The sequence below is a fragment of the Poecilia mexicana genome, unplaced genomic scaffold, assembly GCF_051168715.1.
Source record: "Poecilia mexicana isolate PSO_F unplaced genomic scaffold, ASM5116871v1 scaffold_4, whole genome shotgun sequence".
NCBI classification, from domain to species: Eukaryota; Metazoa; Chordata; class Actinopteri; order Cyprinodontiformes; family Poeciliidae; genus Poecilia; species Poecilia mexicana.
This window is the reverse complement of record NW_028263373.1, coordinates 16,847,778-16,919,866: the sequence shown is the minus strand read 5'-3', so window position 1 is coordinate 16,919,866 and position 72,089 is coordinate 16,847,778. Positions and strand designations below refer to the sequence as shown.

At 37.8% G+C, this 72,089-nt stretch overlaps 1 long non-coding RNA gene across 1 annotated transcript; it reads left to right on the top strand.

The window, feature by feature from the left end:
* The first annotated feature begins 14,942 nt into the window (after window positions 1-14,942).
* Window positions 14,943-53,473, top strand: LOC148159959 (uncharacterized). Its single transcript, XR_015762763.1, has 3 exons — window positions 14,943-15,151; window positions 18,732-18,843; window positions 52,411-53,473. It is a non-coding gene; the product is annotated as an uncharacterized LOC148159959 (long non-coding RNA).
* Window positions 53,474-72,089: the final 18,616 nt, after the last annotated feature.

Below are 72,089 nucleotides of genomic sequence, written 5' to 3'. Positions count from 1 at the left end.
GGAAAATGACTATTCTCTCCCTCTCCTGCCTTCCCCTCCTCAGTTCGTCAACAACAGTGGATTTGGGACCAGAAAGCTTGAGAAAGGTCAAAGGTTATTGAAAGAAAAGCACAGATGACTCTCAGATGGATTAACACTGAGTTATCTGGGCTCTCCCACGCAATCACAACACCTAAGAGGTCATATTCTTGAGATGCCCACTATATATATATATATATATATATATATATATATATATATATATATATATATATATATATATATATATATATATATATATATATATATATACTCTAAGTCAAAATGGTGAAATGCCAAATGAGTAGGAATTCCTATTTTTTGTTATTTGCGTCAAACTTAAAATTTATCCTCTGAGTCTGAAATAGTTTTAGCATTAGCACAAAACATCCTGTACTTGTTCCTATGGCTTCTTAATCAATTTGCCCTGAATAACATTGTCAGAAAATTAGTGGAGCATGAATTGCTTGACAAATTATGTATTCCACGTTGGAGGTGGGAAGCTATCATTAATCTTACACATATGTGAAAAGCAAGAAGAGTGGCTTAACACTCTTAAGCTTAAATTAACTGCAATCCATCAATTTTGGTGTATCTCATTTTTGCAGGAAAAGGCTGTGATAAGACAGAAGGACTTCTTATCAAAATCAAAACACTGCACTCATTTGTATCTTTCAAAAAAATTACCAAAATCCTAACTTCCCAGAGCACTATTGGAGTTCAAGCAAGAGATCTTCCCTCAATGTAGCCTTCTCTGGCAGATATTTTAACACTAAATGTTGTTTGGAATTTTCAGGGACGTAAATCACGAGCCAATCAATGAATGAGGTCAGATGTCAATCGGATGGTTTCAGTGCCATATCCTGATCAGGTACTAAAATCTGAGAAGAGCCGGGCTGAACCGCACCAGATTTGCTAATGAAAAACAAATCTTGCCGAGGCGGACCACGACCGTACCGGTTAGAGGCTGGCAAGTGGAAAAGCGTCTACAGAAAATCTGTGGGCAGAGCTGATGCTGTAGATTAGGTGTGTAGGGTCAGGGTGGCCCATCAACCTGACTCTCAACAGTTTCTTTTAGAAGCAATGGGCCAAAACATAGCAATATATTGCTATGAGAAGTTGGTGGAAAATTATACAAAACATTTAATCCAATTTATACTATCTAAAAAAATGCTATCAAACTCTGTGGCAATCTATGTTAATCTTTTAAAATGCTTCATTTTCTGGTAGATTTAAAATGGAAATAATTTTAATAATCCCAACTAACCTACTACAACAAAGGCTCAGTTTAATTTAATGTAAAACAATGAGAGAAAAGCTCATGCGTTTTTGTGTACTAGGTACCTAAATATATAGCTTCGACTCTATTTGAGATTTGTGTTTGGTGGAACATAATGTAATTTGGTCAAGTACTGGTTTTCCTTGCCAGTGTTTCATTCAGCTGAAAACTCCCAGATTCATTTTCTCCGTTGCTGTCCGAAGGAATACTACTGGTTTGAAACACATCACGGCTTCTGCATAGCAACAGTTTCCCAAACCAAATAAAAGCTATTTTTGTATCACTAAACATTAACAGATGTCTTTTGGCATTAACAATTTATAGTTCACAACTAATATAAAACTGTCACATCATTCTTAGAGGCAAAGAAAAGAAATAAAAACTGGGGCAGTTTGAGCTCCGGTGTGAATATTGCCTCAGTCACAGTACTCCAGCTCCCCCTCTCTCCTGTGGAGGACTTTCTCTCTTTTTTTGCCCTTTCCTTCCATTCAGACCCCCCTTCTCACACTCCTATCCTTCTGCATCTCTCCCCTATACGTTCCTCCTCCCCCAAATCGTTATCCCAGTTTCCACTCCACCCTTTTTTCTAATCAAACACATTCATACATCAGATTCTCTTGAAAATCCAATATTTCTCAATCTCTTTATCAGGCACTCTTCTCGCAATGTAGCTCACCCCTTGTTTTCTTCTTCTTCTCTCTCTCTCTCTCTCTCTCTGCAACCTTTTTCTAAGATTGTACATGTACCGACCAACACAGCAAAAACAAAACAAAAAAAAAAAAGCTGGTGGCTAGACTGGTGGGTATAATACATTTGTCCCAGTTCATTGTTTTAATTCAGGTTTACTTAAATCTGAAATATCTATCCACTCATTGTCTATACATGCCTGTCTGTGCACTGTAATGGGGGTTTGGGGAAGTATTGGGTACACTTCAGACAGCCACCAGTCCATCACAACACAAGAAGACATAGGACAAACTATATATATATATATATATATATATATATATATATATATATATATACACACACACACACAATAATAATAGTGTTTAATTAATTGTACAGTGGTGTGCATCAAAAGACTCAAATGACTTGCTGCTTAAAAAGTTTTTTTAAAAACTACAATCATTTTTTCTACTACTGTAATAATTTAAAATAGCAGTAATAGGATCAATTTTACCTATTTCAGTTTTCGATTAAAAAAATTAAATCAGGCTACATTTACAATAAATTACCTCAAAGCATCAAAATGTTAGTGAATGCCTACTGTATACTCATTTTAAAAACTTCAAATCATCACATCAGCCTTGGATAAAATAAATAAATAAATAAATAAATAAATAAATAAATAAATAAATAAATAAATAAATAAATAAAAGACTCAGAAAATGGTGAAAAAAACCTTAGCTGGCACCTATGAATGAGAAGTAGTTGCAGAGTATGGTAGATGAGAACAAATTGCCTCTTTCATGTCACCCATTTTCCGTTTTTTACATTTGCTGTTTTGTGGAAATTTTAGGCAGAAAAGCTGATCATTTTTGCTAGGGTAGAGTTGTTGGCGGAAAATTTTCCCACACCACAAAACATTGCAAGATGTTTCACTTTGTCATTGCCTAAACATGGCACATCCAAACCCCAATGACCAAGCCTTGCCGCCATGTGATATTAATTAGTGCTTGTACTTTGCTAATCTCTCTTCAAGTAAATAGAACGACTTGCCTACTTTGACGAAAGTAGGTGAAGTCATGCCAGGAAATAATGACTCACATGTTAGCTATGTGAAACTACTCCTCTACTGTAAGCCATGTCTTTAATTCCCACCCATCATCTAGGCATGAATTGTCTACCTAAAATATATTTCTCTTTTCTTCTCCTTATTTCTGCCAACTGAGCAATGAAACTTTCACAACATAAACATTTTCTTTTTGCTGTGAGATGTTCCTTTATTCACTAAAGCTCGTTTAAGGTCTAAGACTGACAGGTAGCCTTTGGGTGCTTTTAGCAGGATGTGGTTTGTTGTTAGTTGGCTCAGGTAAACCATTTATTCCCATTAAGTGCTGATGGCGGAAGACTGCTTTATTCCTCTTTTACCTGTCATTGCAGCCAGATGTAAGTATTTTTGCCTTTTGCAACTGCAACAATTGACAACAAAGTCAAACACATCATAAAGAGTTGGGCAGTCTAATTGGTTATGCTAACTAACATGTTTTTGTGTTCTTCATTCATATTTTTGTGAGTGCAGATTCCGCTCATCCTGCAGCTCTTGGAAAAACATGATGGATGGAGCCACTTTAGACTAACAGCTCACAAAGTACATTTTTTGATGAGGACATCAGTTCTGGAAGATTTTCATCATGTAACAGAAAACTTCACTTTTCTTTTTATACCCAAATACTTCTGTCCATTCTGATAGCAATTTATGAAGAAGCTGAAAGACTTAAGCTTCTAATTAATTTTGTGTTTGTATTCAGTAATTCTGGTCTGCTAAATTGTGTGGGTGAAGTTTATGCAGGAGACTGATGCTTGCCAAATATGACTGGCTCCGTTTTTTTTTTTTTTGTCAACATGTGCCTCTCACATTTTATTGCCAACAAACAATTGGCAATAATCTAATCTTATCAAATCGAAGGATTTAAATTAACATACCATAGATTGCATACCTATGTGCAAAGATATAAAATGGATGTCTCCATAACAATATGAGGTGGTGGGAATAACAATGATTATGTATTATGGGGTCTGTTTGTAGGGAGGATTCATATAATTCACCAGGTAAACAATTTGTCATCAGAGATTATGGTTTACAAGCGCAAATTTTGGTGGATGGATAAATGGGTCAGATGATCTCCAACACTGTAGGTCCTAAGGCATGTTCCTTCTCCACATAGGTCAGTATCTTTCATATGTAGTCCAACAAAGGAACAGTGGGGACCTAGTGTTAGGGTCAATGGAGGCCAAAGCAAGGATGCGTGTGGAGAGCAAGGACTATCCCATGCAGTTTGGTCCAACAGGCAAGCTAATCCCTGAACCATAGTTTATAGACACAAGACTGCAAGGCAACTGTAATGTTTCAGTTGTTGTTTTGTGTGTGTGTGTGTGGGTGTGTGTGTGTGCGTGTGTGTGTGTGTGTGTGTGTGTGTGTGTGTGTGTGTGTGTGTGTGTGTGTGATTTTGTGATGTAAATTACTTTGAACTGCCTTGTTGCTGAAATGTGCTATACAAAAAAACTTGATTGATTGATTGAACTGATTGATTGATCGATTGAACTGATCAGACAAAATGCCCATGTTGACCCCTATTCACTGTCTGAACCATGAACCGGTGTTCCAGACAATGTTGGATGTGATATGTTTTCTTTTGCTTCGCACAGAGGCTTGAGTGCATGTGCTAAAGATACAATGCAATGTGTTGGACAACATTCTGCTGGAAATCCGTAGTTCCTAATGTCTATTTTGATGCTATCAGAATCAGTTTTAGTGGCCAAGCTTGTGTGCACAAACAAGAAATTTGAACATTAAGCATGGGTATATAAACTTTAGAAACAAACAAAATAAAGGATAAAATGAACAGTATGTGCATGCATGTGTATGTAGAGCCATTTTGCTACATCAATAACAGAAAAAAGAAATGCAAGTTATGGCACAGAAAATATGCTTAATTTGTTTCATAGCAGAGCACCTCACTACCCTACACAGGCTGCAAAATACTCGTTGTGTTCATCAGAGATAGCTAAGGGGAGAAACTGTCTATGTGTAGGCCATTTTTTGCAAATAGTATTCTGTAGTACCAATCTGAAGGTAAATGTTTAATAGACAATATGTGTCCAGGACGTGTGTGGTCTGCAGAGACGTTACCAGCCATTAGGCCTGTACCTGTACAACCTTAACAAAGATTTAAGGTTGACATCTTGAAAGGAAGTAGCCAACCTTTCAAGCAGTCCTCTATGATAGCAATGGAAAAACCAAGAGGAATGAAATTGAAATTGATCTTTTGTTTGTGTTTTTACTTAGATGTCATTGTGATGCAGAGATGGTAGGTCTGACCATTCAGTGAGGACATAAAAGACTAGATGAATGGTATTGATTACACCAGAACATGAGGTACTACAAACCACTAATCTGTTGGTGCATCAGTCGTACATCTTCATCTATCATGCACCGTCCTGTCCGTCATCACCACGGCTTAGGGGCAACCCAGGAGCCAGAAATGCTAAATTCCCTTCCTGCACGTGCACTTCATGACTCAGCGCCTGTGCATCCATCAACCTGTCTTTTTCTGTTCATTGCTCATACAAATGTGACTTAAAGATCGGTGCTCAGTTGATTAAGTCCTGGATAGCTGGATGACAGTTTTATTTGCCCTCCAAAACAAAAGATCGGAAATGAGTGTTTTGGCTTTCAACTTGGATCAAAATGAGTTTCTTGCAAACATCTGTTTCCTGCTTTATAGATATCTGTTGCTGCTTTGCCAACTTTTGCTTTAGATCAGACTTTTTGTTTTATACAGTTCATAAGGCAGTATGTTGCCCTATTCTATCTACTTTGCTAATTACCTCAATTGTGTCACTTAAATGTGATTATTGAAATCATGTTACTGTTTTTCAATGAAAATGCATTTGGTCAGAGAACTGGGAGGGATTCTCCAGCTTGGTAAATGCTCCACTGATCCAAAAGAAAAACATGCTTTTAAAATTGGATGCAGACTTTGATGTTTTTGATCACAAAAAACTGGGATGAGAATCTTGACATCTGTACTTAGCAGACTCCACTTTACGAAGCCACATTCTGGATCCATGCAGTGCTGCTAAAAGGTGCAGTATAAAAGCTCAATTTTTTTTTTCTCCCAGTGGAAATAAAAACCAGAGCTTTGTGAAACTGAGTAACAGAGACCTTATTTCCTTAACAGATGGCTAAAGTACTTCCTTTGCCACCGACATTAACATGTTCATCAAAAGGAGTTTGTGGTGGTCAGGGAGTAAGGGGCCTTCTCACTGTTATCACATGCTGCTGAGAGACATCGTCTGATTCAGAAACAGTGGCCCATCCAGCTATGAGGCAATTATACTGAAAGCAGAGAGGTCAGTGAGAAGAAGCGGTAAGAATGGGTCTGCTGGATATGCAGCTGTCGGGAAACACAAGAAAAGCTGAGGAAATTATCTACAGTTTCCTCAAAAGTCAGGAGAGTTGAGTGCAAAAATGAAGGGCAAAGATCATACGTTATGTTTTTTTTTTTTATTTCAGAGATTTTAAAGCAGTGATGCTTTAAAAATCTTCTAAAGGAGCAATACTTTTAGAGTGCTGTGTGCTATTATATTCAGCAATACCATATACCCTCTTCTAACAAGGGGAGTGATTAAAACTTTAAACATAATTCACTTAACCTGTCGGTGGTAATAATGTTATGCTTACTGGTATATGTTTTAGGTTTGCAGAACTTGGAAATAATTAATGAGAAATAAAAGAACGCCTGCTATGTAAAATATATTGCTTTAAGTAAACATTGTTTTCGAATGTCAAACCTCAACTCTGCTTTTCTAGTTACTTGCATGCACGGACACCATATGCTGAATAAGACATATTAAAAATTGCTCATCATTGATCCTGACCTCTAGAGGCTTTGATCCATTTTCCTCTGGCTTTTTGCAGTTGCCACATGTTCTTTTGCTCCACAAAAAATTGTATCAGCAAATTTTCCTTCATTGTCATCTGCAGATTGTATGAGTTTAGGTTCAGGAGTTCAACAATACGGGTCGACAAAATGCCTTGTCCATTAAAGCAGCAGCTGCCTACGTCAGAATAGCTTCCACAGACTGAAACCAAATGGCCTCTGGTTTTATTGGGACACGGTACAGAACAGTGGAAAGGCAGCTAATGAAATGCTCAGGACTACGACTCCCACCTGAGGAGAACAAGGAATGTTTCTCTAACGCGTGCTTCATATCTCCTCTATTCATCTCTTTTGTATTTTTAAAGCAGTAAATTCTTCTGCTCTACCTACTTAGGATATGATTTAAAACACACCGATCTCGTAAAAGTGTTTTTGCTTCATACCAAACCTTGTTTCTGTCCCTTTGAAGATACAATCCTCTCCATCTGTGACCAGCTCATTCTCAAAAGTCTGTCTTCCCCTCACTTTGTCTGCAGTTGATAATGCCAGAAAAGAGCTCAAGGCTTAGACTATAAACAGGCTTTGCTTTATATTATCTTGCCAGCGTGTAATGCACATGATCTCCATCTAGAAAATGTGCATATTTATTCTGTTGACATAGTCAAAAATGTTAAAAACCTGTTTCCATTAACTGTAATCTGTGCAATGCAAAAAGGAAGGGAAGTGTGTTTATTTTGACTCAAGCAAAACAATCTCCATCTCCGTTCCATTCTTCTGGCAGATTAATTGGTGCATTTGACTTTTGTTTGCAACACAAGGCTGAGGGCAGACTCCTGGAAACCGCCTGCATGGCAGCCAGGAGCAATTGGAGCGCCACGTAGCAGTTACTGTGACGAGACGACGGGGCGAGCACTCTGGGTAATTAAATGCAGTTTAAGAGGTCCATATGTCTGATCAAAATGACTGCAGCAATGCGGGATTTTTACCTTCAACCTTGATTTGAAGAAACTTCAAGACAAAAATATACATATCATGCTGTTTATCTTTGCTGTTCAGGTGTGGACACTTTTGTTGAGAAGATTTGTCAGTTATGTGCCAGGCTCTCTATCAACAACTCAGCACTTCCTTTTAAACATTTTCTCCGCTGGAGTGGGGATCCATCAGCAAAGTGTTGGGTTTACAGGACCCCTGCTGACATATATGGGACACCCAAGAGATCTCCCAGCCCTTTTCTGACTTATGACCTCATCCTTCTGAGTTTTTCGTTGCCTTAGACAAGCTCTGATCCCGGTACCACGGGCGTACTTGCATACACACACCAAAAACAAAAAAGTGGAAGTTACCCCTTAATACTGTTAATGCTTCAATGCTTTTAAAAGCGCATAGCTAAAAACAAACTCTCTTCTAAGGCAATGTATTTTAAAGAGAGGGGGATATTTGGGTGGCACTTGAGGTGATTTTATCTACCTACTGGAGTGTTTAAGAACCAGAAATTATGTAAAACATTAAATCTACAGGCATAGCTGTGTACAACTTATAAGATGCAACAATACACAAAATAGGAATAATGAGCAAGTAAACATTTTCACAAATCATAAACTGTGTTTCAAACAATCTAGTCTAAAATATTGCAGGACAGGTTTAATTAGCTCATATGTTAAGGTATTTATGATGGTCTACTTCTAAGGACGCTCATGCCAAAGAAGCATTGACAGCGTCCGCTTTTGTGTTTCGCCAACAAAATAAAGATTTTATTAACCTCAAACTGTGTTTGATAGGATCTGTCTTCAGTCTAAAACGATCTCGTTCACCCTTGATAGAAACTATGAAATAAACCTTTAATTTAGGGCTAAAAAGCTGTGTCAACTTCATGTTCTGTGTTTAAGTAACCAAATGTTTATCAACCAGCCTGATGAAGATGTTACAAGCTGACTCCATCAACACAACAAAGAAACAATTAAAGCAATGCTTCATTTTAAACTCTCAAAGATATAATCAACAAGGTGTCAATAGGGGTGTTCAGTGGTGGCGCAGGGGTTAAGCACAACCCACATATGAAGGTCCTAGTCCTCAACACAGCTGTTGCAGGTTCAATTCCCAGCCTTGTCAACCTTTGCTGCATGTCTTCCCCCTTCTCTCATTACCCACCTTTCTGTCAAATAAAGGCCACTAGAGCCAAAAAAAAAAAAAGGTGTCAGTAGATTTTCTCTAAAATCATTCAAACTCATGTTGCATGGAGGCCCACTCTGAAACTACTATGCTTATTCATTTCAAATCTTCATTTAACTAGATGCAGTTTATCCTTACAACAAACTATGTGCTATCTATCTATCTATCGTTTGTATTGATAATTGGTTTTAAGAGGTTTGAACTTATCTTCTGTAGAACTGCAACAAAGCCTTTGAGCCAGATGTAAGAATATTGCGTTTGTTTATATTTAATCGGCTCAAAAAAGGCTTGGGTGGAGTTTGGGAGGGGGGCCCAGTGGTAGTTAAAATGACAAGATCAGATTTTTTTTCTTGCAGGACCTGAAAAATAACAGCTTCATCCACCACAACTGTCAACAATGATCACCAGGCGACAAATTTATGTACAATGGAGCAAGTTGAACCAGTTAGCCCCACCATTACTGCAGCTACAGTACAGTCTGTACTGTCTGTTATATCCCAGCCAACATCAGTGGGAAAGAGAACCAACAATGAAGTAAACATGATCCCCAATACGTTACTAATTACATGAGTGAGAAAGACAATTAAACATTTAGACTGAAGCTTGATTCAATTATATACAACTTACAGAAAGAAGTCCAGTATTCTTACTTCTTAGAAAAATCCTTCATGTTAGCAACAGTATGTTGTCTGTCTGACTGCTGTATTCATATTACTCACATAGTGAGTTGAAGCGATAACAGATAATCACATAAAAATATTTTAAAATAAATACAATTAGATTCAAACAAATATCCGTCTGTATCAGAGCTGCTTAACCTCTTTGTCCAAATAGCATCTATCACAGCTTATGGACTGTCTGAGTCACATTCTGTCTCATAAAGAATAAGTTTAATGTGTTGCAGCTGGTCCCTTCCTTATTTTTGTCATTTTATTTTCCATCTGCCTCGTATATTTTAGCGAAGGATTGTAAATTTTTTGACTGTGCACAGAATGCACCTCTGCCATTTTCCTAAAATAACAGATTCAAATGCAGAACAGAGGTGTGTGGCCTCTGTATAGACTATAGTCAATTCAACTCAGTTAATGTATCAAGCACCGATTCATAACACGTCATTTTAAGGCACTTTACTAAAAAGTAATTTCAATCCAATCCTTCATGAATTCCAGTTGATTGTAGTTATCAAACAGTGCAGTCAAGCTCAGTTCATTATTCAAATTGTTTTAAAATATTTTCTATAAAAGAGGACCCAGCAGACCAGGCAGGTCCAGTATGAGATTCTCCTGACGTACAAACACGATTGAGTAAAAATGTTTATTGATATTTACATCAAACTTTGAAAGAAGCATAAGGTAAGTCATATTTTTTTCAAAAATGGGAATAGCAACAAACATTCATGCTGCAAAATAACATTATTAAACTTTTAATGTTTTTATTGCATCTTTCTTATTTTACATATTCACTAAAAATTGAGAAGCTTTAGTTCTCCAGTAAACATGCTTATTGTACAGAAGATCAGAACTTTGTGTCATTGCTATGTTACCTTGTTGGAGCATTCTTTCAGCCAAGTGACCATTATTGTGCAGTAACAGGTGAGGGAGGGGTAGCATTGCAATGCTCCATCCAGCAGGAAAATCCACCGTCACTCCAGAAGCCTGCTCTTGCGTCTGATTACAAAGAACTTATTTGAACAGCAATAACAGTAAAATGAAAATTGTGTGATCTTAATACCTGTAACAGGTCAACAACTTGCTTTGATTTCCAAAGAGTAATTAATTATTGTGCTATATTTTGAAAACCACTTCAATCATTTGAAGTACTTGATGCTGCTGTTTGTTGTTGTTGTATCACACCTAGTTTGTTAAGTGCTTTGCGGGAATAAAGGTTTCAGCCTATTATCAATATCACAGTTTACGTTAAGAAAAGAGTGTACATTGTACACTTGGAGCTCATCAAGTTCCCTACTTGCAAATTTTCACAAAGCCATCTGGTAGCTATTGAACAATGTTTTGGATTGTTTAAAAAAGGGCCCATAGCTTACTCATTATCCGACATAGACTTGTTCCGGGCACTCCGCTCTTTCTGACTGCCTCCTATTCTCTCACTCGCTCTGCCTGTCTCCAGCTCACCAGACCAGTTCACTTAGGCAGACACATTACTTAATGAGGTAATTGGTCTGATGTCTCTGGGGTACAATGAAAAATGCCACAGGACGGCATGCTATTCTGGTTAGGTTTTAGACCTAAAATCACATGCTCTTTTGCATTATTGGATGTCATGCATTCTTGGTATGTCATACACAGTTTCAATCATCCTGAATTTTATAATACTTTAACTGTATTAAATAAAGACCTAAGTGGCGCTGTAAATGTCGAGGGCACATTTGCAAGTGAAGTATTTTTAACTGGCCACTTTCCACAGTTACAGCAACACCGACAGCATAACAATGTCCTGCCGTCAAGACGAAATGCACGTTCCACTGTGGGGGATCCTGATTCCTGGTATGTGACCTTGTGGTTGACATGGAACCACAAAACTAGTGATCCCTTTCCATCCCTCCGCAATTTTCCATCCAGCTCCATTTGTTTTTCATTTGGAGAAACAGAACTGTTCACCCTTTTCCTTCTGTGAAAACATGCCATCCCAGAAGGCTTTGCGGGAAGTATCAATCACTGAAACGACTGTATTGTGATTACCTCAACACGCCGTATCAGACCTGCACTCCAAAAAGAAAAACACTAGACAGTGTGGTCATGACAGGCAAGATAACACGCTGTGTTGTGAAGCACAAGTAAAGAAAAATCTTATCTTTGACAGGATAGAAAGTCTACGTCTTTGTGCAGCCTCAGTATCAGACAAACCAAGAGCATGTAGAGCATTGATAGATGAGCAAAGAGAAGATGTCAGAAGATACAGTGCCTTGTAAAACATTAGTCTGTACAGTGAGGAAACAGTGGAAACATTGTAAGTGTACAAGTATTAATCAGCCTGCAAATGTTTTGGGATAATTTAATTATTGCTGTGATTTATTCTTATTTTCCTTTTCTCTGTTGTTTCAAAGGCAAAGCAAATTAAATTATGCTGAGAATTACTGGAAAAAAAAAAACAAACAAAAAAAACATTTATTACTAGCAAAGTCATTTGGGGTAAAAAAGTATTTTTGATAATCATGCCTCCAACGTGATGCTCCAGTTTAAGTCATTTTAAGTGACTGAATTATCAGATACTTCTTGATTATACTGACTGCTTTCATTGAACAGACAACAGAAAAGGAGTTCTCCTGCTTCACATGGACTGCTCTGTCAATAGCATGTGCATACATAATGGATAAGAAGAAATTGCAGAGTATGCAGTCATTTTATCAATCTACTAATAGTGGTTTGAGTTGGTAATCTATTGCTTTTGTCTAATTTAGTAGTTGATTCATCAACAGCCCAGAAGTTCCCTTTCAGGTCAAGTGGATTCAATTTCAAGAGAACTACAGAAACTCTTTGAAATTACCAGTTAGAAAAGGACTTATTGTGTCTATTACCCCTAGAATGACCTCTGACCCTAAGTTCAAAAGCCCAGAACCAGATGACAATCAGATAAAGTTATTAGTGTTTGTATATTTTTGTAGAGCTTTACACAAATACATATGGGAAAACTGTGACTTCTCACCAAACAGGGAGAACAGATAAATAATGTGGATCTGAAAAGTTTTCTCTTGTGTTACCACAATGAAGAGCGTTATAACTGAAAACATAAAAAACGTTACTAAATTTTGTGACATGCTGCAATTAATGTTAGTGGAATACCCTGACTCTCTTACATAAACGTCCTAACAGCCAAACAATGTGCTATCACACATGACTCTACAAGTCCAGCTTTTGGGCTCATGTAGTACTTGAATATTTGTTTTATTCTTCTCTCAGTACCACCTGAATGGGACTTACAGGACCACTGGATTGAAAATCCAGAGCACTATTCTGCATAAGTGAATGAAAATGAACAAGTAAATAAATGAGTATTTATCCAACCTGTGTCTTCATATAATTTAATTTCATGAATATGTAATGTTGAAGTTGTAATTACTAGAAAAAAAGTTTGATATGTCGTGCCTATTGAAAAAATGCACACAAATTATGAAATCAGATGTTTTACTTATTTTTTGATGTGGCTCAGTTTTCTAACCAAGCCACAGTCAGTGACTGATCCACAGTGAAGTTAAAGTGATCCAGGGTCATACCACCTCCCCTTAACAACATACTTATTACCGAGCAGTGCAACACATTCCTTCTACTAAATCTTTCAACACAAGAAGTAAAAACTAGTGTTCTTGAGGAAGTGGAGAATATGAACCGCAATGGTGAGAATTTCCGTTTTATGTCTCCAATAACTCCCTTGTTTGTTCTTAAATGACTTCTATCCTATTCATTATCATCATAGTAGCAGACTTCCACAAAGAGGTAGCAGCAGGACAAAAGGTTAGGTTTATTTAAACTCTAGGAATACCTTGTTGTTTCCTCGGCTGTTGGCATTTCATATTTATTTTAACATCATGCAAGAAGGGTTAACTACTGAGGGAGGACTATTTCCTCTGTTGAGAAAATGATTGTATTTGGTCTGGCATTTGTACAGCTGTGATTTATAAGCAAACTATAGGCTATATAGTCGGTCCCTAACAGCTTAATATGGCATCTAAGAATTTATCACTGTCCCCTTGGTCTCTGTAAGTGCTATCATACTAACTAGTTAAACTTGTCTTGATTTTAATGTGGATTGTACTCTGTTGGGAAAAATGCATGCCTTGCTGCAGATGCAATGCATCTATTTCATGTCCTGTTGTTTTGTCAAGCCAGAAAAAAATTCCAACACTATGACCCAATATCACTTACAACTTAAGATCTTATAATAATCAGCAAAAAGTTGGCCAAATAGCTTGAAAATATAATCCCATGTATTTTACAAAGACTGAGTTTATGAAAAATTGTCATGGTATAAAATAAAGCAAGAAGACTTCGCACTATTGCATGGACTTCAGGGGCAGTTCACCTGGATTGGCAGACTAGGGTGGTTCCCTTTATCAAAAGGGGTACTGCAGTTTAGATTATAACAGATTTTGTTCTGAACATTTCTGTCAAAATGTTGGAGAAAATTCTACATCTCATTTTTTTTTTTTAAAGATGATTTGCTTCAGTAGATGGAGCATGCCACTGGATTTTGTGTATAGTATCAAATTCAATGTATGCAGATCACAAATTTTGTAACAAATTCAATACCCATGTATCATTTTCCCTTCATTTCAAAATTATTAGCTAATTTGTGTTGTCCTAGCAAATGAAGTCCCAGTAAAATTCAACAAAATGTGTGGTTAAACAGTATTTAGTAAAGCATTGTATCTGACTGTATGCTTACCAGGAAGTCCTGCTCTCAACTCTTGGATCCGAGTTATGTTTGTTCTGAGATATTTTTATTGACTCTAGCTACATTTCTCTCTGTGCGTCTGAGTTTATTTGTGTCCGTCTCCATTGCTTGCCTGCAGAGTGACACAGACGAAGGTGACGCCTTCAGGAGTCAAGATACTGCAGAGCTAATGGATTTGTCCCAGACGTCTAAGTGACAACTGAACCTCGCCTCAAACAGGACGAATAACAAAGGCAACCAGTTCAAACGTGACTCTCCTTCGTCTTCGTTTGGCCCCAGAAGGGATGAAAAAGGAAAAGGGAGCAAACGTCTCACATCTCACCTCATCTACACCACAGCATCCATCCATCATCTGTGGCAGCCTAAATTCCCATTTTTCCATCCCCTTAAAGGAGCACAGCCGTTAATGCAGAGGGGTTTCTTACAGAAAAGACTGGTCTTTATATCCTCTAAGAAAAAAATACCACTCAAAGTAATCTTGCCTCAATTTATGTTAATGACCTTGTTTTAATATTTCAAACAACCATGTGTTTCTTGTTTTCTGACACTCTTCAAATTGCTGAATCAAGTGCAGATCCAGCTGTACTGGGTGTTGGATTTTCTAAAAACATCACGCCAGACAGACTCAAATGCCAGATTCAAGGCAGATTTGGACTGAGATTCATCCACAGTGAGTAGAGGAACGAACTCTCCAAATGACCCCAAAATTTATTTTTGAAGAATCCTCTGTGTAATTTCACTTACATTACTGAAATAAACTTTAAAGATCTCTAGTCAATAATAGCACACACAAACCCAGCTCTCATGTATTCAGCTGTAAGATTTGGTAGAAAGGGAAATGTGTGTTTTTTGTTGTTTTTCATTTACTTGAAACTCTAATTTTGAAAACCCTTCCTTCAGCAGCACTAAGGTGGTAATAACCCCTACCCCAAAATCTCATAAAAAATTTTTTTGCATATCTTAAAAAAAAAGAAGCATTTATTGAATATCAAACTTTATTTTAAATAATGTATGTGCATCGTAGATGGAAATTAAGTAATGAATAAGCATTTTAGTTTTTGACATACGTTCAAAAATACGTTCCTGAATTATTGAGAAGTTAAAAGTAAAAACAAACAAAAAAAATCTATTAAATAACTCGTCACTGAAGCACCAAATTTGCAGTACAATTAAACGTCTTACTGTGTTTACATTACACAAAATACAATGCTCATTTCCTATTGATTAGATGTGCAAATAAGCACTGAAAAAAACGGATTCAATCGTCAAAACTGTGACTGACATCCTGGTAAATGGAATAAATTATATAATTACTGTGTTTTTAAAGATTTTTTTTTTTTTTTTACATAATTGCAAAGATAAATATGACTTCAGCTGTTGCACCCTGCCACTCTCCTTCACATTGTCCAAGGAAATCCTTGAAATGTAATTGTAATCCATCCTTTGTGATGAAATATTGAAGCGCAAATGACCTTTAAGTTCAAAACCAAAATGTGTCAGAGTGTTTAACTGTTTTCTAACATGAATACCAGGGATTAGTTTTCCGTTATTGCTTGATGAATAATGAGTGGCACAAGTGTAATGCATTCCCGTGCAAACATTATTGATTTACTGCTCGGCTCAAATCCATTCATAATTCATATTTAAGCCCCAAGCCTGTCCTTGATAGCCCAGAAAATCCCTTTAAGACCCAGGTGGGTAGGCACTTGGGAGACTCACAAGGCTGTTAGCGAAAACTGAAGCGACAGGAAATGAAAAGGGGAGCGAAGTAGCCAATCATCCAACATTCCAGCAAAGGTGTACTAGGCGGTCGTGAGGTCAGAGGTGAGGGCTTTTTGCGTTGCAAGCACAGCTGTGTGCAATGAAGAGAGTACGAAGCTGCCCCAGCATGACCCCCGGAGTCACGGCTTCCACTGGGAGTTACCCATAACACATATGGGCCTGATTCCCACTAGCAGACAGGTATCACGGCAGAACAGAAGGCCCCCTTCTCTCTTGTTTGTTTGTCATATATTAACCTCATCCCAGCTTCATCGTACCCTTCTCATCAGAGATGTGATTGACAAGTCAAAATGCCGACCTCACCAGGAGACACTTTTGGAAAAAGCTATATATGAAAAAAAAAGTTGTTTGAAATTATAACAAATGAATGTAAAATGTTTTAGCTTTATTATTTTATGAGGTGCCTGGGTATTGTTTGATGTAATGTCTTTAACGTCGCCATTAAATGTACCGAAAACTGGCAAGTCGAGACTCAGGAATTAGTTTTCAGTTTCCTTTTAATATATCCTTTTAGCTCCAAAGGCACAACCATTAGCGGAATGGAGTCTCTCTGACACCAAAGACTGATAATGTGTGCCGGGAGACCAAATGCATGATGAATTGCCCGGCTCCCATTTTTTAGATGAGATGCCCTCCAGTCCAAAGACCTTTGACCTCTGGTCACCTCTCACATTGGCTGTGTGTGTGCTTTTTTTGGGAGAGGCTGAACTATGGCGCTTGTTGTCCGGAGTCTTTATTTTTGCCTTGCACGTTGTCTGCATGCCTGCATGTGTAAAAGATTTCAAGATGTTAGTTTTAATTCATTCCCTCTCACCCTCCACCCCGCACTCCCGCCTTCCTCATTAAATACACATTCTTCATTTGGCTTGATGGTAGAGTGCCTGTCCAACTTCTGTCCAGCACAAGGCCCAGGGTTTCAGAAGAGTAATGGGATACACCCACAGAGGAAGCAAGCCTCCATCTGCCAGCACCAGTCAAGCCAGTATCCGTGGCTCTTATGGCAGTCCTTCAACGCGGCAGTTGATTTGCATTCATTTTAACAAATAAGCGTTTCTGAAGTCTGTATTCAGACATATATGCAAATCCACTGACAGTAGAAGATTAAACATATGCCCGTATTTACACATTTACCAGGGGGGAGGGGGTGCTTCACTGTATTTATGGTTTTAGTCCTTGTGAGTGTGTGCATATGTTTCTCCACCATCCACCTCCTAAAGTCCCATCTCTCTGAATGTGGGCATAGTGCAAGCCAATTCACTAATAGTCACATCTCTCCCTTTCCTCAGTAACATTACCATAATATATTTTATTTATCAAACAGCCTGACAAGCATGTCTTCTCCCGCCACCTGTTACCGATGCTCTCTCCATGTCACCAAATGCAAACTAGACCTTGGCACCACACATAATTGAGCAACGTGACACATCTTCAAAGCAGATTCAGCAGATGTCTCTCATCTCCCGAGACCTTATCTAAGAGGAATGGATAAATAAGATATAGGTGTACAAATGCGGATGAAGGAGTGGAGGGAGTACAAGAAGAACAGGGTGAGAAAGACAGACTCTGGAGCAAGAGAGGGCAAAAGGCAGAGGTGTTACTTCAGGGCACAATGTGTGAGAGTGAAAGTAGTAGTGTGGGTTTGAGTGTAAGTTAGACAGTGTGAGAACCAGAAACATATATGAGAAGAAGCTATGAAAAAGTAACCATTAAGATGGATTGTTAGTTGCAGCAGAAGAAGCACTCTTGGCCGTGTGTCAGGTTTGAGTAATATAATCAAACTTGAATCTGGATAATGAAAAGTTTTGCCTATTTCATCTCAGCTCGTATAAAGAAACAACCCCTTTCTTCAGATTGACTTCATGAAAACCTTAGTAGGAGTTCTGTGAATCACAAATGCCTGTTTTGACATCTGTAGCACTGAAAAAAATCAGGACTGTCACAAAGCTTTGATGTGATGTGTGCAGATGTACCTGCTTACAGCAAAGTTCTAATTACTAACAGCAAGCAAGACCTTCAGATCTCAATCTGTTTTTATGCTCTTTTTTTCTTGTTGTTGAGCTATAAATATGAGAAAGAGTCACAAGTGGTCTCCGGTTATTTTAAACAATGTTCTCACAGAAGGATGTGGTACCTTAATGCCATTACAGGACCAGCGACGAATTGGATCCAACTGCAAAATTCACAATAAAGTGCCTTGATAGGGAAGAGGCAACTTAACCTGCATTTAATATGTTTAATAATCCAAATTTCTTATGACATTTGTCTTATGCAATTCAGCTCAAAATGTCAAATAATGACTAATAATAATAATTTAAAAAAAGCTATGATAATTTGGTTACATTTAGTGTGCCCACCATTAAGCACTGCTTGTTGAACCTTTAAACTCTTGGTCTACTTTGGTAGGAGACTATTGACATGATTCATCTTAACTAAATCCACTTCTTTGTTCACTTCTCCTAAATCATCAGATCATGAGGACACGTCTTGTCAACAACCCTCCTCGCGTGACCTCAAAGATCTTCTGTCACATTTGGTTATGGGCGCTGGCTGTGACATTCCAAAACGTCCATTCTCTCCAGAGTAAGTAATTCTTTTGACTTGGATGGATGTTTGGATTTTCTCATCTGCTGAAAAAGGAAATCCCTCTGACTATAGCTGCATCGTTAGCTGTCTCTAGCAGTTATTTTCAAAACTAAGTGGTATTTGGTGTTGTCAATAATTCCAGCAAAACGCTGTCATCATGTTTCATGTTTGGTGATGTACTGTGTTGTTCTTGTCCTTGACATCACTTCTGGAATTTAGGGTCAATTTAGCTCCATCAGACTACAATGGACACCCTGGTATTCTCAGATGCGTTGGGGCCACAACCCCATGTGAAAAGTGGGAATCCACAAATACTTGAGAATCCCACTAAAAATTCAGATTCTGCGCTAAAGTTATTTTAATTCACAGTGACAAAGTGACAGCCATTTGACTAAATACAAATGGTATTTAGTCAAACTGCACTTCAATAAAGTAGTTTTAGGCATGTTCACAGTTAGGTCATTTGGGTTTCATTTTACAATTGTGGCTTGGTGGGATATTTGATAACTTGCTTATAATTGTCTGATTTTCACCTTACAAAAAAGTAGAACTTTAGCAGTAGTATATATACGCTTTAGATCGACCATATATGGACTTTAACTATGGCTATGCAGCAAATTTTTGACTTTTAAAATCAAATAATTAATTACTTACAATTAGTTACAATGTTTATTCTACAAGATTTTGAGATTTTGATTGGCTTTCTTGAAACCTTTCAGTCCTAAACAGAGCGCCAGTGATCCAGCCAAATTTGCAGTGCCGTAATTCTACCACACTTTGCGCTGTCTGAAAATTTTTTACGGTTTCTAAAAGGGGAGACGTTGCACTTTCCATCCAATGTCGGGTTATTATGGTAATTTCACCCATTGTAGCAGGAAGTGAAATTAATCTGAGAGGCACTCTTTTAAAAGACGGTAAATTGAGAAAATTACTTGCTATATGTTAAAAGCTTCGGTTGTTATGGATAAATGGGCAAATATATTTACTCACAGGATATTTAAGAACTGCGTACAATTAAAATAAACAAAAAAATATCCAGGCGGACATTATAAATTTAGGACATAAATTAATCTAACATGTAGATTGCGATAGGTTTCATGAACTAAATGCTAAATCCTTCCACCTATAGCCTTCCCTTTGTTGTTTTAATGAGATATTAAGGCCAGGCTTATTCCTAGTGGTGCTTCTCAGCAGCGTCTTGGAAGCTTGCTGGGTGTGAGGAAGAGTAAATTAGTAATTATAAGACTGGCTCACAACTTCTGAGCATGGATAGAGTCAGCAAAATCCTGCTGCTTTCCACCATCTCATTAACAAGCAGTCAGGAATATGGAAACAAACTGAGCATCTGAGGGTGTCTGACGTTACTCCTGGTAGGAATCTAATCAATGAAATGCTCTTCCTCTGGGCGCTGACGAGGTATTAATGAGCTTCCAATGTGAACGAGAGCCAATTATCAGCCTTCAGGAGGAGGAGAAAGAAAAAAACAAGCAGTGTTGACATAAAAAAAAAGAGAGTAAATGCTATTTTTTGTCCATCAAAAAAAAAACATATAAATTTCCATATGAAACAAGTGAGACAAAATCATTCTGTTCAAGAATATTTGACTCCTGTTGTCGACGAGTTTCTTGTACTTTAAAAGTTGGATGAACTGAACATCAGAATATGACAAACCTTTCTAACATCTATAAGGAGTTTTAGAAGGATATTTAAAGTCATCCACATTTATTGTCTTTTTTCTCCTAAGTCTGTTGAAGCATCATCATGTTGTTGCTATTTCCCACATATAATGTCAAACAAGAGTGATATGATTATTTTACCACATTTGTTAATTGCCAATTATAACTTTGCTGTAACTTTGCTGTCCCTCCTGTTGGGGGAACATCAACTGACCCCCAACAGTCAGTGCTCTGTCAATAAAACAAGGCAGAGGCTAGATAGAGATAAAAGACTGTATGAGTCTATGTACGGGGTTTCCCTGCCGCAAGGACAGAGGATAACATGTGTTCATGAGTAATCATAGGCAGAAGCACCAGAAGGCTGCTTATTCTGTATTATTTCTCTGCCTTCAGTTCATATTAAAATGTTGAAGTTATATATTGTGAAAGTGTTATCTTTGGAGGGCACAGATAATTCATTCTCTCTAGAGTAAAAGTCCCGGTTCACCCAGTGGCCTGATGGGAGGTGATAAAAGTAACATTGTTCCTTGATTGTGCTGTAAAATGGCAATTTATGCCTGGAAAATATATAATACTGCTCCTTCAATACCGTGAGCACAGGATGGGCTGATGCCTATCTATCTTCAGCATTCACTGGGGAGAGGTTGTAGTTTGACAAAGTGTCAGATAAATTAGTATTTCCCACATATAATGTCAAACAAGAGTGATATGATTATTTTACCACATTTGTTAATTGCCAATTATAACTTTGCTGTAACTTTGCTGTCCCTCCTGTTGGGGGAACATCAACTGACCCCCAACAGTCAGTGCTCTGTCAATAAAACAAGGCAGAGGCTAGATAGAGATAAAAGACTGTATGAGTCTATGTACGGGGTTTCCCTGCCGCAAGGACAGAGGATAACATGTGTTCATGAGTAATCATAGGCAGAAGCACCAGAAGGCTGCTTATTCTGTATTATTTCTCTGCCTTCAGTTCATATTAAAATGTTGAAGTTATGTATTGTGAAAGTGTTATCTTTGGAGGGCACAGATAATTCATTCTCTCTAGAGTAAAAGTCCCGGTTCACCCAGTGGCCTGATGGGAGGTGATAAAAGTAACATTGTTCCTTGATTGTGCTGTAAAATGGCAATTTATGCCTGGAAAATATATAATACTGCTCCTTCAATACCGTGAGCACAGGATGGGCTGATGCCTATCTATCTTCAGCATTCACTGGGGAGAGGTTGTAGTTTGACAAAGTGTCAGATAAATTAGTTGCCCCCCGTGCAGACAGTGAAAGTTACTTTTAGGACTGCAAAGCTCTGGATGTTTCCAGTTTATGGCTTCTATTTAACTTTTTAATACACACACTAAGCTTGATAATTATATTTAAAAAACAAATTATCTATTAAGTTGGTAAGACGTTATTGCTTGTTAAAAAAAAAAAAGGTGCAAACAGCAAAGGCAGCAGGCTAGGATTTATCGTAGTCACATTGCTTTAAATAAAAGCATACGATAATGAATATCCTGAGTCATACCAGCTAAAGCCGTTGTGGCTTTTGACACCCCCCTCTTCCCATTTAATATAAAACCACAGGAACCATTTAGAGCAACAGAGGATGCACTCGAGGCTGGTAGAATGGTGACGCCTGGCCACATGAAAGCATGCCTGCGTGGCTGTGACTGCAGTGCCAGTGTTTGTGGGTCCTGGAGAGGAATACTAGACACACAACAATGCTCTGAATGTGCTTGAAAAGGACCCATATGCCAGGGTGATAACACCAAGGGTACCATCTGGCTTTTCTTTCTTTTTCTTTCTTTTTTTTTTTTTTGACACTCTTCGTAAAACATCTCATTTAAAGCCACAGAGAAGTTCATGTTGGACTTTTCTGGAATGCACTTAAAGCAGGAAGCAATATAAGTTTGGGGACGTATATTTTGAAATACACAGTCAATGTTTATGAGAAATTCCACGACTCATAGCTTCAAAAAAAACATTAATTATGGAGAAGTCATCAGTGTACTTTGTTTCTTGTACTTTACGTTTTTTTTTTTTTTCTCCTAATGCACATCTGAAACATGTAAACTTTTCCCATTCAACTCTTTCTTTGCTTGGAGACCAGACCAAAAACAAACAAAAAAAAAACCCAGCAAAAACACCATTTGTAAAACTGTAAAATGTTAAGATATTTTCACATCAGAGAGACAATTAGAGATTGACAGTATGACAAAAAATATGCAGAGTAATTTACAACGTATTTTTCTATTTCTCTTTTCTCCATCTTCCCCTGGATTAAGAGATTCTGCTCAGTGTTTATCAATTTAAAAGTCAAATCACTATCAGTGAAACTTAATTAGACTTGTAGATGCAATAGAACCGAAGTATCTCAATGTTTCTTTGTTGAATAAATGCAGACTATTAAGCCTAAAATATTTAATCCAGTGTTGTTCAAAGTTGGTCCTCAAGGGCCCGGAGTGTGCATGTTTTAGTTTTCTTCCTGGTTCAACACACCTGGATTAAATGGTAGCTTGTTAGCAGGCCTCTGCAGAACATTGACATGCTGAGGCAGTAGCTACCACCAGGGAGAAAACTTTTAAAACATGCAAAAATACCGACCCTAAAGGACCGACTTTGAACAGCACTGCTTTAATCAAAGGAACTGTACAAAGTACAGAAATCCATATTCTGTCAAGCAAAATTTGTGTTTCACTTACTTATTGCAATTCAAACAACTCAATTAACTTTATTTATGTAGTAACCGAGGTCAGTCTCGGTCTGAAGACCACTTTTTGATGGTCTCCGTCTCATCTCGGACTCGACCGGGTTTGTACTCAGTCTTGTCCTGACCTTAGACATTGAGGATTCTGGATTTCACTTCAAAACCATTCCAGACCACAAATGTGAAAATATCACTAAAATGTCTAAATTGCTTTTTAATATGAGGGACATGGACAAATATCATTGCTAATCCTTGCATGGTTGCTGGGAAATGGTGCCTAAAGTTGGAATTCATGAACTGTTGTAATGATATTTTTACTGTCGTTGATCCGCCCTTATTAGTTGTGTATAAGACACTGGTGAATTAATAGTGGATTTTTGGCATATCCACTATTTATTCCATCTTACTCTGAATTCTCTGGTTGTTTTTGTGGCAAGGTTTTGTGTTTGACTCTGGTTGTTGTTTTTGTTACAAAAAAGTTATTACTGTCCTTTACAAATGAAAAAAAAAATCAATCACACTCAAAAATCAGTGTGTATACTGTGTGACTGCAAATGCATGATAAAAGTATTGGTTGCAACTTAAGACTAGGAAGCAAAACTTACAGTGTACCAAATCCTGAAAACTATAGTACAGCAGTTCTTAAAAATGAAGCACAAAGAAAGGTAAACTACATTTAAGTTATGTTACCATAACTAACCAACTAAACAATATTCTATCTTAGCATTACTTCTGCATGGATTCAAATGATAAAATAGTAAATGGCCTGTACCTGTATAGGGCTTATGAACTCCAATGGACTTCACCCTATATTCAGTTATTTATTCACACATGCACTAATGGTGGTAAGCTACTACATCGTAGCCACAGTTGCCGTGGGGCAGTCTGACTGAAGAGAGGCCGCCAGGCACCAGTGCCACCGGGTCTTCTGACCACCACCAGCAGGGAAGGTGGTTGAAGTGTCTTGCCCAATGACACAACACCAGAGATGGATGGAGCAGGAACTAGAACTGGCAACCCACTGATTACAGGACGAACTCCTACCACCATCGCTCACCTACTTACATAGTTTCATAGCCACTTCTTCAGTCTTTGCATTTCGCCTTCTTTGATTGGTCTCCCTGATTGTAAAAAAGACAACGTTCTACACCTGGTGCTCCTTTCTGGACATTTGTAAGCTTCATTAGATATTACATATTCATCAGTCTCACATTTTTTTCTCATGATTTCTATGCTTAAATAAAGTAAGATATCCAACAAGGAAATTTCCACTATCCATACCTCCACATCTGCTCTGACACAGAAAACCCAACAAGTGACATCATTCTGCTTTCCTAAGCTATTGGGACCAGACATGGGGAAAGCAAGGCAGACTTGCTTTGAATTCTAAAATGATTTCATCTTTGGTAAGACTTGTGCAAGTCTTACTATAGCTAATTTTACATAGACTAAATTAGAACCTGGTACACTTAAAAAATAAGTTTAACTCAAAATGTATTAAATCTTAAGTAGTGCTATAGTGATATAGCAGTTGACATTTTATCAAAATACTTCAGTCTATAATCGGAAAAATGTTCATGTGTCACTTTTAACTAACTTTATAAACAGCAAACTGGCATTTGGAGTTTTAGTAAGCTGCATAGTAATTATTCACAAATCAAAGGCCCTCTGATGGCAGCAGATGTACTGAACAGTAAGATGTGAATAAACTCCAAATATAAAGATTTTCAAAGTAGCAATGTTTTCGTCTGCTACACAGTTAAATCATAACTTTGTACAAAAGATGAGTTCTAAGCAAGATGAGTTCTAAGCAAGAACTCACTAGTTCTTCCTAGAACTAGTGAGCCCACCAGTTCCAGGTATTGAAGCCTATGGAACAATTACAATGCCCAGTGCTGCTGGCCAGGAGGCGCAGGGCCATCTTGGCTTTCCGAGAAAGTATGTTTTAGTGCCTCTAATGGTGCAAGTATGAGCATCGTCCAGTTTTCCTTTTACAAATCCAAATACCTCAATCTGTATGGTTCAAAGACTGGCAATATGAACTTTTGGATGCAAATGTATTTAGAAACTGAGTATAAGAACTTGGATTTTCTGCAAGCTTCCACATCTGCAATCTTTTAATTACATTAAAATGTGTTATCGTTCTGCGTGCACAATTTAATTATCGGTGTTCATGCTGGAAAAGGAAGCAGACACAATGAACTGTTGCTATCGGTTTTAAAGGTTGAGTGCTTATTTATAACCGGAAATAGTTGGAGTGAGGGTCCAGGATTCCAACACATGCGTGGGCCTGTACAATTACTAAGAGGAAGTGCAAGTTCCCTTCAGCTGGGGAAAGAACGTGTGGTTTAATGCATTGCAGAGCTATTTTACCTTATTATCTTTGTTATGACTGCACCAAATTGATTAAGATATGATAAAGAAATTCATGGCTTTATTATAAGTAATAACACTATAATCGACACGAGCAAGTCATGTTGGTTGGCTTCATTCTTGCCTAATGTACTTGTGGGCGATAAATTACTTGTAAGCAAATGCTCCTGTTTAGGCGACTGCTTGCTCTGAGGAGGAAGTTGCTTATTGCCTTGACATTTGTATGTGCCTTTCTGTTTGAACAAAGGTCAGGGTCACCACCTCTCAGTGCATTTTTGTTTAACCACCTCAGTCACATAAATGAATAGGATTGGAGAAGCCGATAAAAATGCTTGACATGACAGAGTAATGAATGAAAGTCTGAATGTGACCTCTGGGACGTGGGGTCATAAACACTTTATGCCGTCTTCATGCGAGAGTAAAAGCTGGAGGGAAAGCACAGGAGGTAACGGCAAAAATATTTTCTGCTCGCTTGGGAACAAAACAAGTCTGATGTGGTACATTGTGACGAAATGTGTGCACTTGACAACTAAGCTAAATCAGATCTCTCAAGTTACTTATACATTTTCAAATTTCAGCAACATCCGATCCTTTGGAGGATCCTAATTGATCCAGTGCAATTCTCAGGCTTGATCTACGCTGTTTATTTTTGAAAGTACATACAGGCCTGTGGCATCCCTGAAGTGGAAAAGTAAAAACAAAAGTTGTAGCATTTTTTTTTTAGCTTGATGAATTTGCTATGGAGTTAGAAGAGACGTCTCCCTTAAACGTGGATAGTGGGTTTTCCAGAAAAAGTGAAGTGGATAAATGGGTCTAACCCACATGTAATGAGAAAGTAGATTACTCATGCATATAGGCATGAGTCACAGCCTGCTGCAAAGCCTCCGTAGCCTTGGACTGAGCATAGTGCAGTTGGTGTACTCTTCTGTCCAAGAATAAGTGCAAAACCAAAGCTGAGATAAGCCCAACACTGGGGAAGCAAGATAAGACCAGACGGTGTCCCTCTGCAGAAGACAAATGTGAAGTCTAACCTCTAAAATTTAACAGTATCCAGCCAGATTCAGCTCTGAAACCACTTCTCATCTTCCTTCCTTACCAATTTCAAGAAAAAAGGAGCATATTCTTCATACTATGGAATATTATTTTAAAAAATGCATTTCCATACTACAAAATAAAAGGAGTGACCAGAAGATATATTCATACCTCTTTGTCTTTTAGAAAGAAAATAAAATTGAACCATGCAGGAATCCCTGGGAAACCAAATCAAGCAAGTTGCAAAGAATAACTTATAATGAGAAAAAGGGCTTCCACTAAAGATGTCTGCTCATGCATTAAATTGCAAACCTGAACCTTAAAAACTCCCACACAAAAATGTCTTAATACTTTAGATTATGCCAGTCAAAAACTCTGAAGAAGATAATGACTTTTAATCCTTACAAGGACAGTTTTTCTGCAGACTTTTAAGACCGGTGCCATTAGAACAGAATTTCACTGGAATTCTTGTGGCGTATTTCTTATAGTGCATTCCAAAATATTGGATTTATTTGGAATAAGTAAAACGCAGCAGTTTTGTTTTCCACAATAAAGCTGAATCCTGTTTGTCTATGATACTATTGTTGCTTCTCTCCGCAAACATGTGTGAGGAAGATGCTGGATTTCCAGGTACTTCCCATCAAAGATTTACATAAGTGGTAGAACACACTACAAGCTTTCTTCACACTTCTACAACAACATCTTGTAAATGACTTGAGAATATTTTGTCCTTGTTTTTCACTCTTCCTGTTATTGCAGCTCACTAAAGTTTTTCCAAAAACATGGAGCAATGAAAAAGTGTCAATATCAGGAGCAATAACAACATCTTCTGAGTAACGTAAACTGAAACACCAGCATGTAAGCTCAGACACATAGTAGATGTCCAGTGTTTTCCTAATATCTAAAACATATAAAATAATTATATGCAAATTTAGTCAAGTAATCCAAGATTTTTTGGGAAAACACATATGAAATACTACAGTAAAATACGTCTTGTCTCACAATTTACACACGTAGCATTTCATGTGACAAAATGGCACATATCATTGGATTTCAGTAGTAGTTTTATCCAAAGTGGTGGGACTTGAAAATAGGATGGTTCCAATAAAACCAGTTTGGGGATTTGTCTTTAGTGGTTGCCAGAGGGTAGTGGTGTGCTCTTGTCAGGTGCTCTTAGACCCTGATGCAGCCACCTGTGGTTTGACTCCTCACCTGTGGACTTTGCAAGTCTTTTTCCTTCTTTCTCTGTTCATCTTCCTGTCTGACATGGCCACATTTCCTAGGGCCATCAAATCTTTAAACAACACAAAGCTGATTAGCAGCTAGCGTTTTGTTAGGGATGTAGTGGATGGAATTTTTGACAGTCTATCAAAGGGAAAACAAAGAGACAACACACACATGCACTGGGCGGACATAAAAATGATTAAATTATACATCTCTCCAGTCCAACTACACTGAAGTTTTTTTGATGTGTAGCAAAGATTAAGGATTAGCACTGGAGCTTAGTTGTTGAGGTCCTATTACCTGCCAATTGCAATACATAGTGCAATTCTGCACTATGTGTGTGACTTTTGTCACCTTTATAAAGAAAGCAACCTGTCAGAAGAGTGATTTTTAATGTCGCTCATAAAATAATGACCCTTAGCTGAAAAGTCATGGTTTTTTGGATCAGGAACTAATGAGGAAGAAGTAATCAAAGATTGGCAGTGATGAAGCACATGGCATTTGAAGGAGCAGGTTTCAGGTGAAAGTGTACACATTCATAAGGCTCCAAACAAAGGGAAGCTCTTTTAGCGTGGAAGAGCAGTGTCATCCATCTAAGTATTGATTTGATTCAGTCACAGTTGCCCTTTTAAATGGAATCTGTCACCTGTCATTTCCTGCTATTGTGATAATGAGGACCTTAAAACAAAAGGGAGAAGAAGCAAGTCATTTGATGAAAAATGTGCTCCATACCATTTGAAGTAGGCTCTGATGGAAGTCTGTTTATTATCAAGTCAGCAGAGGAAGATACAGTTGAATCCAGATATTTATTTACACTTCATAACAACAAGACACATGACCCTTTTCCCCATTATATATATATATATATATAAAGATATATATATAAAAAAGATATATATATATATATATATATATATCTTTTTTTTGTAGGAAAGACATATATTGGTTGCAACATGATATGATTACATACACTATTTTTTTGTATCCATCTCCTGACTTATACTTCTTCAGAGTCAGATATGGCTTTGACATAGACAAAAATTGATAAAGTTGATAAAACCAAACAATTTTCTATCCTACTTCCAACATACGCAATTCATTCAATCACTCAATTGACTTTTTTGTGAAGAGTAAAGCGGGGTACCTTTTGAATCATCTCAGAGATTTATAAATACGTAAATCTTGAAATGCGCTTTATGACTCTGTGTTGAAGTGGTTCTCTTGTAGTACAAAGGTCCAGTCTGTTACCAGCAACAGGTCTGACCACAGCTCTGGAGCCAAGTTTAAAAGCAAAACCTGAGTAAACACAGTGCTCTTATCTCGAAGATATCTGCTGACTAGCCGTGTGCTGTGACACACTCCTTCAAACAAAACTGCAACATATTTAAACATTTACTGGCAGTGGAGAAAAAAGGAGGGGCTGTAAGCCAAATGTTGCAATAGCTCTTTCATGCCAGAATAGTTTTAGGGCGCCAGAAGCTAAATTAGTTTACAAGTTGATGCCTTAGAAAAACACTAATGGAAACATAATCAAAAACACAGGGGCTAACCCATCATGTTGGTGAAGCCATGTGTATAAATCTTAAATGTGCAGATAAGGAGAATTCCAAAAGGCTGTGTTAAAGACAAATAACCATCACATTTCTGAGAGGCAGTTTGTAATTTAGGCCGTCATTAAAAAAGACCCCTGGCTCAATAATCAGAGGTGCTCAAGTGTGCTTTTTCTTTTGTGGTGATAAAGGAATTAGTCCAAGTATTTGTCTACGTTCATACCATCTAATTTAAGGCTTGAGGCAGGTGTTCTATAAAGTCAGCACATGTTCTGTGTGTGGAGTCTTTTCTGCAGTCTGAAATCAGAGGAAGCAACAGATTAAAGGGACCTAATACTTGTGGGACAATTAAACAGTTGGTATTTTCACACACATTTTTTTGTGGAAACCTATTTAAAATCTGACAAACACAAAGAACAACACAAAAGCAAGTCTTACCTTTTAATAAGTTTGGACAATAATGAAGACATCATCCCCAATAAAAAGCATATAAGACTACATTTCTTTCAGATTTAAAACTTATCTAACAATATTTCTTTGTGTTAACTTTAGATTAACATCTGAGCATTAAGTTGTTTACATTAACTTCCTTCATTTATGCTAATGTGAACATTATAAATGCAAGTTAACTATAAATGTAGAGCCTACTGTGCTTTTCTGTATTTATAAATGTTCTAACTACGAGCTTTCGTCCTCATTCTCTGGACACACCGTTGAGCAAAGAGAAACTCAAAACATCTGTGTTCCAAATTGACTAAAGACTTAAACTAAGCAGAGCTACTTCAGACATTTTCATGAAGACTTTCAGGTTTTAGTGACTCGAAGTAATTTGCTGTCATAAACGGGATGTTTTTATATTTAAAACTCAAACGTCACATTAAAATGACATGTGTAACTGTAGTCTAAAATTATCCTTGTCCAACATCACTCGAAGCAGAGAACCTCTCTCTGTGGTTTTATACTGTAGCCGTTCACATCGATTGGCTCTATTCCGCTTTCTCCTCTCTTACCCCATCTGCAATTCTGATTCCGCCGCTGTGCAGCCAAGTGTGTCCACTCCAATCCCTGACAGGTCCTTTGAATTTGCACAGGTAGCCTTTCAAAACTGCGGAGAATGACGGATGGCCAACATACCACACTGGTCGGGTACGCTCATGTTTAATTCTGTCTGCAACCTTTCTTTCCAGCCAGTCATCCAGCTGCTGAGCCCAGGTCCCAGTCTGTGCCACCCAGGGGAACTGCAGAGAGCTGTGGTTCTGAGAAGAGGCCCTTTCTGTCCATCACCTTCAACATTTCCCTCAGCAGAACATTCAATTTATTTTATAGCTTCACTCCACTTGATAGCACTGACCTCCCAGATCCCTTGGAGAGTAATGAGATGGCAGGACTGATCTGAGCGTTGAGACCGCCCTGCTCGGATCTTCAGGAGAGTCACCCTGTAATAAAAAGGGAGAAGGCTGAAAAGGGGATTAATTTTGTTCAAGCTGTTTTGTGCTTTCAAACGAAACTCCTCTCAAACCCCAGAGAACCTGCAGTAGTGTCCCTTCTCTGATAGGCATGTGTGATCGGTTCGTCACGCCCGTGATTCATCTTTAAAGCTAAATAAAAAGGACAGGTTGCAATGCAGAGCCGGGTCTCGCATGACAGCATGTCCCAGAGTTGACTCAAAATGTCAGCAAGGAGCAGAACTGTTTAGAAAGAGGTCAGATTTCAATTAGAAGAGTGCCATGCTGTGGCCAGAGGAAGAAAATGCACCTTTGAATTCGTGGAAACAAAACACTTCTTGAAAACTTTGGCTTCAGAGAGATTTGGAAAAGCTTTTATTCATTGACCAGATGACATAGAAAGCATACGAAACCTCAACATTTAGGCCTGTGGGGGTTTGCGTTGGCAGTGCAGCTACTCGTGTTATTAAATGAGGTTGTTGTGCTTAGATACAAACAATGAAAAAGTAGAATAAAGATAATTAACAATTAACTAAAGCGCCAATTTTAGCTGACATTCATCCAGACAGGACGGACACATATGGTCATCATAAAATGTTTAGCTTTTTTCCTCATTCAAAAATGTGTAATACTACAAAGTTAATGAATAAATTAGTTTTCTCTATAGGTTTTAGTAAAACTTTAACTCTGTTTAATTAAATATCAAATACTGTATCTTATTTCAGTCATTTGAGACACACATCACTGATCTTTGTTTTTACACCAGCCTGTCACTCACATAGGTCACAGCTGTATTCCTTCCTGTCCCACTGATTAACAAAAACATTAATCAGACCTTCAGGTGATTACTATGTATAAACAGCATTGATACTCCATGTGGCCTTGATGTCAACATGTTTCCCTGTGTTTATGTCAGAAGATGGCCATGTGTCCTTCACCTGTGCAAAAGCACCTCACTAGACAATTACAGTGCAACCTTATTCCAAGGAGAAGAAAGATAGGAGACAGTTAATGGCAGAGAAATATGGAAGTTAAGAGAGTTAAAGTGGAAGTGAATAGGGAAGAGAAACGTAAGGCACCAACAGAGAAAAGCTAGGAGTTAGGCATGAAGAAGTGGCTGAGAGCATAGAAGATAAAGAGGAAGATAAATCTGTCAGAGTTTGGAGTCCTGGAAGAAAGGAAACATAGAGTAAGACATCTGCGGTGGGCGAGGACAACTGTGTCCTTTTGATGACACAGTGGCAACGTTTGAGTCATATCTATCAGAAACTTGTAGCATTTAGTTTCCTCCTGCGTCTAAATAAATTTTTTGGTGCTCGACATACGCATGGCAGAAAGCAAGTCTTCCCACGAATGTAGCAGACTGTCAATAGGGCTGTTTTGGGAAGAAAATAAGTTTATTAAATCCCAAGCTCAGCTGGGCTGTTGAATCTCAGTGATTCTCTTTGGTGTTCTTACGCATAATGTCTCGACAGCACTGAGCCGTCAGCCCAGTCTGAGGCACTGCTTCAGGCTTACTGCAAAGGAATGCAGCGTAGAGGCGGCTATAAATATCCCATCTGTCCCTGCAGCAAACACAATTAAACTCCATTTGAAGTCTTCAAAAACGCAGGTCAGAAAAAAAATACCTGCTGTTATTAGTGTGGTATTGTTTGAGCTCAGAGTTTCCACTGCCTCTTAATGCAGCATTCCATGGGATTTTGTGTAGCAAAGACGAGAACCCGTTTGATAAGAATCAAGCTCATTGAGACAATTTAAGACTGCTGTAAGGGAATTTTTCTTCCCAGATTGATCCCTTTGAACTGGGGAAATTAGCACGGAAACATTATTTTCCACTCCATTCCCCAAAACAAATGGGTAAACACATACACTGTGCTCTGTCTGTCGACGAACAAAAGAAGCATGTGGAGGTCTAGGGAAATATCAGGAAAAGACTGAGAGGAAAATAAACTCCATTTAAGGAATGAAAGTCTTGGCTCAAACAAAAGAGAAAAGTGTATTTTGATTATATGTGATTTGATGACTGATAATCATCATAAACTCAACTTATGTGTGTGTTTATTTATTTTTTATTTTTTTATATACTGTGTCACAGCTTCATTTTAACTTGGAGACAGATCTTTGCTTTGGTTTTGCTGGTAATTTGTGTTGTGTGCTTTCACAGCCAGGAATACTTTGTTACTGGGGTGGTCTGAGATCTCTTTAGAAAAACACATCCCCAACCCAGGATCCTGATTTATGAAGATGTGGTGATATCATTCGGCACCTTCCAGGGCTAGTCAACTCTGCCCACCCTGATTATTAGATTAATTTCTTTCTTTTTCTGGAACATCTGGAAGCCATAGCTGTGGCTAACAAGGGCTTTTAAAATCATGTACTACAGCAAGTGAATCATACCAGAGGATATTTATAAGGCTGCTGGGACAGGAAGCTGTCATTCAAAACTCGGCATCATTTTTTCCTTAACTCTTGGGAGTGTGTGATTTGTTCAAAAGTTCATCATATATTGGATTGCGGGGTTTTTCTATACCCACTCACCTTATTTAGACAAAGCTTAAGAAAACATCTCATAATTCCATTTGCAATACCTTTAAAAAGTATCCAAGACATTTTGTTGTTTTACAACCACAAATGGCAATGTGTCTTATTGGTGTTTAACAGCTGTTTGCTACAACATGAAGTAGCACCCAATAAGAAATAATAAAATAAGCTAATGATAGCTACTGTTTTATTTTAAAAAAGGCTTCAGACTGCCTTCACTAATTAGTACGCACTGTCTACTTGTGTGTAGTTTCTTTAATACAGCTGATTTGTGAAAGTGTCAGAGGAAGAATGTCAAAGCAGAAAGCCAATACCGAAAGAAAGCGAAAGAAATCCTGTTAGCAGTAAGTCTTGAATAGGACACATAAAACATGTAGAAGGAGGTGCTCTGCTGGGATAAGACCAAAACTGAACAAGCTGTATATGTAAAACAGCGCGTCACTGCGACTTTACAAGCCCAGTTTGAAAAGTGGTGGCAGTATCATAGTGTGGGGATGCATCTCTTTAATAGGGATGGACAAGCTTGTTACATTGGATGGAGATGATTACAAGAGAGTCCAGGAAGAAAGCCTGTCAGTGACTGCAGAAGTGTTTCTTCCTCCTCTTCTGTCTTTGCTTAATTAGCACTAGAATATAAGGAAGAAAGATTAGAAATTATCTCCGTTCCACACCATTTCACTGTTAGCCACTATCAGCAGCTGAACTCAAACTTAAATACCTGCTGGAGCAGATAGGCCCTTAAGAAACACATCATGATCCTGAAATACAATTAGTCTTGAATTTGAGTTGATAAAAATGACTAAAAGTCTTAACTTAGTTACAATTCTTCAAGAAAGAAGCAGTCAAAAGATTTTTCATCTACACACAAGTTTGAAATCAAAGCTGCTTATTTGCTCAATTTTCCCTGCAGTAAATATGTCATTACTTCTTAAACAAAAGCCAATGCAAAAACACAGCTCTAATGATGCAAAGAGAGTTTGAAAATAAAATTAGCTTAGAGTGGAGGAGAAAAGTGCCCAGCCTCGTTCAAAGCTCTGAAATAAATAGGGCAAATTTAATACTCGAGGAAGCAGAGCTTAATAAATTAAAGCTATAAACAAGTCAATTTCCCCTAAATTAAAACTACTTTGCCATTTTTTTCTCAATAGAAAGAAATACTGCAGAAGAAATAAAAATCTACTGACGACAACTTGACAGTTATTTGAAACACCACAAAATGTATTTTTATACGTTTTCAGACCAGATCAATGTCGCATTATATAGCCTCTCAGGCTCTAGAGTTTATCTTTTCATTCATCACAGTGTTTCACAATAACAACCAAAGCATAAAATCTCATATTTTGGGCCTGGGGCCTAAGCCTTCGGGACTTTTGTTGGGGTATGACAACTTCCAAGTCTCTTGGACATGTTCCAGTGAATTCTAGGATTTGCTGGTAATCTAAGGCCAACATCTTAAAGTCTTTCCTAAGTAGATTATTTTTCTTTTATGGTGTGTTCACTGTTTTAAGGGAGTCCTGTTAATCCATTCAGACCTGGGTTGTTTTCTCTGCATTGACGTAAGCAATCTCAGACTGAGATGCTTTCTTTACATTGACACGGGACCTGCGAGTCGTAAACTGGACTCTCTTTCCAGAAGTCTGCGTGATTTTGCTTTCCCCTCATCCCTTTCTCTCTGGCATACTTCAATTCATCTTAAATGACCTCCACTTTGTCTCATTTTCTCCAGGAATTTCCCAAGTACTCATCTTCCTGAACTCAGTTCAACTTCCTTGAGCTGGTTATCAAAGCAACACTTGAGGCGCCTGCCTGCACACCACTGGACTCACCTCTACATCCTTTAACTCCTCATAATCTTTAAACCAGGACAAACAAGGGACTTGATCTGTATCTCTGCAGCCACAGGCTCCCTTGCCTCGTAAGGTGCTTAATTTTGCACAAAATGAAAACTAATTCCCTTAGTTTGCATTAGGGTTTTAGTCAAAGGCAGCAGTTAATATCTTATTTTTCCTTTTGGGATTAAGTATTTTAAATTAAATTGAATTAACACACAAATTAAATTGACTTAACACTAGAATCTGATTTTATTTGTATTGTATTAAAGGGGCAGTATTATGTAAAATCAGCTTAACATTATGACATCAGTGAGCTCTCATTACCAAAGTCTTAGTCATTTCCATCGCTTTAATCTCATGTTCCCTCTCAAGAGTCACAGTTGGAGTGGCTGGGTCTCTCTAAAAGATTTATACTTTTAGTCAGAAGAAGCATATTGGTTAAATAAAATTAAAAACTTTAAACCCAAACTGTTAGTTGCTATGAATATTTTGAACATGCAAATTTTTTAGATTAACTTTCAGACAAAACCATTAATGCTACTTTCAAGATTGTATAACTGGGGACAAGCAGTGATTTTCATTTTAATATTTTGTGCAAAGCATTTAGTTGTTTTTATCATTTTGACATAGACACATAAAAATAATAATTATGACATGAATTAACATAAAATCGCATGCTACAACAACTAAATGAAAACAGACTTCAAAGGTATATATATATATATATATATATATATATATATATATATATATATATATATATATATATATATATATATATATATATATATTATTGTCCACAAATAATGTTGTTTTTTCAACAACAACAAAGCATCTGGCATGTCCTCTTTTAATTTATTTTAAACAGTGCAGGGTTTGAAGTTAACTCATGCAACATCCAACTGCATAAAAGAGTAAATACACATTTGATATACTTGCTGGAAGGAACAATTCCCTGAGCCTTTGTAGAGGTAGAAATACCAGCTAATCACTGGTTTTTCTTTTTAATTCCCTCTTGAATGGTAATTGTGTAATTTAAAAAGGAGGATGCTGGGGCTTCTCCAGTTGCATGGTTAGAGTCACCGGTGTGTGTGTGTGGAACCAAATGGACTGTGGGATTGATGGTCAGGAAATGAACACACAGGCTGAAATCACTTGGCCATTCATTGCGCTGCCATGAACAAAGCTACTCAGATTCCTTTTTGGAGCATCGCCGGACAAGTGCCAAGGATCGTCTGCCTATGAAAGTTGAGGTAGTACAGATTGTATGTTTGGGTGTGTAACTTTATACAGTATGCACACCCACACACACACACACACACACACACACACACACACACACACACACACATATAAGGAAACACAAGTGGGCTTGTTAGAGCTTTTCATGGTCGTACATGATCTATGCAGGAATGAAGCTCTCATGCTGTAGTGCATTGCCCCTGAGCATTGTTGCTCCCCTGCTGGGTGCTGCTGGGCATCTTGTGATTAGCTCTGCACACAGGATGACGAGATGTGACTGCTAATCTAGTGACGCAGACGGACGGAACCCAATTTTTATTCCAGCTTTTTGCTGCTCAAACATTTCAGTTAAAATCTTCAAGTTATGAAACCATAACTTATAAGTGCCAGAAGTCTTGGACAGTGTGTGACATATGCATTTACTCTGTTGCTACACACATTCTCTGTATGGCTTGTTGCACAGCAAAATGCTTCATGTCAGTGACTCAATCCAATCTCCTGGGTGTCCTTGGACGGAAAACCTTTTAACCAATTTGAATAATAAACTCAGCTTGACTGGATTGTTTGATAAATAGGATCAAATCGAATGTGTGTACTTGGCGTGATCTGATTGAATTTTTTTTATATAAAGAACCTCGAGACGACGTGTTGTGAATTGGCAGTATATAAGTAAAGTGAATTAATTTGAATGGACACTTCACTCTCCATGCTTCATAGATGCGATGATGCAGAGCAAATTTTTTTCTCCTTGCACACCTACCACTGAAGTTAAATTTGTGAAGTCTCTTTCTCTACATAAGGGTTTTTCAAGTCCTGTCCTCGAGAGCTACAGCCAACATTGAATTACCTTCTTAGTATCCAATTTAGTTTAGCAGAGGCATGGTAATGAGCCAGTCATTTCATCCAGGTGTGTTGGGGCATGGATGCATCAAAAACCTGCATAACAGTAGCGATCAAGGACTGGAGTTGGAGACCCCTACTCTAAAGGCATCCATATTCATATTGATACTCTTGTGATAGGGTGCTTCTCACCTGCACCGGTGATAGCTGGGCGTAGCTTAGCCTCTTTAAAAACAGCTGGACAACTGACTGTGAATCAGATTACTCTGTAACTATTGTTTAGAGCAGCTGCGCTGATTGTTTTAAGAGGTTATTAGTTTTATCTTGTCAGGTAGGCATCTTCTTGTTACGTTGGGTTTCTGTTCTGTCACTAGGTGACATGATCTTTTTCACAGATGCCAGTTTTGCCGACTTTGATGTAGATCATTCGAAAGCCCTGCTGAGTATAAGTGGGTGAAGATCACGGTCTGGAGGTTGCCGTCATTCATGCTGCTTGAGCAGGCTGTAAATTCTGTTTTTTTCTTCTTCTTCTTCTTTAAAGAGTGTCCTTCAGTATCCAGTCTCCCTTGACAGAAGACCTTGACTCTTCTGTGGGTGAGAGCAGGGAAGACAGACTGTTGTTTTGTCTCCTGGTTATTTGTTCGGCCAAAGTCTCCAGTTTTGGCCGTACAATCTGTTGGCTCCACGCTCAGCTTGAAAGGACATGTGCCGCGGTTACTCCGGGCTCACTCCAAACCACCAAAACTGAATTTTATTTTTGCCTTTGTGCTAGTGGGAATTGTTTTAAATTTGCTTTGACTTAATCATTTTAAATTGGTAACTTTGTTTAGAGGTATTTATTGACTTAACTGTTTTTTGTGAGTAGGTGCAGATCTCTTCAGTTATTGGATTTTTCATCATAGTTTTGCAGTGATGAGCACGTTGAGTGGTTTGTGCATTGTGTTTTCCATTCACGTTATCTTCAGGTATGGCTGAGTTCCTGTTATACCTTTTCATTTGTATTCCATCTGTAAAGTTGGGTTTTATTTGAAAAATAAAATTAACTCAAAACCTTTATAGACATCTTTAGAACATTGTAAACTATTTTCTGTTTTATTTTGCTTGAGACCTCCCACAATGTTTTAGTTGAAGGCCCCTGGCAGCTCTTTTGCTCATATTGTGAAGTTTTGCATCCACAGTTGGGAGTATTTCAGATGGATTGCCAACAGTGCAAGCCAACATCAAAATTCTGAGTAACATGTTCTAATCACGTTAAATTTAGATGTATGTTAGCTTAGCAATTTTAAGTATGTTGCTTAGTCCTTTAACAAGACTAAACCACTTTGAAGTGGTTTAGTCATTCATATACACACAGGCTGGTGGTGGTAAACTACACTGTTGGCACAGCTGCCTTGGGGCAGTCTGACACAAGCGAGATCCCCATAGCGTCCTCTGACCACCGCTAGCAAGTAAGACAAGTGAAGTCCCCAAGGACACCACATCTGAGATGGATGGGGTGGCGGCTTGAACTGGCAACTGGGCAAATTGAAGGCTTTTCAATGCCCATGTGTCCAAAGGTAGAGTAACTTTAGAGTGTCCTAATTTTTTCATGACTTTAAATGGAAACATTTAAAAGGAAGAGTTTTGCATATTTATGTGGAGCTCTGCAACTATTCTGTCTGACTAGCTGTTAGTTTTTCTCTATTCCAAGAACTTATTTAAATTTCCCTTATTTGTGCAGGTAAGAACTATGACTGATTACAACTACAAAATACATAACTTCAAAATTTGAATTCCAATGTCCTGCTTGTCCATGGCTCCATTTGCAACAAAACACCTGCACATAAAGACATTATTATTTCCACAAACGTTTTTGGAAGATTCTTTTCTCCAAAAAGGCACCCAATCAAGCGTTTGTGTGCAGACACATAAATCTCACTGTACAATCATTGAACCGCAGCTACATTTTGTAGAAGATACACACAAGAGGCTGTGAAGTCATACTGAGTTCTCTTCCAAACTTCAAATGGAAATATAACAGCCAAAATCGTACTTTGCTTGGACTAAAAATTTCGGAGCAGAGAATACTGCAGGACTGATACCGTTCACTGCCACAATGTGTCTTCTCATTTTACATTAGCATAACTAGATTTTCCTTTAACAAGGGGTTTGGAGCCGATCTGAGGAGCGTATGTAACATGTACAGGAAAGCAGTGACAGAGTTCTGCAGTCTTGAATTACTCAAAGTCCAGCTGTAAGGTTTCTGCAGGCCTGGAGGCATTGTTGTTTTATTTTGCTTGGAAAGGAGGTTTTAGTCAAAGCTTTTATAACATTAACCACAGTTAGAGAAGCGCATCATTACGAGGGTTTGGCTGTAGGAAATAAGAGAAGTAAAGAGAATGAGTAACATAAGATTTGTTTTTATTGGTATTTTTAACATGCTGCATTTAACCCATCAAGCCTGCCTCTGGAAACGCACATTGTGACTTGAGCAAAAATCGTATTTTATTTTCTGAATTGAACAAGTTCATCTCATCTCCTCCTTTCACATTTCTGTGTCTTCCTTCCTTTTTCCTGCTTTTTCTGCCCTTCCTTTCAGATACCTCTCTGAGTCACCCATGAGACTGTGGTGATTCTGAGACAGAGGGGTGGACCTGAGGTCTGTTTACAGCCGAGACTTCAGGAAGTTGACATCAGATAAGCAGATTCCTTGGATACACAAAACAGGCAGATACAATTCCAGTGAGACAGCTCTACAAAAGATAGAGCCTAAACGTTTTTCCCCAGCACAGGACATAAGTAGAGGGTTCGTGGGTGATGAAGGTCGTTATACTTGTCGGAAGAATCCCAGGTTCAAAGCTCTTTCTAAGATTACAAAATCTCATCACCTCTTTGGCAAAAAACAAAAAAAGATGCTATGAACAAAAACTTGACCTTCTTGTGTCATTGTGTTATACTTTTGCCTTTTTGTTCCAAATCAACAAATTCTCCATCCACTTGCCCTCTCATGATACCACTTTTTAAGTCAGATTGGAATCTAACAATAAAATAAATATGTCTCTCTCCACCTCATACTTTACACTAAATTACACAAAAACAAGATAATCTATTACTAATAGATTCCAGGTGCTTTCTCAAAGGGGAAGTCATTTTCTAAAGGATTAAAAGGAAATGCCATGGGAAAGATTTCTTGCATACGCTTCACAACTGTCTCCTGTCACAGACTTTTATGTCGAATTCTTCATTCTCCACTTTACTGGAATTGTTTAGTTCCTCGGGGTAAAGGTATCAAAAAGTCGAATTGAAACATTACTAAATTTTCTCATGTTTTTGATACATATTAAAGAGATAATTTAGCTTTTTGAAGTGAAGTTCTACATTACTGGGAGTTAAAATACGTCAAAATCACCTGGAGTTTTCATAAAGCTAAAAAGAAACAATATCTGTTTAACTACATCAAATTACAATGATGGATGAAATGAATCTGTTGAGATCAGTTCAGATATCACAGTTACCAGGATGATTTTAGGAAAGTAACACAGATATTCTCAGGCAAGAAAATATAGTAAACCTAAAAATAGTCTTGTAGATGTTTATTCCTCGGGCGAATGTAAAAATCGTTAGCTTGAGTGGTTTAAAATGGCTAAAATCAAATAAAACAGGTGGTCCCAGTGACTAGCTGTTCTTCTGCATGAAGAATCATGTTCATGTCATAAAAGGCTTACAGTCTTCTTCTTCAATGAAGAAATAAATGACAAACCCAATAAAAATAAATAAATGAATACGGTAATTCTATAATAATCTTATTTATTTTACCTTTTCCCCTCTGCATGAGGGAGAATTGCGAATTTTATTGACCTGGCCACACTTATAAAAATTTTCTGGGAGCGCCATTGCTGCCAACCCAATCCAGCCAGCACATATTTCAATATTATATTAACCTGGGCCAGCAATGTACTTTGTGATTCTTCTGTTTGCCAACACACCACGCCTAAATGACGACTAAAACATTACGCTTAAAGCAGAATATATTTACCTTCCATTCTTGTCGACAAACTCTCACACGCTCTGATCCAGCTGTTTGCCTGCCCGACAGATTGCTTCAACCTGAAATATGATGAAATATATTCCCCTGGAGACTATCATTTCTCTGTACCGGTCAAAGTGAAGGAGAGTTGAGGCGAAGTGTAATCCTTCTCCTGAGGACCGCAGTCCCATTCAGACTTATCAACACTTTGTTAGCCTCTGCATGTCAGAGAATTGTAAATTAAAGCAGCCGTACTTGCTGTGGTGTGGATTTTCTTTATGTTCGACACCTAATAAATAGTTGTTTTCTAACAGATGCCAATGAATTATGCCACATCCCAACTAAAATGAGAATATTAAAAAAATTCTGCCTAATTTTTTTTTTTTTCAAACAACTCAACTTGAATTTTACTAAGTTTAAAACAAAGTATGAACTGTTCTGCTTATTAGGTTTCGTGAGGAAAAACATTGGCACACATAGCACCTAAGAGAATGTACATAGCACATTTCTTCTGTAAGAATTTTACACCAAACTAAAACAAAACTGATGCGTCAAGTCAAATCTTTCTGTCTGATGACGGAAAGCCCCTGATTTTAGTGCAATAAAGTTAGCTCTATTTTGGTAGTAACTTTTCGCAATGCAAAGGAAGGAGTCGCTTTCATCAGGGGTTGGCTCATGAAGTCAACATTAAACTTTCTTATTGTCCAGTCTAAGCCAGATCAATCACTGAGCTTCAACTTAAAAAAGGAAAAAGAACTCAGTCATTCAGCTAATTTGATTAACTGAACCAAAGAACAGTTTAAGTTAAAGTAGTTGCTTCTGGTTACCGTTTTTCCCTTGACAACAGAATAAATGTGCCCACATCTCTGGTTCAACAAAAGCCCAAAACAGTTGATAGGTGGAGAGCAACAGATTCGGAAATACAAACTCAAAAGATGTAGAAATTGAAGATTTGCGGTATGTGAATAAGGGCCTAATGCAGAATAGTGAAATCTACTGGTCAACAATTCTCACGTAGTAGCTGAGTCCTGCAAAATGTATCTGTCATTTCTGTACAAGGCTGGATTACTAATCTGTGAAAAAAAGTTTTCTTCTTTTCCAAACATGTATAAATAGCCTCCCTGTAATGTACCGACTTTTTTTTCCTCAACTCTTTCCTGTGTGGTCATCAAAGAGTTTAGTTAATCTGCAGTCTGTTTCAAGCGTGCTCAGCATTCTAGCATTCGCTTCTCTCAGGAACCTGTAGTTTCTCTCAAAGAAACTGGAAGAGACAAGAGTTCACCAGGGAGAAACTCTTTGAAATGTATTCTCTGGTTGTGTCTTCAGCAGGAATTCTTGCATAAATAACCCCACACACTTTCTCATGAATTCTTGAGACACTGGACTGCAAGGCTAGGTCTCTAATGGGGTGCATGGCATATTCTGGCCCTCGAAATTTTAAGTGGGTTTTGTCTTGTGATACTCCAACATTAATTTGAAGTATGCACACTATCTCTCTAAGATGACACCCAACCTATTCTTTTTTTTTTTACTGTCCTCATTTATATTTTTCACCATTGGTTTGGTTAATAATACTGCTGTCACATTTAAATTCCTTAAAGTTTGCACAACCTTGGTAGTCTGGCGCATCATGCAAAGACTTCAAAGAGAAGCTAAGTTCAGCTCCCACTCTTTGACCTGTCTTGAAAATTCGGTAACACTTTATTTGAAGGGGTGTGCATATGACTGACATGACACTGTCATAAACATGACATAACACCTGTCATGAACATGAAGGAGTCTTTCTGAATGTTTATGACTGTTGTCATGAAGTGTCATTCGGTAAATAATGACACTTTTAATGCAAAGTTGCTCTAAAAGTTGCATTGAAAGTCCATTAAAAGTCCCACCTTTTCATTAAATTATCACAATTTACAAAATCATGCAAAGTTGGAACTTTTAATGGACTTTGAATGCAACTTTTAGATCAACTTTACATTAAAAGTGTCATTATTTACCGAATGACACTTCATGACAACAGTCATAAACATTCATAAAGACTTCTTTATGTTCATGACAGGTGTTATATCACGTTTATGACAGTGTCATGTCAGTCTTATGCACACCCCTTCAAATAAAGTGTTACCAAAAACTCTAACCAAGTCCAAATTTATTTTAAACAGTCTATACATTTCTTCTTTCAGGTGCACACTTTGGAGCTGTCTAGCTTTCTAACAGCCGGTCATCCGTTATGCTAATTTTTAACCTATTTTGTCAACTTCTAATAGACTTCATAACAACTTTAGCTCTGCCTTCTGTAATTTTAGTGCCTTCATCTCCAAACCATGGAGCTGTCATCGCTACAATCATTTACACATTCAGAGAGAGCGAAGTATTAGATAGATAGATAGATAGATAGATAGATAGATAGATAGATAGATAGATAGATAGATAGATAGATAGATAGATAGATAGATAGATAGAATTCCAGCACTGCAGTGACCTCAACAGCTATTCAGTTCAAGTATTCTCTTTACACAAATCACATTCTTCTCTTTCTATAAGGCTGCTGGAATTGCCAAGCCATTTCAACATGACCTTACTTGGACTTTTTTCAAGTTAATGGCTCTGCAGGGTGTGAATTAAGCATCCACTGTGATGATTTTCTCCTGTGAAAATAGCAGTAGTCTGTGACCTGTTAATTGATCACTTCTGCAGTTCTGCTCTGCAGGCAACTGAATGTTTTCTCTTCTGTGTATGGAAAAGAAAGGGCAGAATACAAGGGCTTCTTATATTCCATCTGATCACTTTGAAGAAGTCTGGGGGAGATGAAGTCATCCTTTGCTGATTTCCAAATAAAACAGAAGACAACAGCTGAGCAAGCCAATGAACTGGCTTCACTCAGTCACCCAGCAGCATGCATGACACATATAAGGGAAATGCTTATAAAGGCCAGTATGTGGTCTGATGGTCGGTTAACTTCCTGAAGGGTGATGAAAGGGTCTCTGTTTGAGAGCGTTGGTAAGTGGTAAATAAATGACCAATGATCAGAGGAGAGTTTTCATCACTTAAAGGTTTCCCAACTAACCGGTCTCATTTTGTCATTTAACTCATCAGATGTTACTCTGTCCTTCATATTTTTCAACATTTGTCATGTGCAAAACACAAAAAAATGCACAAGCCTTCTTAAATACACCATTATCTATCATGATGACTTCAGAGAGCTACACCTAACTAGGAAGTGACTTTTTAAAGTTCTAAGTAATGACATAGTGGCACAGTAATCCTTCATAAGTAAGAGTGGCTCTTTGTTTTAAAAGTTTCTTTGCCATGTAAAGCCTTCCCAAAAACTGGAGCTCTGTCTCACACCTGAACAACAGGGAGAAACCACATATGTTTCCATTATATAAAAAAAATGCTCCCCAAGACAGTTATTTGTGAAATGACACATGTACACGTATCTCACTCCAATACAAACCCTTTGCCATATGGGAGCAGTTAGCCCCATTCCTAAGCGCTGATTGCTACTTGTGGAGAATCAATGGACTAAAGCTTAACCATTTGTCCAGACTTCGAATAAAATCACTGAAAACTTTATTTAGAAGCTAAAGATTAGTTACCTAAATCAGAGTGTTCTGTCTACCGTAAAAATTAACCAGATCATTCACTGCTTTATGGGATTTTTTTGCATTGGATTCCTTGCCATTGCTGGCTAAAGAGGAGAGAACAGGGGGATATAATGTGGAAACTCCACAGGAATGGTGATTACGGGCCACTGAATTGAAACCAGCTAGAGAGAAACTAGATCTGAGTTTGAGAAATGTATTATGGTAGTTAAAGCAAATAAAAGCTTCAACCCATCACAGTATTTTCTCCCAGCCTCCCCCTATCAACAATGAACAATAAAAAAGAGATGAAACAGAAGTCTGTAAATGGGAGAAAAAGATTTCTTTGAGCATTCAGTGGTAGACAGATTAAAAGGAAGCTAAAGAAACAGAATAGCACTAAAAGGTCAGGTAAGGAGTGCTGTGACCTGAAAACTGAACCCCGTTTGTTGTAGTTATTACCGAGAGTTACCAGCTTAAATTACAAGCATCACAGAGAACTGCCCAATTTAAATCTAATTCCTCTGACCAATCACAGCCCACACACATAACTCCTCCTAGTTCATAGAATAAAATAAACACTTTGAAACTTTTACCACCAAAGAAATGACTTTAGTTAGACTATGAGGGTTAACACTATGTACAGCTCTGGGGAAATTAAGAGACCCCTGCAAAATTGTCAGTTCTCTGATTTTACTCTTTATAAGTATATGCTTGAGTTGGACATTGTTCATTTATCCTATGAACTACTGACAACATGTCTCTGAAATTTCAAGCAAAATTTCAGTATTTGCAGAAAATGAGAAATGGTCAAAATAACAAAAAAAGATCCAGACCTCAAATAATGCGAAGAAAACTAGTTTATGTTAATTTAGGGACAACAATACTAGTATTTTAACTCAGGAAGAGTTCAGAAATCAATATTTGGTGAAATATCCAGGAGGTTTTCAATAGGGTTCAGTGCAGTGGTCTCTTATTTTTTTCCAGATCTGTATGTTTATGGATATGTTTATGAATTTGTAATATGCTAACCAGAAGACTTCATTTTTGCCCGTAGAAGAAGAAGCATGCAGTGCATGCTGGGATAGTTGTCAGAACCCTGGTTTGTTAATAAAGTTTGACTGACCTATCTACCTACCGACCGTCTAGAATCAGGTCGTCTGCAGGTCATTTAGCACCACGTTCTCCACGAACATGCTGTGCGCGAACGGAGCGTTGTAGCGCTCGTGTTGCGTTTAAAGGCGGCTCGGAAAAACAGGTTACAACATGTTAACAACGGATTAAACAGTTTTAACTGCTGATAAAAGTGACAGAGGACACTGATATGGGAAGCGCGGAAGACCCTACTGTATCAAATTGACAGAGGAATAACAGAGAGTTGGCCATTCTAAGGTAAAAACCCAGCGCATACAGCGTTCATGTTTTTTTTTTCCCCATCCAGACGGCTTCCCGCGCCCCCCCTGCAATGGCACGGCGCGCCCTTGTGGGGGCGCCAAGCAGAGGTTTGGGAACCTCTGCTTTAGACATTCATCCGGGGTGCTTCGGGGTTGCTTTGACTAGGGTTACCAAGGGACCAGCCCCTATACATTTAAAGCCGGGGAGGGCGGGGGACGAGAGACAGAGACTGCGGCGGCAGCGTTTCGGTTGGTCTGTGCTACCCAGAAAGCAGTTGGGCACAATATCGCAACACCAACACCGTGAGTGAAACAATGACTGGGGCAGCCTACTATATAATGTACTCGGAGACCATTTCTTTATTATTACACATCCACATTTGTAGAGTACGGAACAAATCGCGTCCCGTATAGCTTCAATACTGGACCGGTGGCAGCCCTAACTGTAGCGTCTGATAATGCGGTGCGCCTCATATATGAAAAAAGTTTTAAAATAGTCCGTTCATTGGAGGTGCGCCTTATAGTGCGGAAAATACGGTACCCAAATTAACTGAGGATCTGAAATTTAAAAAGTACTGTAAACATGCAAAAAGTTACGGCTATACACAAATCCAAAGTCATTGCTTTTATTGGTGAAAAAAACTGGTTTTATTTTGAAGGTGGGTGTTTCTGTTTCTGCACTGCCCACATGTGCAACATTGTCACTTCATGTTAAAAGAGATTGATACATAAAGTAGAGTTTTTAGCAATGCACCATTTTCAAAGAAAGAGATGCACACTATATCATTATCACTGTCAGTGTGCACATTAATAATATTGCAAAAGACGATTTGGAATGCAATATCTGCTGGTTATTAACTCCAGATGTCATGAAAACACATTTTGCATGCCAATAAGATATTAGGCCTGCTGGATCAGTTTTACTGCAGCAGAACAAAAACTAAAATAGTGCAAGTCGCAAAGATACTAAAGGTCACAAAGAGTTTTAGAAGCAACAATATTAAAATGCTACTTCCTAATATGGTGTTGCAGTTCTCCAAATTATTTTTTAAAGTACGGAGGGAGTAGCTCTATTTGAGAAAAACATACCGGTGTTCTCAAAGATTACATCTTAAGTTAACAATGTGACATTAAACAAATAGCAAAATACTTGAATATTTTTGACAGTTGTTTTTGTAAAAGATACTTTTACAACATAAGATAAGGAAATTGTAGTTATCAGCTTGGCATGTCACATTTTATTATTCAGTTGCAAAACTATTATCCACAGCAGCTAAAATTAATTAATTTATATTAGCTGGTGCTGGAGGGGTGTCACACTGATGGTGGCAAGCTGCTTTGTAGCTGCAGCTGCAGAAGAAAACTCTTGCATGTTCAAAAGCATGTGCAAAATCCAAACATCAAAATGTAGTAACATTTCTCCCAGTGCCTACAATAGTTTTAACTATAGTTTTAACTGTTGTTAAAACTATTGTAGGTGTCTTAGAGAGAAAACTTTCCGTTTTTTGCTGCAGACATTTATTTAATATTTCATTACAAAGACTGTTTTGAAAAGTCTTTGCATTGCTACTGGACTAAAATCTAAAAACAGCTCCAGATAAATGTTTAATTTTTACACTTTAAATTAGTGTTTAGGAACATTAGAAAATCCAGCATGTGGGGAAACTCATGCACATTTTTGTTGATCTTGTGTCCCTTTACATGGTCCGTAGCTTTATTTGATCAAAAACAGCAGCACTGAAGGCAAGAAAAACAGGATACTTCATATTTTAGCTGATGTTTTTATTTTCTCTCTTCCTGCAGCGTTGCACCAATAGCTGTGGAAAATCATCAAAAGACCACAGCAACACATGCATGTGAAGGCAGAGGTTTAAGTTAACCCCCCCAGGCCCAATTCCTCCATTTCAGAATTTTGAACACTTGACAGCATATTATTTTCATCAACATAGGAACCCAAATCCTGCAAGAAAGGCGCAGAAACAATTAGATGATTGAAATTGGAGTATTCTGAATTTGAAACATGTGATATCAATGAATTAAGCTTAATACTATTGAGAGAAACCGAAGGATTGTGTTGATGCTCGCTTGGTTGCTCTGGAGTGTGCGTTGAATTTCAGCGGGCCCTTCTGCTGCACCCAGTGGCCTCTGCACCTGGCTTTAACACCGTGACATCACCACTGGAAACGGGACTGTTTGGTTTATCACGGCTGTGCAGTGAAGAAGTCAATCAGTCATCCTCCTCCATGGATATCCACTATCACAACATCGCCTAATCAAAAGATTAAAGGAGGCTTGTAATTTGTCCAAATTTGTGTCGAAAAGGATTGCAAAGGCAGGGGGAAATTGTAGATATTATAAATGTGGCAAGGCTCCATGTAAAATATGGAACCTTGAGGTTTGCTGTAGCGTCTACAAGGATAAAATGGTCTCACATGATTTGGATTTTCGAAGTGCTGGAGGCAGTAAGCTCAAACTCAACACAGTGATGGTGATTGGACTAGAGAGAAAACTTTTCGTTTTTGCTGGAGACATTTATTTGATATTTCAAACTTTTCTACAACATCAATTAAGTTTAAGAACTAGAAATAAAGCAACGCTATGACATATTTTTACTTTCATTTGTGAGGACCTTTGTATGCCTTCTTACATTCTCTGATAAGATATGGCTCACTGTTACATATTTACTGGAAACAAAAGCATGCATGTATGCACTAAGTGATCATTTCATGCATGTAATAAAGTACAGAGATAATCTACTGTATCTCAATTCATTAAGAAAGACATTATATGGCTAAATTACACACAGACCAATTTCTTATGTTAATTATATATTTTTTTCTTATAGCTAATGAAAACATGTCATTTAAGATCAAGATACTACATTTAACCAATAAAAAATAAGACAGTATTAAAATGGAAAAACAAAAAAAAAACATTTTTAATAAACCTTTAATCTATATTTATTTCCATTTCTATTTATTAACTTAAAATTTTGCTGTCATATGTGTTCTTTAATTATACAAATATTTTCCATTTCTTTTACTAAAAATCACCAGTTTAATCTACAATTTCAACATTTACTCCCACTGTGATCCTCATGTAGTCTCTGTTTTTATGATTCATGCAAAGCCTTGAAACATGTAAGTTATTTGAATGCTGTTTCAGTACATAGCTTTCTTAATGATCTCTCAAATCCTCTGACTCAAAAGAAGCAAAAATAAAAAAGTCTAAATATTTTATATTTATATTTGTAGTGAGGAAAATGCTATACCTTAAAATTTTTCAAAATAATTCACAGCAAGTTGAGAGAATTATTTTTACTTGCTTAGTCGAGTAGTTTTAAAACATTCATGTTAAATGTGAAGTGGTGAGTCTAGGCAAGTTTAATTGCTAACATACAGCAATTTTTTCTAACACAAAAGATACCATAAAACCAATGTGATAATTTTAATTTCAGTTAAAAGCAATAACAATAAAAGAAAAAGATGTTCCCTTAATCAAATACTTATTTCTGTCCAAAACCTTCTGCCAACCATTTATTCATCCCAACCTAGTAAACAACATCTACACAAATAAACAAATAAATCCCCACTCCCATGTCATCCACAGCTTAGACTTTTCTCAACTCTCGCACAATGCTCTGGAGGCAACTCTGGTTAGTGAATGCGCTTCATCTTTTGAAGGTAGTTTGTTCCAGAGCATATGTTTGGATCCAATCGCTGTTTGAAGGCAGATGTAGTTCCTGGCAGCATCCTTTCAACAAACTGCCTCCTGGTAATTGGCCATTACTCTAGAACGGAGAGACGTGCTGTCCAGAGGGCAACAACACTTGTCTGGAAACAATCATGGAGTTAGCAGGCTGGCAGACAGCCTTGTCACCAGATTATGCCTCTCCCGCTGAGGCTGGCTTCTCCTGGGAAGATGAACTTTGACAAAAAAAAACAAAAAACCATTGAATAACATGTAAAATATAATTGCATGCCTCATCAAAATCAATTCTTTATACAAAAAGGAAAACACCATCCATAAAATGTCCTTTACTGGTAATGTTTGCATAGTGTCATATACATAACGAGATTTCTGTGTCTTAAAACATTCTCTCTGACCTTAAATAATATTTGTGCTTATTTAAATCACACACGTCATTGGATAAAAAACAACATATAAAAGCAGCTTCACTGCCAAAATGTGTGTGAGGAGTCAGAGGCAAACTTTGCAATGTAGGAGACTTTTTTTAAGTGTACCTTCAGACAATGCTTTGCAATCATGTCCAATGTTATTCAATTTAAATTAAATAAATAGTTCAACTTATTTTAACAGGATTTAATTAGAGTTCCCATCACAAAGTTGTAGATTATTGTGAAATGAAAGGAAAATGATACACAAATTAAAATCTAAAATGTTTAGAATTAGTAAGCATGGATTAGTGTCCATCCCGACATTGAACCTTACATTTTCTTGTACTGCCTCCTTTCTCTGCACCACACTATGTACTATAAGAACAAGCAGCTATAAAGCATGTTATATGTACTTTTTTGAAACACGATGTAGCTGGAAGTAGACCTCCCACTCCCTCTGAATGTTGCAGGTAACATAATGCTGACTCATTTCTGAGACTTGAGGCAATGTGTGAATACCTGAGGACTCAGCTGAATCCTAGACTTGCCACTTTTTCAGCCTTGAAAGGCATGAGTCCTTCTTTTCAGGTCTGTGCAACCAGGGAGGCTTTCTTTTTGTTCCAGCTCTTCCCCTTCCATCCTCCCCTTCCGTCTCCGTCTTCCCCAACCCCTCACTCCCCCCACATCCTGGATACTCTCTTTGATAGTCCCTGCCTCTGCTCCAGTCTTTCATAGTTTCTTGGTTACCTGAGGATGTTTGTTTATGTATATTTCAGCTAGTACTTCCCTCGCTTCTGCCTCTACACTTACAGGCGAGCGTCTCTTTTTTTCTCTCTCAGAGATGTTATCCTATGGTGTGAAACTTTCATGTCGTCTTTGCAATGTGTCGCCACCTGATTGGCTTAGACTGCTGCCGGATGTAGTTCTGATCTCCTTTAAGATTTTATGTAACCTGCTTTGATCTAATGTTGGGAATTATTAAAAGGAAGAAAACGTGTAGATAACTAAAGGGCGAGGGGAAGAAAGCTGATCTGACATGATTCAGGGCCAGAGAGGAGAGTAGTTATCAAAGTTTCTCTTCTGAAACTGTTTAAGTTGTGAGTAATATGTATAGTAGATATATACTACTGTAAACTTAGGAGTTGAAAATTCTGAGCTAAGCTTGAGAAATGTAAAACAATTTGTAAGAAATGTTTATACATAGATATTTAGATTCAGTTTGGAATGTGTGTCCGCTTAGATTGACGTCTAAAATCAGTGTTTAGTTGTTTGTAGGTGATAGGTGAGATTGACCAGCTTCAAAGAAAAAGAATATAATCAGCTGGGCGCAAACTCTCAGTTACACAATGTGTTTAGCAGACGAGCTTCACATCAGCACACTGCATAATGCATACATAATAAATAAGTCAAGGACTCTGCTGTACCAGGTATTATTTTAATGCCAAAGCAATAGATACCTGACAAAATCAAAACAAACCCTTTTCCTCTTCTACCTTAGAGATATTCTGTCAGTGATGCATCATCTCTGTGTTTTATGCAGGCAACTCGGTCACAGAGGTGCTGCCACTGCATGAGAGTGTGCTAGTTCTTTAAATGAATACAATGGTATGATAAATAATGCAAGCCACATGTATTGGAGCCTCTGGTGATCTTTTTCAATCAGTAGAACTTTAAAGGGATAAAAGTATTTATCCTGAGTACTTGACTCTGAGCTTGTTTTCATCTGAGTTCTGGGTTATGGCTTGTGTATTTAGAGTTATTTCTGTTTTTTTTTTTTGTTTGTTTGTTTTTTACATATATTAAGCTCTGTTTTCTTAGCTTCTGTGATGCTGTTCTAGTTGTCCCTTATTTCTATTATTCTCTGGGTCATTAATCAAGATTCATCAGATCCAAAGTTTTGCTGTAATTCTGTCAGCTGTATGCACTTAGTTTTAATCCCACTAATCCTTACCATTTAATACTTACTTTCCCTAATTCATTAACTGATTCTTCTGTTTTTCCATCCAGGTTCCATTGCTCTGATGATTTGGGTTTCTGTGACTCCAACTTGCAGCAATTTTTTCATGAAGTTATCCTGCCCCATCACTACACATCTGCTTTTGTCCTGTTTGCATTTGGGTCCTAAACAATCATCAAACAATCCTCTAAATTCATCTTTATGAAGGTGTTAGAGTCTGACTGACAGTCTTGGTTATTATTACATATGCAAATGCAGCTGACAGCTGATGAAAATATAATGGAAACAAATTGAAACCTACCTTATCTGGACAACACTGACTAGCAAACCACCAGAATAAAGAGAGGAAATTTATTACGCACTGGAATATGGAATGACAAGTAATCAACGTGAACAATTGGTGCCAATGAGATGTTATCAGAACAGTCATTATCAAAATAAATTTGTGCTGCGTATTTTTTCCATCTTGGTCTCAAGTCTTATCTCAGTTTGCACAGTGTGCCACATCATGTCCCATCTTAACATAATAATCCACAACAATTTTTGTTTATATTTTAATATTTTGTGAGGAGAAAGTGTAGATAAAAGTTGCATGTTTTGTTAAGAAACTTTTGCCGATAGTGTTTTATTTATTTTTCAGTTGTACAGAAAATTGCCTTCTCCAGTCTTACAGGCATAAAGGTCTTCTGGTCGATTTGCGATACCTTGGAAGCGGGACATGTCACACCAAAATTTGGCTTTTTCTTGTCTTTGTGCTCTACAGGAAAGTGCTTTTGTGACATTTGTGTGTCTTCTCTGTCTTCATAGACAGCCACTTATGCTCACCCTCATTTTAGTGGCGGTTCCTTCCATTACAGGGCGGTCATTACCTGTACCTGTCGCCACACGCTTGCTCAGGAGTCGGGATTGCTGCGTAGTTAATGTCTTTATGCAATCAGCTGGGCTTTTTACTAAATGTTATAAACTAAACTTGACTGTATTGTATATTATTGGGGTTTTATTCATGATCGGAATGTCTTAATTGATTTGTTGTATATTTGTAGATATGAATTGTGCTGGTTTGTCTTGTAAAGTACCTTAATTTGACTATGTGAATAAACAATTTTCTCATGAATTGAACGAAGTGAAAAACTGGTTGGTGATGCTCTCTTTCGTTAGATTAGTCTTTTATTATTTAGTTAACTTAAAACAATAAATGAAGCAAATATTCTAAAGCTAATCAAGAATAACAATTGAAACAGATTTAAAAAAAAACCACACAAGGCAGTCTTCGGTGTCAGTTCATTCAGCTGCTGCTGAGCTGCAGAAGTTCTCTTAGAAATTTTATATTTTTCACTTTTCAAACAACCGTCACAGAATTTGGGATTATGTGAAAGGGTAAGTCTTTCATATTAAATTTTTCCTCATTTGTCTTCTGTAAATGCATTTCTAATGCATTTTGACCACTTTTCTTTGTCGTATTGTTTTCTTTAACTAGTTTCCTTTTAGTTATCAAATAAATTTGAATTACCTTTGGCAAGAATGCTGTCGTAAAAATGAACCTCCCCTTGCTTGCAGACTCAAAGAAACAGAATATAGATTGATGGATGAGGTTTTTTTTTTTTCATTGTTGAATCTAAACCCTTTAACTCTTTCATGACTTTGCTAATATGCTTTAATTTTTTGCAAGTATCCATAGTCAAATGTGCATGCCTACAAGTCAGTGTATGGAAAAACACTTTATGGTAAAAAAAAAAAAAAAAAGGATGTTAAAGACAACTTTCAAACTTGTTTTGCATTACCCTGTGGTTCTTGACAGATTAAATTCATTGATGTGCTCCTTCACTTATCTAACTTTTAAAAAATACGAGATATAATCCTTGCATTGATTTTTCTCCCAATTAGGTCAGATGGATCGAATTCCCTCTAGAAACTGTTAAACCTTTCTCCCAGTGTTTACAAAGCTATCCTAATTAAGCAGAAAAAAATAACAGTCCATCGTCCAAGAATAATAGCAAGGCTCTGTTCATTCTCACAGATTTTGTCAGGGTAAAGAGGAGCATGTTCTGAAAGACCTGTAACTAATATTGCACTGGGCCTATTAAATTTACAGTAACACACCAAGCCAGAGAAGTATGAGCTGTAAAGTAGATTTACAGGGTGGTAAACAGCGTGAAGAGAGTCAGTCTGTTGCGAGTTCCAACTTAGAACGTGACTTTGAATGACAACAAGGACGAAACAGAGCTGGTCATGATTTATAGCCTTGTGGGCTCAGGTGTTGGAGCAGACATGTGGTTTATTTGTGTAGCTCTGCAGAGCAATAAGCAACTTTCATTCTAGGTGAAGAAATGATAAGAAAAATGTATCTTGTCGATTTAACCCGCCTAATGCAAAAAGATCAATTGATAGGAAAAGAAGAAGAAATTTGCTGAGGACACAAATGGTTCTCTCTCTTTTTTTACAGTAAGGTATAACCAGCAATAGCATAAAACCTGATGCTGCTGCAGACAATATTAACAGATCCATCCATCAGCCCAGCAGAAAAAAATAATAAATATTGTGTTTTAAATTTGAATTGTAAACATATTCTTCCATAATTCGTTCATGTGGACATGGATTATTTTTCAACTTGATTTTATTTGGAGAATATTTCATCAGAGTAGGAAGCAGCATTTTAAATAAATCATATGTAAATAAATCTGTGTTGTTCAGCAAATAACTTCTGTTATACCTGAGCACGTTCTCCTATGAAATTGGGAGCTAATAAACATGAGATTTCAAGCACAACTTCATCTCTCAGCAAAAACATGCGAGGTTATGGAGCTCAGTGCTGTTCCTGAGGTACATTTTGTTGCATAAATTTAATTTTGCCCTGAAAGCAAATAAAAAAGTAACTTTATTTTATAAAACTTGGTACATTCTGCTCAGTCAGCTGGTTGTCTGCAACTTTTAACAGATTTTTAACTTTTTTTTTCTCATTTGTTTTGTTTCTTTATTTCCTGCTTCCCCTCAGGATCTGGTCTGTGGTGCGATCAGAGGGAAGCGTACACACACAGTTCAGCGAAACACTGACCTGCTAATTTTTTTATCTGCAGCTAAAAACATGGCTTAGCTCAATGTGAATGCTTCCTGGTAACAATTGGTAACAACCTTGTTTCCATTTCAGTTTTGGCTGCTAAATTTGTCCCAGAGATGGATACATGGCCCCAGGAGTTTGTCCGTGCTTTTGTACGTATTAATTGAAACTCTCTTGAGAGAAGAAAAGCACTTTAATTCAGAGAGGGAACTAAATCTGTCTCAGATTTTCTTTATTTTCCAAACAATTATCGGGATGGGCATGTGTATGTTTTTGAGCATTTGTCCATCCTTTTATGCACCTGTGTGTGTGTGTGTGTGTGTGTGTGTGTGTGGGTGTGTAACTACAAGCAGGAAGTGGTGATACAGGTTAAGCAGCTGCATTTGATCTGTTTGGAGGCGAGGTAGCAGTCTTAGATGCACATGTTGTGTGACATCTGAGGCGGCCTCAGGGAGGAGAAACCGCAAAACTTTCTAATATCAGAGCTGCATGGAAGGCAGTGGGATGACACACTTCAAACCACCCACTGTGATCTGTACACACAAGCACACATAATGAGAAAAAATACACACTCGTGATGGGTCACTCCTCTTAACACAGACGGTATGTGTTTAACATTTAAACATGTGCACGCTTACACTTAACTTAGCAACATGACCCGCCATCGGCAGCTCGTCAGCAGACACATTGTGCCCCGGCACCCCCATGCAGCCCCACAGGCTCCAAAGCATCTACAGGCCACTTGTCCCATTTGCTGTTCTCAGTGTTATCTGTCAGAGGTCCCATATATGTCTTAATTAACAATTCGCAAGGTGTATTATTTCAGGGGGCTTCCTCTTTCCTGAATGGGAGAGATCTGCTGGAAAAGCTCCACCGGGCCATCACACAACCAAAGGAAACCGAGTGCAAAAGTTGAACATAGTTAAATGAAAGTGATGGACTTTCCCTGCATTGAGGCTGTTTGTGGACAATGTAAATGAAACTGCAGAGAGTGCGTTTTTCCACCCTCATGCTGGAAGTAGTTTCCTGGCTTTATCCAACTTAATCAATTACTGTTTTAGTACAGAGAAGCTAAAGGTTGTATATTGGCCACTAATAGTTCTAAATGTGACTTGCATGGCCTAATATGTATAAAATCATCATTTAGGCAATGCACGTGAAGAAGAAAGCTAAAATAATAAGAAATGGTTCCAGATACAAGTAAATATTTACAAAACTGATTGCCATACTATTTGGAAGTTTAGCAGAACTCAGTACAGCACTCATCGTGTGCAAAGCGTATAATAATCTCCTTTCAGTCTATTTTTAGAAATAGTTGAAATTTAAGAAACAAAGTGTGATCTTACAGGAAGAAAACAAAATTGTATTAATAATGCTGATTTTAAAAATGTGCAAAAATGTTACGAATCAAACAATGACAAGCCAAAAGGGAGATCTGATTATGACTGATTATTATATAAAGTGAACCCCCAGAATTTGCGGCCAAAATCTGTAAATACTTTAGATCACTTCTAAAACAACACATCTAACTGCCTATTTTACTAGACCAACACCAAATATACCCTAAATTGCATTAGTACCCACAAAAACTGTCTTTGCACTGTCACAGATGGTAACATTCACAGTCTTTCTTATCTCTGCTCTTGGGGGAACAGCCAATCAGCACCAAGGAAAGATTATTGAGTAGTACTGCACTGAAGTTTGTCAGTTTCCAAAGCTGTACGTTCTGTCAAATATTTTAACAGAGTTGACAAAAAAAATCCATATATAGGCAATTTTTCTGCAATTAATTTCGAGATATTTTTCACTAAAAAATGTACCAATAGGTAAATCCGTGAAAACTAAATTGTGAGTAGATGGGAGTCCATTGTAGTTGTTGTTTTGCATTAAATTGGTGAAATGTTGTTCCTGACAGTGTGTGGCAGCAGTAGAGAAAGTGCTCTATGTGCAGAAGCTATTGATTCTCAATGTCGTCATTTGGGGTTCAATTCCCACTCTTGACACAGTTGTTCCTCTTCTTTCTCTGCACATTGCCTGCCTGGTTGCTGGTTGCCAATAGTCAATAAGGCAAATTCCACCAGTTATGCTGAAGAGATTGTAAAAAAAAATAATAATAATAAATAAATAAAAGCTTAGGCTTCTGTGCAAAAAATCCCTCAGTGTCAAACTCATATTTTTGCCAGTGAACAAATACTGAGCTAATAAAATCATACCAAATAATGACAATCAGCAAAATCCAAACATAATTATCTAAAGGTGTTGAATGTAAGTGCTAGATATCTTCGAATGTGTGAAAAGCTTTTCAGGGATCTTTGGCTACTTTTAGAAACCTTGTTACCGTCAAACCTCACAGTTTCTTGAAAGTAACTGAACATTGGGTTGGATATTTTTGCTTTAAGAATAAAAATGCATTGAGACTGCCACTGCGCAAACAACGGGTGTTTGCTCAAGTGGAGCCAATTACTCAAAATAAATTGGGTCTTCCTCTCTAGTCTCTTCTTTGCTCCAACCAGCTCTCCTTCCCCCCAACTCCCTCATTCCTTTATTTTTCTGTTAAGAGTTGTCATTTGTAAACCAGGTAAAATCCACAACGAGCCCCTCCCTCCAAATAAACAGGCTAGTAATGGTTGTTTACCCAGAGTACAAGAGCCATTATTTGCTAGGAAGTTAAACATCTCTGACAGGCAAAATGGCTGCAGACAAATCACTGTTGTCCTTTTTTGAGGGATTGATTGGAGGAATGCTGATGTTTCCTTAACCGTTACCAGCAGCCTTGTGATGGCTTTTCAAAAAGCATACCAACTGAATAATGTAATGATCCAATCAAAAGAGCTTTTGTTTATCTGCAATCATGCTGCATAGTGAACAGATGACCTCGCTGAACATATATTTCATCATCTTGGCTGCCTCGGAGGTTCGGTCTGTGCTATCGGAACCAATGGATTTTACAATCTCTTATATCACCTCACAAAACCTGGGCACAACCTGGAAATTTTGTAAAATAAGTTAATTAAGGATACGTCTAAAAAGAGAAGTGTAATGAGTTTGGGGTCCATCCCATGAGGTCATTAAGAGATCATATAATTGTGCAAGGCACTGTTGTGTGACTCCGTATTTAATTGGAAATGAAACAGTAGGGTAAACTGAACAATGCATTTGTGGTCATACATGTGTGGAGAATCAGCTGCATTAAATTACAGCCTGCTAACTAGGTCATAATGGAACACTAGATAATGAGAGCCCAGTGAATAATTTATCACAAAGCATTTATATTTTGAAGGTCAGGAAGTTTTCGGGAAGGAAACAGAATTACTGCAACCTTAATAAGAAATGTGGTGTCTCAAGCAATTAGCAGAGGCAAGATGATCATTTTTACCTCAATGGTTGTTTGTTTAACAGCAGATTTTTGTTTCTGTAGGCACGTTTCCTGAGTATGTGCTTACAATGCCTTTGCTTTCCTAGAACGTAAGAGGTCGTCGTCGTCAAATAGAATATTATTATAATTTATGGACGCTGCTGATAGTTCTGCACTAACATTTATTTTTTGTCCACTCTAGTTTCCTTCTTACCTTTCGGGAGGGAAACATAAACATGTGTTGTTGGATGGCATGTTCTCCTGTCTTCCCTGTTATGAAAAGCAAAATGGTGTCAAATAATATCTACTCTAAGGAAGCAAAGCGTTATGAATGAAAGTTCCTTGATATTTGGATTAACTTAAAAAAACTGATAAATGCTTAAGTTACATTTAATTTGTGGGAATTGTGGCAATTGTTGGGTCTTGTCATTAGTTGAGCTAACAAGTTTGTAAAAATCAGTTATTTCTGAACTTCTGATTTTCTTTCTTCATCTTCTGAATAAAAGAACCTTGAACAAAACAGCATTTCAGATAAAAGGTGCAGTAGAGATGTGCAGCTTTTGTGATGTAAAATAGAAACCAAGATATTTTCAAAAATGTTTTGCCCTTTATTGCAACTTAAATCTTGTATAAATTCACTCATAGCACAATCAAGGAAAAGATATGAAAAACACTAAAAGCTGCAGTAACCTTGGACATAGGTATCCTTACCCACAAGCACAATATTTTTGAATACGTTTTGATTCTACACAATTTCAATCTTTTTTTAGGGGAATCTGTGAGGTTCCCACATCTTGAATTGCTAATGTTTTGCTACTCTGCCTTGCAATAATTAAATCTATCAGATTGTTTGGAAATAACTTGCTCGTAGCCCTCGTCAGGTGAGTCCCTCTGATTTCCATTTGATAGAAAGTAAGCCCCAAGGATGAAGCTACAACCTTCAAAGTTAAAGTTTGGGTTCATCAGATCAAACCAGATTCTCCAACAATGTTTTGGGAGATTTGGACCTATATTTAGCATTTGGAGGAAACATATTTTGTCCTTCAACCTTATCCAAACAGCTGGAAAATACAGGAGACTATTATCACTTGTATTAAACAATCACTCCTAACCAGAAATTCCTGCAAGAACTTTGATGTTATTTTTTGCCTCCTGATAGCTTTTTATCTTACAGATTGTTTTCTCTTTTTTTTTTTTTTTTACATTTTTTCTCTCTGACATATGTGTATAGTGGAACAATATGGAACAATATTGGTGGAAAAAGTTTGGGAATTATTTATAATTGCCTATGCTTTTTTTTTCTTATTTTATTCTGTAAACTTGTACCAAGGTAAGTACAGTTCTCACAGACATTACATATCACTTTGGTAAACATTTACCCCAGAAGAAGTAACTGTAACACAATGTCCTAGATTTAGACATAGAAAGTTAAAGTTATGTTATAGTTTTCACTTTTGTAAAAGAGCATTTGAAAAAGAAATCTAATATTGCCAGAGCCATCAATGTAAGATTATTTTCAAAATGAAAAATTAAATTGAATGGTCAAAGATCTTTATTGAATATTGCAAATTTGCTTTGAACAACAGCATCAAAGTCCAAGGTTAATCAGCTATACAATCTTGTGATGCAGCACTGTTATGGTATGAGACTTATACTTCAAAACTCAAGCTCTGAAGCTGTTTACAGTTACAATCATGGTTTTTGTTGGAGTCAGAAGCAGAGCAACTCATGGTTCTGTTTTTTTTCTCTCACTAATTTAAGCCTCCAGAGAAAGCACAATGGGCCGAGGCATGTTGTAATTGGCTCTTCACAAAAAAATTCTGCTTCAGAGCGGTCAGGCTTTCTTCAGATGGGTGTTGCCTTAGAAATGATTCAGCCCATCATCGAGCTCAGAGACAGAAGACAGTTGTACAGTGTTGAGCTACACATCCTGGCATGACACCCAACAGGAATTTCTTGTCTTGCGATTTTCCAAATGAATAGTTGATATAATGGCAGGATAATGCTACATGCATCCGGTGGAAACATGTTGTAGAGCTCCTGTTCGTGCTTTGGAATCCAGCTTGTGTGTTTTCCTGTAGTCTGCATGTATTTGTAGAGTGCGCAGTGCATTAAAGCGTACATTCTTCTTGCCTTCGGCTGTCACAGTGCCAACCAGCCTTCAACACCTGGATCAGCAGGTCTGCTTCCCATGCATATCTACTCTTACACACTCCACTGATCTCACTCTTCTAACAAAGACACAGAGTCTGCACAGCTGCTAACGTTCCCAAGACTCTTTATAAAGTCTCATTCTAAACCAAGCTGTTTTTACAGAGCCCTGGGAAGATGCAGGTATCCCAGCAAACCCTGATTCTGTGTTTGACTGTCTGCTGAATAATACATATGTAATTACTTTTTTTATTGTATAATGCGAAGTGACAAAGTGAATTTTAAGATTCTTATTTCTTGAGTTTTGTTGTTAATAGTAGATGCCTAGTTACCTAGATACTGCTCGGTCAGTAGCTAAGCACCCCCCCTTTGGGTATCAGCTTTGTTAATTGTGCCAGATTACTGGCACCATAAAAATACTCTGCAGTGTAATTATACAGTGGGGGAATTATCATCATGGCATTTATTTTCTCCCACTCAAGCCTTTGTTGAATAATGTATTCCTGATGTTGGCATTCCAACACATTATCGTTCCATGCATACAACAGTCAAAGTGTGCCAACAGACTCCATGAGGTTTTCAGCTCAGCCGCTAAATAAAACAGGGGGAAAAGTCTACCTTTTTCTGCTTGTTTGGCAAATTCTTTTTGTATCTTTAGTGAGATTAACCGTAACAGACAGATATCGGGACTTCCAAAGTCTCCAATGACGTCTTCTCAGCCAGCCTATCGTTTATCATTACCTCTGACTAAATTCATTGGTCAGTTTTCAGAGGTCTCCTCTCGAAATGCATCTACAAGAAAAAAAACAAAAAAAAAACACACATAAATCATTCTGTCCTCTGGTAGAAACTGATGAATGCACCAAAACATTTGAGGGTTATGAGAATCATCATATTTTAAAGAATCAGGATGGGTCATGCTACGTTTGCCGTGACTTCATCATCTCATTTAGTTTTCCAAATTTAAGGATCAACTGACCACCTAAGAATGAAGGTTTATTGCTCTGTGGTTCCCAGCAGTCACATAATTAGCTGAATCAATCAGAAAGTAGGTCAAAGTATTCAACATGGGAAGGTAAGCGAATATGACACAGTGTAGACAGAATCTGCATAGTTAGATAAAATAATGTAAATATTGGGTTGCCACAAAGCTCTGTAACACTTGTGTCAAATTTAAAGCAGTGTACAGGTGCAGCATAAATGGTGTCTCAGAACCGGGAAGCTCAAACTTCTGAATCTTTCAGTATGACCAAAAAATAAATAAAAAATCCTGCTTGTCTAAACATAAAGTTGTGTGAGCAAGAAAGGCTAAGCTGAAACATTGCTTATCTTTACCACCTTTTTTGAACTACTGAAATTCAAAGAAAGACAATGGGGTGATGGAGGGGAACTGAGGGTCCTGGTCTTCTAAAAACCAAGAGACACAAGTCCTTTGCAGTAATGGTGGATGGTGAATACTTGTTTAGTGCTACCTCAAGATCAGAGGACATCAAAGTGCTTCACACTACATTCAGACATTCACACACATGCTGATGGTGGCAAAGCGGCTACTGCCGCAGCTACCCTGGTGCAGTCAGACATATTATCGCTGCCATGGACCCATACCACCAGACCATCTAACCAACTCCAGTAGACAAGGTGGGTGAAGCGTCTTACCCAAGGAAATGACAGAGACAGACAAGGTGGGGACTCGAACCAGCAACCCACCTCTTCCATGATAAACTCCTACCTCCTGAATCACTGTCACGTCCAAGAAATGCCAAGCTAAAGAGCAGGAGAGGCTAATTAAAGGACTTATTTCAAAGCATTTCTGTGGTGATGGTCCCACATTCAAGGTAAGCAATAATTTGACATGCATTTTGTCCAGAGAATTGTAGATTCATTCATCACTGCTTTCCATAGTTCCCACGAGCAGTTCAACAAACTTCTACTGAAAGTAGTAATATATCACTGTTGTGAGTTTCTGAACCAACTGAAAAGTATTCTCATTAGGGAGAGCATGAGTTTAACACCAGCATATTAAGCAAGCCACTAAAAATAGCCTCCCTGCCATCCTTCAGCCCTTTGAGGATCAGAGTTGAGCAAGGCAGCTGTGCAAAGCCTCAGTCCGTGGACAGATGTTTCTGAGAACAGGTGGCTGGGGTTGTCCCCTGGATTTGCATGGCTATGACAGACACAGAAGACCTCACTGACTTCAAAGGGTTGGAGCATGACTGCTAATGATCTGTGGAGAGAAGAAAGAGGAGTGGCTAACCGTAGCCAGCTAGCTTTACAGGCGCCATGCAGACAGGCACCTCCAGTGCTAAATCCAGGGAAAACTTTCTCCTGCTACTGAATTTTTCCCATAATGAGGTCATGGTTTTTCACTCTTGTTGGAGGATAATATGATTCTTTAAACTACATTGTCAAAGAAGGCAGAATATAACTGAACATAGTTTAGTTTTCAAGTAGAGAGTCTTGCAAATTAAAACACTAGAATTCCAATTTGTTTTATGTAGTAAAATGTTAATCAATTAACACAACTAATCCTTTACGAACAAACACTCAAGTGTCACGCTCAAAAGGCATATTTGCTGAAATATCGCTGGATAAATTTAATTATGCACTTTATTTTCTTTCAAGTAAAAAACACAGTTTCAGAATAAAAGATACCATTTAAATCAGCCTTTTTAAGTGGAAGAAATTATGCTAATTGGGTGTGAAGATACATTGTGAGGAAAGGCCATTAAAACCCTCTCTGAGTGTGAAACCAAGTATGAACTCTTCAAAATCCAAGTTCATGAGGTTCCTTCTTTCAAAGCAGCAATTAGATCCGACAAACCAAATCTCAGCATCAACCCCTCCCCATCAACTGTCATAAATCCAGCTTTGATCTTCGCTAACGCCGTTCATTAAGCAAATACAACACACCGCTACTTACAGTCTGCAATAGATCCTTTAACATCTAATAAATAATGCATTTAGCCTAGATCAAAACACAAGATGAGCCCCAAGCAAAAGAGGGGTGAACACAGAGGGAGCTAATATGCTGAGCAGAATAGGAAACGCAGCAACACACAAATAAAGCAAAAAAAAAGACCCACCAGCCTGGCATTTGATTATAAGAGATGATTATGGATGCAGTTGTTTCAGCCCATCAATCTGATGTACGGGACATCAAAGGTGATGTACAGTTCTGGATGAAAACATTATGATGCTTTTCAAGTAGTGTGCCGTTGAGTGATATTTGACCCAGTTGTAGCAAATTCTTTTTGAGAATGTTTTGCACACATGTGGACTTGAAATACTGCACTGAAAATTGTCTAAATTACAAATGGAGCTGAAGTATAATAATTGCATCAACCAAATACAAAACAGAAATGGAACACCCACCTAAAGCTAACAGTCATCATTAGTTTGGTCATTTACAATAGCACTCAATCAATACAAATTTTGACCTCATTGTAACAGAACATGAAAGTGAAAAGCATAATCACAACAACCAAACTTAAAGAAACTAACTAATGATGCAGTTTTGATAAAACAGACATATTTTTTGAGGAAGGAACTAGAATTGTTACAATCAAGTCAAAGCAATGCATCAATAAAATGACGTCAAAAACGCTCCATTCATACTCAACGTCCACCTTGTAGGTTCAAATTGGAAAGCCAGTCAAAATTCCTCATTGTTGTCCTTACTGACTGGGATACCTACTGCTAGCAAAATAAGATGATAACACTCCACTTCTCTGCAACTTCACATAAAAAGTTTATTTCTGTGGCTTTCAATAATAATATGTAATATTGCCAGACCGGCCATATTACATTCTTAGATCAGTGCTGGTGAGAAACCGCTGATATTCAGACTCAGATTTTGAATTTCCACGATTGTGCTATGATTAGACATCAATCTATGACTGTGTTTTCCAACTGTGTTGCATTTTTTTCTTCAGTAGAATAAAAGTATTTTATTATTTTGGACAATGAAAATGAATGTGATTTACTCTCTTAAAGCCCAGAAGGGTGCACAGTGGATTTTAGTTGTACTGTGATTGTTTAGTGTTTTAGGAAATAATTTAAAGTTCCTTTAGGGATCCGGGCTTGACTATAAAATGGTCTCTCAATACCAGTTCTCTCTCTCACTTTTTATATCAATGCACTAGGCTATATATTACTTCCTATGGCCAGAGTATCAAGACTTATCCGTTTAACTTCCTGTCATAGTAAAACCTCTCCACAAATACAAAGCTGCTGTATACACACACTTTGACACTATGCAACGTTCAGGTACAATATAAAAATTTTAAACCCTACCAATCTCCCAGCTTGACATGTAATGAACATAAAATATCTACACATCCTGTTAAAATAATTTCTTTTTGTGTCTAATAAGTAAGACGAGACATACTTTGCTCTATGTTCAATGTGACATACGTCTAGTGTAATTCAATAGAAAAAAAATATTTTGTTAGAGGGAAATATAAAAAAAATAAAAATCTACAACAAACTGGTTGTTTAATTATGCATACCTCGTCATTTCATTCATTGTCACTATAACTGTCTTCAGCTATAGTGAATCTGATTAACCATTTGTAAAGCTTTGTGCTAATTGGTTTTCTTAACTTTTGCTCATTTATCTCACTTGCCTTATCTCACCTGTTCATCTCATGTTCCATCCTACCATCACTTGTGAAAAGACACCTTGAGACTTGAAATCCTCCAACAGGGGCACCGACTGACCTCCAACCCTGAGGGAGCAGTTCATCTTTTTCAGGTCGAGAACCATGACCTCAAACTTAAAGGAGCTGACCCTCAGCCCGCTCTCATCCATTGACACTCAGCTGTGGGTCAGTGAAGATGATCAAACAGTCAACAGGGCCACATCATCCACAAAAGTAAGACTGAATTTCCCAAACCAGACATACAGCTTGTCAGAACTACGCTTTGAGATTCAGTCTGTGAACACAGCAGGATCAATTAATGTCAGAGTCTAAGTCAAACTTCTTCTCAGTGAAGCAAACAATTCAAGGTTGGACGGTTATCTCTTAATTACACAACCACTATTTTCCATAAATCAAGTAGTAGCACTTGTATTTGTAGTAAATTGCACACGACTATTATTAAATAACAATGTTAGCTTCACTGTTAACATTCTAGCCAATGATCTCTCACACACAGGAATATTTTAAATCCAGTTTTTAAACCAAGAATCATAGAGTGCTGCACAAACTATGTTTGAAAAGCTCTGATATTTCAAATCATGATAGCATTTTTCAGGGGTTTAGACAACATACCAAACAAACTATTTTTTGATAATGTAATGTTTCAAGTGATCTTTTTCTTGTGTGTCTCTGTGAATAGACAAAGAACCCCCTCTGATTTCAGTTCCAGAGACTTTACTGAGGCAAAGTGACCCAAGCCAGCAGGGAAGCTTTGACCACATCTTGACTTTATTACCATCACCTAAATCTCACAGTGACCCCCTTTTCTTCTGTACCTTGTTCAAATAAACACCCAGAAAAAACTATTATTCCTCCCCCTGTCCACTAATGCTCTTAGGGTCCCCTTCTCATCCTTCTCTCTTTCTGTTTGTTTTTCTTCCCTTCATCTTCTGATGGGAGACATGCCACGTCCTGATGCTGCACCACTGTGAGATTCTTGTCTGTCCAAGCCATTCCCATCGCACACACAGACACACACATAGTGAATCACCTTCATGAATCATGTGGCTTTAAGGAGATGTGGTGATTTTATGCCCTCTGAGATTTACTAAGTTCCTGTATATTCATGCTGTTCAACATAAACAGTCATCAAAGCGCTTGAATGGAGTTCTGTTTCTTGCTCACATGAAGTAAAATTTACTTTCAGAAGAGATGGAAATGTTTTTTTTTTTCCATTTGTCATCCACACTGAGATCAAGAGCAATGCCTCAGCAACATTTCAGTCCCAGGCTTCTACCATGCTGTGTCATGAGCAACAATACAATGTGTGTCTCCCTTCATACGGGTACATTTAAAAGAAATCTGAATATTGTGTAAAATTGCAATATTTTTTGCCACTCAGAAAATGAAATGGTCATTTTATAGATATTTTTTACACAGAGTTAAATATTTATTTATTTTTGCTATTTTAATGATTATTGCTTAAAAGTAAGGAGAACTCAAAATTCAGTCTCTCAGAAAATTAGAATATCTCACTAGGACACCAAACAAATTTCCACTTTCAGCTCAATATCAGACTTCTGAAAAGCATTTATATTTCAATGCCCTCAAAATTTTGTTGAGCCTCCTCTTGCAAGGATTATTGCATCTGGCTGATGAGGCATAAAGGCCTCAGCAGCTTATTGCTTAGATAGCTGCTTACAGGTCATCTGCCTCGTTGCAGAAAGAAGGTCGAGGCCTTGTTGCCCTTTTTTCAAGAGAATTAACACCAGCTAATTTGTTTAGGATTAGGTATTAAAATTTCTTCCACTCCACATTGATACGATTAGTTGTGAAAATCACATTGTCTGTACCAGACCTAAAAAAAACCCCAACATTATTTGAAAAACGTAAGACTGCACCCACAATGATTTTGATTTTGAAGTACTGGAAATATGGTACTTTGATTTATCCACTTTGGCAAACAGCTGAAAACAATATGCATCCAAGAAAAGAAGGGAACAAAGTAACAAACGGTATGGTGACATTCACACGTGAATACACTTGGACTTAAGTTGTTGACATACACAGTATTAGGCGTAATTCCCACCACTGACTAAAGTTCATCAGGCCTGTTTGACAAATTCTAGCACTATAAACTCACCATACAAAAACAAAAAAGAAAAAAATTAATTTGGCTGAGTTATTTTTTTTTCTGTTTGTTTTTTATCAAGTAAGTCATTTGCATTCTGCAAGCTCATACATTTTAAAAACTCCACAAATTCCATCTTCAGTTTATATCAGCCTGAAACTGTTTTCTGAACTGCTATTCACACTGCAGTCTGAGTAGCAATTGAAGCTAAATAATATCTATTTTGGAATGAAGCTGCAGTGTTTAGCCAGCTGAAGAAAGTAAGCATTCAGATGAGCATAAAAAATGTATTCACGGTTAATACTATCCTCAAGGTTAAAGATATTAATAGTGAGGGATTGATCTTTCACAAAATCCATTTCCGAATTACATTACTGACTTAAAACCGTAATAAAAACACTTTCATTGTAGAGAACAAAAGCTGCGAGGAGCTGTTTGCATCTTTACGTAAAACCCCATCCACATAAGCATGTAATTTCTTTTCATAGCCAGAAGAAATCATAAAATGAATGTAAATGTTATACAACGTTCCTGATAATGAGTCAACCTGAGGCATATACATATTCTCAAATTGCTGAGTGTTCGACACAGCAGAAGGGTGAATGACTTCTCACCATTTGGTCTGTGGCAAATTACAATGCATTAAATGCATTCGAAACAAAATGAAATGGCCAGTTCCGAATGAAAAGAAATGCACGTCTGAGAACATAGGATCTCCACGCAGAATTGTGCTCAAATCTGTCAAAGCTTAGGCTGTTTAAGGCTTGTCAAATTCAAATGGACAGACAGATGGTAGTGTGAAGCAGCACGTGGAACATGATCTGTATTTAAAAGCAGGATAGCTTTGAGCCAGCAAGAATAAATATGTAAACTCAACCCACTCTGTAAAGCAAACATGCCTCCTCTCATTGCCAGTACTACGGCGCCCCTTGTCATGCTTTCGGGGTCCATTAGATATAATGAAGTGTAAAAATAACCTTCAGTGCACCTTTTTTTTTTTTTTTTTTTGCAAGGCTATAGTGGCATTTAGCCCAAAATTCCAGGAAATCATTTCAGGATGGAGAAAAAAGAAAGAGACCCTCGTTTGTCTCTGGCTTGAATCAAAGGCTTACGGAAATATGTCCCGATGGAGGTAAACTGTTCTCAATGGGAAACATGTGACCTCCAAAGTGGCCGGGCGCTTTGAGAGAAGTCGAGCCCTTACCTTCTCTTCTCTGCTCCTGAGAGGTGTGACGTGAAGTACCACAAAGTCTGCAGGGTGCCTCCGTTTGTTTGCATTACGAATGCATCGGTGTAAGGTGAAAGGTCAAAGCGATAATCACATATATAAACACATCACCCCTCCTGTGCACTGCTTTGGAGAGCATTCAGCTTGACCCCGCCGTTTCCAGCGGGTAAACGTTTGCAATACAACAGCATGCAAGGCAAGTAGGGCGAGGCATAATGTCGCATTTACTGGGCTCGGCTTTTCAAACAAAAATACTGAGGCAGAAAGAATGGTACATGGAAGGGTCTCACAAAACCATATAGGCAAGCAAGCGTGCATACTTCCGAAGACAAACACACACACAAACGCGCACACACACACAAAAAAAAACACACGCAGCTCTAATTAATAACTTCTCTGCCTTCTGAGTCTGTGAGGCAAGTCCACCCTAATCCCTTGGCACTTAGTTCAGAGTAATCAGCACAGAGCAAACTCTGCCTTTGGAACGCTAATTAGCATCATTGATTTTTCTCCTTAGACTCTTACATACAAATAGCCTAAAAACAAGCCACTTTTTTTTATTGGATCCTACCGGTTATTACAGCTTGTTCTTTCACAAGATCTAGTTCAGAACACTTAAAAAATGTGGACTGAGGATAACATGAATGCTTATTTGTGAAAGGAAAAAAAAAATTAAATCACTTTGCTATTTTACTGACAATTTGCAGCTAATTTAGCAAGAAGGTTTGTCAGTCTAAACAGCTTTAGGTATGTTTACACAGATATACTAATTAAGGTATCTCTGGTGATTACTTAGCCAGTCAGTTTAACAACTTCTCTCTCTCTGGTAAACTGTGAAGCCTCATTCTGAGATGAATGAGCGAGAGAGGCAGCTTCAGTGAGTACTTCCAAAGTCCACGTGCCATTGGGAGAGGTAAATTGAAAGTAATGGACTCTTACAAAGTTGAGATGTTTATCAGACTAAATGAACAGCATCACACTTGGAGAATGTCAGTCGCTGCATGGGTGACAACAAGCCAGACAGAGTCCCAATTAGGAAAAGATGTTTGCAGTCAAGACTTGTTAAAAGTTAGAGAACTACAGAAACTGTTAAAAACAACATTTTTTTAAGCACTAAAAGGGGGTTTTCATGTGAAATCGATGTATTTGAGCTTAATATTATGTTACAGTATTATTCCCTCATCAAAACATACTTGGAGTGTTCGCTTTGATTTATTCACACATATTTGAGAAATCGTTGAACCTTACTTGGTAGCCACTTGGGGAACTTTCAAGTTTGCTCTTAGAGCGCCAACTATTTCCACAAACTATCTCCTTGGAGGTGCAGGCTCCAAATCAAGCTTCCGCCTCACAGAGTTACCATAAACTTATGAAAAAATTACATCTTTGTTGAAGATTTAATCGTAGAAACTGCAAAAAACAGATACTGAAGAAAGGACACTATGGGAAAAGGGAGGGAGGACACAAGAGTTTACTTGTCTCTCTCACTCAGCTCCTTCAGACTAGTAGCAGCAGCAATTACCAAACACCTGGGATACTGCAAGTCTGCTGAGCTTTTCATGCAAACTGCTTCTGAATCCAGTGCTCCTAAGAACGGTTGATATCAGCATGACGGAAAGGCAATGTTATAATGAAAGTCAGGTGGATAGAAAGAGCAGGACCTTCCTATCGATACAGAGGCCAACATGAGAATGTTTTTCTTTATTCAAATTCAAAAAGTCCACCGTATATATTCCATACAAAATCATTCCAAGGAGAATGATTATTTCAAACGTGTGTCACGCAGAGTGGAATGGTGGTGATCATCTTGTGACACTGTGGGGGAATCTCAGAATATCTCATAGTCTTCAGCTAATTGGTTCTGGGGTTTATTTTCCTCTTGACAACATTTTATAGATTCTTTTACTGTCCAGTCAAGCCCATTGATACCATGGTGACAAAAGCAGCTACTGGTTTAATTGGCAATGTGAGCAGGTGCCACGTTTTACAGGAAAATGCAAGCAAGATGTCCTTAAAGCTTGTCAGCGAGAAGTAGCCTAAACTTTCATGGTTGATGATTGTGGTGATTTTGGAGAAATCAGTGGACCAATGCCAGCAATAATTACTGACTTTAAAAACTTCACCCAATGCCTTTGTACTTTCTCAAGACTTTGTGCTCTTGACTTCTAAATTAATGTTACTTTTAGTTCTAAAAAAAAGGGCACTTCTGGGGTGTTGTGGTGGCACAAGCCAAATAAGGAGGCCTTAGTCCTCAACTCGGCTGTTGCAGGTTTGATTCCCAGCCTGGTGATCTTTGCCACATGTCTTCCCTTTCTCTCATTAACCCTACTTTCCTGTCATAGAACTTTCAGTAAAGGCCACTGGAGTCAAAAAATATTTTAAAGAAAGGACACTTTATATTTAAAATAATACTTTTATGTTTTGTTTTTCTGGAACAAAATATAGTAGGACCACTGAGTAACAGTCCAGTTCTGTTTCTTGTTAGCTCAAGTTGCTTCATACACAGGAATGGCTTAACCCAAAGAATTTGACAGTAGTAGCCCATGTTCTGTGGTAGTCTGTGTTTGTGTGGTAGCTTTTGAAGCAATGAATCCTGCAACAGTTCATGCTTTATGAACTTCCACTGCTCTCTCGGGGTTGTTGTTTGCCCTGCTGTTTGTGCATCGTTCTTTACTACTGCACTTTTTTCTTTGACTCAACTTCTCAGTATTATGTTTGGATACAGCACTCTATGAACAGCCAGCTTTTTTTAACAGTTTCTTTCAATGGCTTAACATCTTTGTAGAGCCTTTTGGCAGCTGTCTGTTACCAAATGGCAGGTCAGCAGTGTTCCTCACAATTGTGTAGGCTATAACATCATAACATACTCCTAACATGAATATTCTGTATTTAAAAATGCTTTGATTTCTGGTTTCATGCAACTGAACTGTGTGTCTTTAATGTATATTCTGAATTCCTTGACAATGGATCCACATCATATTTAAATTTTTTAACCATCATACTTAAAGTGGAATTGTGTGCATGTTACTGGGTTCCTATGCAGACCTGAAAAGTCTGAAATAGGATTTCAGTATCTTCCGTATCTAGATATGTTTCTCAAAAACCCAAGAACTATATGTGGGTGCATGGGTGTATTCCCACAGGTCCCGTTGCCTAAATCTTCCCCGTT